We start from the raw sequence: 72,089 nt of genomic DNA on the forward strand, positions 1-72,089 counted from the left end.
ACGTTTTTAAGGTTTAGGTTAAGTTTAAAGTTTGTGCCAACAAGTCGATGATGAAATTCAGAGCTATATCATAAATCTCAGTCACACTTATGCAAAACGGTCGGTGCAAATTTCGATAAAAGAATGTTTATGTGACAAAGAAGCTTCCTACTATTACCCGATTTGATGCTTAACCACGCACTGTTTGATGCATGAATCAATAAAATACATTCACAACTTTTGATTAAAAACCTATGTCATTATCAAAATTACTTTTCACTTGAATTTTGGGTCACCTTCCGTCCCCCTTTTCCCCCTAAGATATTTCCAAATGCATAGCATTTTTTTAGAAATGCTATGCAATAAGAATACGTTGGTGATGAAATAAAAAGTTACGTACTGCCATACTAAAATATATTATTTTTAGAATTTAAATATATCGAAACAAAACAATAGAGTTCACAAAAGAAAAAAAATGAAACTAACTACAATAATTAAAATTAATAAGGGATTTTAAACAACGCACTGTGGTGCAAAAGCAGAAGTAAAAAAAAAAAAACCGAAACTAGAAAAATAAAATCGGTTTTTCTTTTTATAGATATTCCGCCTTAAGTATTGTTTTCCATAACCAAATTAAACAAAATTACATTTAGTTTGGTAAGTAAAAAAAATGTAGGTGCAAAATATTGCATTAAAATGACAAAAACACGTGTCTTCAAGTAGTGAGTTCACGTTCTCACTGATAAAATAGTTTTCAATGCAATTTTTATTTGATCTTTCTTATTTGCTTACATAATACATTATTTGAAGAGTAAAAATTTTTAAAAACTTATAAAGGCGGACATAGTAGAACTAAAAGTAAGATTTGGCGTCGCTGCTTGCATCAAGGAATGTACAAAATTAGTTTCACGTCGAGATGGGTTTTTCTAATGTACACATCATAGAAACTTCTACGAAAAAATCAACCGCAAATATTTGCTAACATACTAATTATAGTTATTTTAGTTAAGGCTGTTTTTTGATGACTCCGTCATGTGAAATGATGTTGTTTTGCGAATAATATGCTATTGTTATCACTTCTGTGTATTTGCAACAGTTATTCATGACTGTCAAATTTAGCTTATCTAAAGCCACCGCTGTCTATGTTTATTTTGAAAATGGCTCAAAAAGTCAATACGGAGAAAAACCACAGTTTTGAGAAAATAAAAAGCGTTTCTGGTCTAATTTTTTAATATTTAAAAACCTATTTTAATACTGTATTACCTGGGCTTATAAAAATTTGCAAAAACTGATAAGGCAATAAATTCGATAATTTTTATCTAGATGGAAAAATGTCGCCAAAATGGCGATTTTTAAAAGAGTTTAATAACTTTTAAAATATTTAAGTTATTTGTCCGTTCTAAAGTTCATATAATTTTTCACGGGTTATATGATATATATATGTATATTTCAAACTCATCGCATTGTTTCAAGTGTAAGACATTTAAACTATGGCTCTTTTTATTTTCCTTAGCGACAGAGCTTCGTAAAAACAATGTTAAAAGAGAACAGCCCGGCCTTTCTCTCTCTTCTCTGGGCAAGTTTAAATTTACCTGCAGTGCAAATCTACCAGTCAGTAAAAAAGAAAGAATAATGGATAGTTAGTTTCCTCCATTCCTTGAGTAAAAATATTATAAGCCATACAAAAAGCAGAAAAACATCTCCCAAGCGGCGATGTTTTCCAATTTCTGAGGACAACTTCATACTCTGAAAAAAATTGCCTAATACCAGAACAAAAAATCAAAAATCACCGCTTACAAAATGTCGGAAGCTTTGAAAACTTTTCAACAGAATATACAAGGATTTTCCCTAAAATCAAAGATTTTGAACTAGTATGCAGGAGTACTAACTTGGAGAGCAAGTAAGGCATTCCATAAGAATTGAAAGTTTAACAGCAACCAATAGCCGGGAATGTGAAAAAAATATGTCCGGGCATTTTGATTGAAGACTTTGATTGAGCAACCGTACTTTTATTGCTTTAAATTATCTTGATTTTATGTTAATTTTAAAATTTTTTAGTAATTATTAACAAAAATTCAATTCAAATACGCCTAGAACAAATTGGCGAACTTGATTAAATAGTCATTAAGCTCGAGAAATGCTATAAACATTTCGGTGTTAAGTTTTCTAACAAATGTAATGAGTGTTCTAAGAAATTTTTAAATAAAGTTTCAAATACTTATAAATGTTTTTATGAAAACTTTGCTATCGAAAATAAAAATAGAAACTTATTTTTTTACAAATCAATTAAAAAAATAACATAGTCAATATTTCTGGCAGTAAATTGAAACGCTGTAACTCCGAGAGACATTTTTAACAAACTAAATTTTAAAAGAATAATAAGTTTACTATTTGAAGGAAAATTTTTAAATAATTTGAACAAGTTTTATTTTTATTAATTTGATAACGCTTTTTCATTAATATCACTGTATTATTTTTATTTAAAAAAAATGTATGTATGAAGAATAAACAAAATTCTTTATAATGTTATAAGACAGGGGAGGAGCTATATTTTGAAATTGAAAGTAACTTTACAGCTTTTTGCTATTATGTTAAATTTTAGAAACAGAACAACAGAAATGTTAACCGGGTGATGTTATTCACTCTGTATTTCAGTTTTTTATAGCGGATAAAGAAAACATAATTGATCTCTGAAATAAAAAAGTGTCAACCCACAATTTGGCTGCAGATAAAAAGATCTGTTACAGATACAGCAGAGATGTACGGCTTCTTATGAAAGTGAACCAGTATTGAGTTGTTGTCTCTCGAAAGAGACCCTAACTCCTCGAGTAGAAAGACAGCTTTTATTGGATATAATCATTTAAGATATGGGCTACCATATTTAACCCTTCGAGATCTTCAAATTTTGATATGCATCAATGAAATCTTCAATTCCTTAAAATAATCACCCTTATAATATGTTACTTTGATAATCATTTTATTCAGCCATTTCTTTAAATAACTCTTGTGCGCAAAGAACGTGTGCTTTTTTTTTCTAGTAAGTCGAATAGTAATGCTAAGCAAGTTTAGTAGTAATGTTAAAAAATTCGGGAATTCTAAAAGACAAAGTTTCGAAAGGAAAAAAAACTATAAAAGGATAACACAAACTTTTGTTGCGTTTATTGTTTACGATAAATATTTATTACCTATAGTAAATGTTTTATTACTGACAGTAAATATTTTTAAGTGAAAGAATATCAAGTTAAATGCTACAAAATATTAATTTTTAAACATGTAATATATAATGGCACAATACCAGGGTTGGCAAGTTTTTGACAAGGACAACACTTAGGCAGACAATTTGCTGTTTCAATTCTTCCTTCACAAATGTTACATTATCTTGAATAAGGATTACTCAGTGTCTGGTCTTTGACAACTCAGTTGGCAGAATAGAACGTCAATCCAACCTATGCATTGCTGTTAGGGGCGGATAATTTACTATCTAGAACTCAGTTTTGTACGGTATACCCGACAGTTTTCTATATCTGTAATGTACTGTTTTCACAGAAAAAGGACTTTTCTGTAAAGTGTGATTTTTAAGTTGTAAATCATTTTTTTTTTGAATTTATGTAAATTTCTATGCTGCATTTAAAAAAAACAGAGCAGTTTACAGCATATTTGCTCCATATATTTTGTTCCCATGTTCATCCATCTTCAAATAACCAACCCGTACCTTAACTTTTGGAGACCAGAGTATTTAAAATATAGAATACTTATTACTCACAAAAGATCTGCTGAACTAGTGATTTTAGTTCCTGAAAAACTAAGAATCAGCGGATATATTCAGCTACTTTAATCAAAAACAAAACATGAAAATTTGAATACCAATGATTAAGGTGTAAAGAGATCGCTCATGGGCTGCAATAGCGGCACAACTCAAAGAATCAAGTTTTTAGATAAGTGGGTTTAAAGCTTTCATTGTTAAGCAAAATGCATAAGAAATGCTTTAGTTTGCTTAAACCAAGATTACCTTCAAGTTGAATTATGAGTTGTGCTAGTATTGTTGCTGAAAGAATGTGTATTTTCATATTTACACATGTTCTTAATCCAAAACGCGTGTTTTTTTAGCTGTGCCACTATTGCAGCCCATGAGCGATATATTGAGAAATGTACGTGTATTGAAAATAATGAAAGCAAATTATTATCAAAATTTTAATTTTGCACATCTTACACAAATAATTCAGCAGCTTTTAATATACTTGTAAAAATAGTAGGTTTTAAACAGATCTTAAAGTCCATAAAAAATAATACCCTGTGCGATATGTCATTATTAGGGCATTTTAAATGAAAATTCTTTCAAAAGAGCACCTTAAAAAGCTATTAAAAATATATTTGGAATATATTATGCATTGAAATATAAATTGATGACATTCTTTACAATATAAAATATATAACTCTGCATATTTAGCCAACACAACAATAAATATTCTGAAAAGTTGAAAGAAAATAATGCGTGTATAATTGCAATACAAAACTATTTCACAATCATGCAGTTGAAGTTTATAGTAGTTTTGTTTTAGATCAAATATAAAAATGTATTCTAAGTTTCATTAGAAACAATTGCTTTTTTTAAACAATTTCGGCAAACTTTCAAGACTAGATTTACAAAGTCAGTGACTCAAAACAAAAATAATACTATTTTTAAATAATAAAACTTAAAGGCCATATTTTAAGAATTTGATTACTTCTTTGAAGGTGGTATTAAGTGCTCGGGCAACTCCTGTGGCATATCATGACCCTCTAACTTAACATTAATGAGATGCATGGCAAGTGCAAATTCATCCATATCCAGTTGTCCGTCCTTATCTATATCAGAAAGCTTCCAAATTTTGCCTAACACTGTATTGGGTAATTTCGATTTCACCATTTCCTGTTTGGCAGCAGCTCCAGAGATTTTTCCATCAACAGGATTGAGGCGGTTGAATATTGCATCAAATTTAAATCTATCCTTCTCAACCACCCATTCAACTTGAAGAGATCCTGCATCAGCACCTTCACCTCTACCATGACCAAATGGATTATTGACTAATGTATTTAAAGCACCACCTTGGACACTCTCCTGGCTTACTTCCTCTTGTTCTCTAGGAATCATAGACATGATTTTAGTAATATCTTCCCGAAGCATGGTATCAACATTTTCTAACAGTTTAGGTCGTAATGTATTAAATTTGTCAAAATCTTGCTGCAACAGCTTTTCCTGCATTAGTTTGATGTCTGGGAAATCACCAAGAGGAATTTGGTGTTCTTTTTGTATTTCAGCATAAATATTTCCCAATTTCTTAACCAATTCTTTCTTCTTTTGTTCTTTACCGAACACAGAAGGCATCTGATTTTTAATAGCACTTATGATGAAAGCATGTACCTAAAATATACAAAAATACAGGGTGTCAATTAGATTACTTTGAAATAAATTGATTTCTGAAATTACTCCTACTTATACAAACTCGTTAAATCAATGAACACAATGCACCAGATAAAAAATAAAAAAAACAGAAAATAAAGTTTTATCTAAAAAAAAAATTTAAAAAGAAAGAAATTTGTAACTCATCATATTGTCTCTCGATGTCGAATCGGATATATTATAATCACGCCAAAACTACCGCCAAATATGAGATCTTTAAAACAATGCAAAACTATATTTCAATAACACAGACATATATAATGGTAAATAAAAACGCTTTCGATTGACATTAAATAGTTTTCTACTTTAGAAGTCGTAACATATTTAAAATATTTAGTATGGACGCATAAAACCACCCAGAAAATCGAAAGAATAAAAATTCTCCCTAAAAATATTTTTCGATTCCACCATGGCCAATATGTATTTTTAAAATAGTCCAACTATAAATTCCTGATTTTGCGCTTATTTTCCGAAAGTCTTATTTTAAACTTTCTCTGGGAATTAATTATCAAAGGAGCAACCTGAACGCTTTTTGAAACTTAAATTAATAAATATCATTTCTGCTGAGAGTTAAAATATTCATCATACCTTAAAATTTATTTCTGGAAAATTTATTTAGGAAACTTTTTTAAGTATTTTCAAATCATCTGCTAATAACTGAAATGTTACGTAACTGTTAACTGATATTATTCTTTCTGAAATTCATTTTTTATACAATGGAAAAAATACTGTCTAAAAAAGCAGAGTATTAAAATTAGTAAAAATGATTCATTGAACTTTTGTGATGATGGTATTTGTGATGATGGTATTTGAGTTAAAAATCAAATACTTATTCCCGTTCTAGGTAGGTAAAAATATTAGTCGTTGCAGTGATAATTACAATTTTTACTGGCCTTGAAAATTATCAACGCTCAATGATTTCATCTAAAGTTAGTTCCGTTGTAACATTTCCTTGGTTCTATCCTTATACCAGACATTAAGTTTTTTAGTTTATTTTTTCGTTTATTTATTTACAGAATTTACTAAGTGCGATGACATAAGAGCCGGATGCAGTCAACTCTACTTTGTCAAACTCAAAATAATTCAGGATGTTACGTTTAAGGCATGATATTGCAAAAGAGAAGAAAAAAAAGAGGAAAAGAACGTGTAAGAAAAATAAAAAAAAAGGTTTTGAAAACGAATTCAAATAAAATCAAATTTAACACTATATCAATAATTTACAGTAATAGATTTTTTAAATTTTAGACAAGAGAATAAACTAAATTTATTAACAGATAAATAGGTCAGAAAACATAGTTGGAAAATGTTTAATAGAGTGTTAGTAACATAAAGAACCTTGAAATATTGGAATGTTTGTAACATTGAATTTTAATTAAGATTATTTTGTATCAAAAAACTATCGATAAAATAGGATACACTTGGATAACATAACTGACCGTAGAAACGTCATCTGCAACCTAACATAAACCTAGATTATAAAACGATTAAAAAATAAAGATATCGAAAAGTTCCAACTCTTACACAGTAGAGAATATATGGCTAAATTAACGGTCACCACTGGCTAAATATAAAAATGGCGATTAAAAATTGTCAACTAATTGCCACTTCCGTCGAAAAAGCAACCCGTATGGATATTATTAGATTTTTTTTTCTTTTTTAAGAAATGCCTTTGATTATTAATATCAAAAGGTTACACATGCGTTTGAAATTTTCAATAAAAAGTGGCCACATGTTTTAAAAACTGGCCACTGGCCAATAGCGGAATTACCTAATTTTGCCCTATAGTAAAGAATGCAATTTTCTATGTCCAGACAGCAATCGCACACAAATACGCAAGAAAAAAAGGGTTACAGATATTTAATGAAAATATTAGGCAAATACTTTTTTCTTCTAGTTGTTGATGCACGATTTTTTCTTTTCAGTTCAATTATTTGTACATACAAGTTTTATAATTTATATTTAAGTTTGTTTCATAATCAAAAACAATTTTTTTAAACCATATTAAGCAATATTTATAAAACAGTAATTTTTTAGAACTTCTAACAAAGCAAATAGATTAAACTGTCCGAGGTGAAAATGAAAGAGTAAAGATAAACGTTCACTAATATATCTAAGAGTTGGTACTTGTAAATTCATACAGAAGTCACACGAGGGAAAGAAAAAAAAACTGAGGGGTGTGTTCAGAAATAAGTTGATGAAAAAAAAGTTTATTTAGCAAAAATGAAAGATTGCTTGAAATTCTATGAAGATTAATACATTCCTGAAAACTAGAACAATGCAAAGGAATGAATGGGCAAATCACGAATAAAAATGTGGTAAAGTACTAGACCTAACACCTATACATTCGTCTATCATTTGTGTTGACACCTGCGAATACAAAATAAGGAATTACAAGATACGGCCATCTGGCTTTATATTAACTTTTACTTAGAGAAGTGGAGAAAAAAGAAACGACATATCACACAATAAAAATTTTCTACAGCATATTCAAGGAAAGAAAAAAAATTTATCCTACGAGAAAACAATTTCTTTTAAAATTCAAACTTTTAGGTAGACTAATTTAAATTAACTTAATACCGTGATTTATCAACTTAAAATCATGATTTAAAGCATTTGGTTTCGTTTTGAATTAAATCATTGAGATTAATGATATCAAAAATATTCTTATCCCTGGTTATATGGTAGATATATTTTTAAATCAGAATTTACGAGTTAAAACTTATTGTTGAGGCTCCGTAGCTTAAAATGTTTAAAAATAAATAAAATTCCTCCGATTAATCAATTAAAAAAAGTTTTAAAAAATATGACCATTAAACAATTTTATCTGTGAGCTTTTAAATTTGGACATTGCTCAAAATGCGCGTTTACGAAAATGGAAATGGCTCAAAATGTGCGTTTTTGAAAATGTATACAGTAAGAAATGAGTTTAAGAAAATGAACATAGCTCAAAATGCGCTTTTACAATTAATGTTAAGCAAAGAGTTCAGAATTTTGACACCGTATCAAAACCCGTAACGCAGATTAAAAAAAAGTTGTGAGTGAATTTTTATGTTTTAATATGCATAAATTGTCCTCTATAAGTTAAATACTAAATCTTTTGAATATTAGGTACTAATTTTAAACATAATTATTGAATAAATTTTATATATACCATACATTGCGCAAAATAAAAAGAAACAGAAAGCCGCAATAACTTGATATAATAATCGGATTTAAACGGACAATGAAGAAGTGATTCAGAGAACTAATATAAATGGTACTAATATAAAACAGAGTTTAAAAATGTAATTAATTACCTTAATTGATAGAAGTAATCAATCACTCGTAATCATGATTACACTGATGAATTACAATAGCCAATTACTTGTAACGTGATGGCAACTAAGCATAATTTTGATTACTACTGTAACCGTGATTACAAATAATCTAAATACAAGTAGTCAAGATACATGTAATAATCATTACTTGCAACAAGATTACAAGCAATCAAAATATACGAAGGTATTAACGCATGAATCTACATACAATATACACACAATATACACGTATGTGCATACAAAGTATGCACGTAATATGGAATAGAATGTTCATACAATGCATTTACTTGTATTGTAAATGTCTACAGACATACATATATAGTGCGTACGTACAGTGCGCAAAATAAAAAACAGACAAGCTTGAATAACTTTCAATCTAATGATCGGATCTTCACGGCCTAGGACACAATCTTAATGGTTCGTGGGGATAACCTCAAATATGCTAATTAATTAGCGCAGACGATATTTGAAACACCGAAATCAGACACAAAAAAGTACTTTCTCTGGATAAACATGCTAGTTTTTCAATGGATTCGAATTTCTGATCAACAAAATGTAGGAGGTAGCCTCAATTTGGGAAATATGGTCCCCATAGTTTGGTCGGGAAGGTGATCCAAAGTTCAAATCCCTTGATGTTAATTTTACTTTCTGCGTATATCGTGATATCTCGAGAACTTTTAAAGCGAATTGAAAAATTCTTGTACCCAATTATAAAATTCGTTTAGTTGTAATTTTACACAGCAAAATATGAATTTTGAGCGAAATCATTCGATAAGTTCTTATGAAATCGAATTTAAAGAAGTCATATACTTAAAATTCGATTTCTCAGAAACTTAATCGACTGATTTCGCTGAAAATTTGTATTTTGCCATGCAAAAATACATACTTAAAATATCGTCTGCAGTAATAAATTAGTATATTTGACGTAAACATCTCGAACCATTAATATTGAGTACTAGAACATGAAGATCTGATTATTTAGATCAAAAGTTATTCTGGATGGTCCATTTTTTTTTTTTACTTTTTGTTGCGCACTGCACATACGTACAATGTTTAGACATACTCTCTATCTATATTCTTTTAGTGTATGTCCTATCATGCATCTCACAATTGGAATTCATGATGTATTTGTATATTTTGATTACTGGTAATCAAGATTACATGTAGTTATGATTAACTGTGATCATATATTTTAATTACTTGCAATCGTGATTACTTGTAATTGTTTCTTGGTGTGATTGCAACTATTCAAGACCACATGTAATCAGATTACTTGTACTGATCACTAGATCCATGATTACTTGTAATCGTAATTACCTGTAATTACGATAACCTATAATTGCAATTACAAGTAGTTAATTATATAGTAATAATTATCTCTAATCATTTACAGATGTAATCAAGTACTGTAATCGACGCTCAATTCTGGTCTAAAAAGCGGAATTAAATGCTATGTTCATTTTCTTAACGTCCATTTTAAGCCATGTCCATTTTTGCAATTATCAATGCCCATTTTCGAAAACGCGAATTTCGAACTATGTCCCAAATTTAAAAGCTCTCCGATGATTTGCATGTATTTTCAATATTAAATAAATGGTTATCACGAATACGAAATTTGTATCCTGGTATGAAAGCTTAAATCCCATTTTAATTTTAGAAAACAAAATAAAAAATATTTTCAAAATCAATTAATGTATTTTACAACAATTATTTTTGCAGAACTATTTATAGTAATAAGATATTGTTTTTAATTTTTATATTTGTTGTAAAAAGTTATAATCCAAGTATATTTTTCATCAATAAATTTTTTAAATCAAACTTTAAACTATTTCTTAACTTACAAACTATTGAAATACTATAGCTTTTATTTTGCAATTAACTACATTTTATTTTTAAAAAGTCAAAATTTCATCATATAATATTATATTAATATTGACATAATAGAAAAGTGATTTCTTTGTATATTAGAAAAGCATTTCTGAAAACATTTTCCAAATGCTTATTCACTCTAATTTCAATTATGAAATTCATTCTATTATGAAGAAACCGCGTGTCAAATACTAGACAATTTATTATTTTAGAAACGAATTGCTTAAAATTACAACTAAATTTACAAAAGTGATAATTTAAAGATTAATTTTTTCTCGTTTGACAAAAACGTAATGGCTATTGAACTTCTTTACACAATTAAAAAAATTATAATCCCCTAAACAAAAAACCATCCTGTCTTTTCAAAAACTCAGCTCAATTGGCTATAACAGACTAAGTACTTTAAGAGACTAACTTTGGATGCGTTAATAAGTGCTAACTATTACTATTAAAAAAATTCATACATTACTTTTCAATCAGAAATAACAACCCGTAATTATGTGCAATTTTATTCAGAGAAACGCAACGCATTTCATTCAGCTTTTTTATTACATGTTCACAACAAGATTAAAGTTCATAAAACTATTTTAAAGCATTAAAAAAATAACTCATATTGCCTGCGTAATGTCATCGAAATTATGGAATGGAATCGGAATGGTCAATAACATTTGATTGTAGGATCAAATGATTTCTGGAGAATAAATTTAAGGAAGGATGCGGTACAACTTCTCAACCGAATATGTTGACCGTCTCCTTGATTGCTTTTGCCGTATAATGTCCGGCGCCGGCGTTCTTGTAAAGAAGGATCACTTTTATTATTTCTTTATTTGATAACTAGAGCTACTTCTGAAGCAGTGCAACTATGAATTATAAGAAATAAATATTTTTAAAATTAAATCATACCTAATTTGTTAAACCAAAATTTGAAATAAATTATTTGAGAATAATTATCAAGAAACATTTTTTTTTTAAAATTATTTTTAATAAAAAGCCACATTTTTATTATTTATCTGACTGATTTAATTTACATTTTAGATATCAGTACCGAAAATTATTAAATGTATGTAAGATGAAATTCTATAAACATCTTCTGGTGAAATTATTTTTGGAGAAACAAGTTTTACAATTGAAATTGAAAACTAGAGTTTAAATTCGAAATGTTTTATTCATAGGAAATTAATGAAGTTCATAAAAATAAACGACACATGCACTTCGACATTATGGAACGACCCATTATATTGTTACAGGAAGTAAACAGACTATTTATTTTAAATCTCCAAACAAATCCAGGCCAACCAGACGACTCATTTTTTCAACATATTATTTATTATAAGCAGGAAGATATTTTAGGAAGAAAAAACAAAACAAAATTGATCGCTTTTTTTCTTTATCTATTTAATGGACGGATGAATGAAAGGTAATAATATTAATTTACACACTATTTAAGTTCTCATTACACCGTTTCTTTTTTTGTTAAATTATAAGAATTACAACATAAAAGATTTATTACCTTAAAAATTTTGCTGATTTTGAATATTTAACTCTTTTTCTCTGAAAAAACACATATATGACACATATAGTCAATTATATCTATGAGAGGCTGGTTTTTTATTTCACAGCAAATGTAATTGAGACACAATAATTCTAAAAGCTGGCCCCTAAAAATTTTTCCAACCTCTTAAAATTTTAAAACTTATGTCAGCCTTTGCTCATAGTTTTTCATATTCTTTTGCTTCATAAAGTCCAAAAAGAAATTTTAGATAATTAACAAAAGAAAATTCATAAATATTCCAAACAAAAAAAAACTATTCTACACATAAAGTTTTAGACAGTTTAAAACTACAGTCAACCCCGCTTAAAGGAATACCATTGGTCCCAGCCAATACTATGCAATTAAGTGGATTAAAAGAGGAGTGAATTATCAATTTTTTTTATCCTCGAAATTTGAGAAATTCCAAACTAATTTGTTATTTCAACTTGGAATTTTTGAAATTTATGTCTTCCAAAACTTCTGTCTTTTTTTTTTCTTTTTCTCTATCGATTATTTCAAATCATTCCTTTTAACACTCATCTTGTATTCACTGGAGTAAGCAATGATTATTCAACTTTAGAGAAAGACACATTGTAGGCTAGCCTGCTAGGTTTTAAGAAACTTTTTCTTATCAAAACTAATAGCAGGACAGGAAGGGACCATAAGTCTTCACTGTGAAATAAATCACACTGTACCTTTTTACATTCTTAATAATGTGTGACTGAAGTAAGTCAAAGAGGGGTAAAACCCCTTTCATTCACTGCAATCTGCAACCAGCAAGATTTTAATTCATAAACTATACTCCTAACATCTGTTCAGAGCAACAAATAAACAGGAAGTCCCCATTGAAGTGACAACCTATTCTATTCTTATCTTCTTAACTGAAAATGTCATGCCAACTGGTGAAACAGTTCTTAAAATACGCAGAATTTTTTCATTTCAGTACCTCTTCTTTATGCAATTAACAGGGTGTGTAGCCAAACCTTTCAACAAAAATGAAACAAAACATTTGAACAAAATCCGAAATAATTTTCAAAGACTTTACGTGAGCATGATAAAATAACTAGTTTCTGACAAAGAACTCTTTTTCTTGATTACATTAGCCCCTATCAAAATATCGAGATTTTTCAGCCCCCATTGAAGTGACAACCTATTCTATTCTTATCTTCTTAACTGAAAATTTCATGCCAACAGGTGAAACAGTTCTTAAAATACACAGATTTTTTTCATTTCAGTACCTCTTCTTTATGCAATTAACAGGGTGTGTAGCTAAACCTTTCAACAAAAATGAAACAAAACATTTGAACAAAATCCGAAATAATTTTCAAAGACTATGCGTAAGCATGATAAAATAACTAGTTTCTGACAAAGAACTCTTTTTCTTGATTACATTAGCCCCTATAAAAAGATAGAGATTTTTCGGTTCGATTTCAGAGGAAGGAAAATGAAGCCTGAAACTGAGAATCTCTAGTAAAATGCAGCAGAGTTGCACATGACAGAGCAAGAATAATTTCCACTGAATCCAGCTCAGTATACGCACATGCAGACCCACAAGCATTTAATCAAGCATGTAAAATGATAGGCGCTTTCATATACTCCGGAACGAGGATGCATTGTGTTTGAACGATTTGTAGAAACGTTGAATAGAACAATATGACAACCACACTTTTGCATAATACGTAGCGAAAATAGACATGAAAAAGAAAAAAAAAATCTCATTTTCAAAAAGGGAAAATTAAACACTTTTTAAAAATACCCAATAAAAAAGCACCTTTAAAGGCTTTTAAAAACGAAAATCAAAAATAAGCACCTTTAAGCACTTTGTAAAAACGCTACACACCCAGATTAAGCAAGAACTGGAAATAACAAATAACCATTTAAACAAAGAACTTTAACATTAGTTTAATATAAAATGATTTGGTTCCATTAAATTTTATTCGTATAAGGGGTTATTCAATTATCCCATATCCATTTAAGTGGGGACGACGTATGACCTTAAAAACCCTGTGTCAAAAACCTAAAAAAAAAAAAAATACTACTTATACATTGGTATCAATTATTCAAGCTTTAAATGGTCCATTGGATGCAATGTTTAAGGCTAAATATTAAATTATAATTTTCATGTACAAATTAATAAAGAAGAACATGGATAAAAATTAGAATAATAACAGTAATATAAGAGAAAATAAAGCCTTTTATTACATAAATATACTTTAAATATAGACTGTTATATGCTAGCAAAAGATATATTTGAAGCCCTACAATTATAAGTTACTTTAAAGAGGACAATTCAATAACGGAAAAAGATTTTTTAAAATTTTAATATTTGAATAAGTAGTTCCAAGAAACTGAAGCAGAATTATATACTTGTCGATGGAAAAACTTCATATTAATTTATTTTAAAGCTAAGTTTTGAAGCAAATGAAATTTTTTCATTGACAAGTATTCAATTAATTATTTATGCCATTATTTTCATGCATGAAAAAAAGTAACATGAAACTTTAAGTTCAAAACAAGGGTGCACTATCTATAGCCTGTGGGCCAAAAATGGTCTACGAAGTCTTTTTTAACTGGGCCCTTGAACCATCTAATAGATAGATCAATAAAAATATAAAAGAGAAAGAAAAAATAGAAGAAATCTTTTTCGTCATGCTCTATAACAGTAAGTTACTCATCTGGCCTACAGCCTTTCTCAAATTATCAGAATATAACTTCATTATGAATGTTCAGTTTTTGGATTGCAATGAAATGAAGATAATTTAATTAGTAAAGAAAAGAAAACAGAAAAAATTCCATAAGTTGATAAGATAAATAAAAAAAAATTATGATTTCAAAATTTCATCAACAATCATCACAACTATTTAATACTGTATTATTAACAAATTTTGCTTTCTAAATCAGGGGTCTGTCCAGGGTAGATTTACTACCGTTTAGCGGCACATTCACAAATTCAACTTTAGGAAAAACGTTTCACAAAATACTTTCAATAATAAAAGTTCTCATGCAAACCCTGTTCTCGTTGCAGTCTAGAAAAAAGAGAAGCCAGGTGTCTATTACGAAAAGTAGCACATGTTTGGTCAGATAGTGCAATGTGGTAAACCTAACCGGTCGCTCACACCATATCAAAGCGAGCTTCTTTTTCAGCTGAATTTTTTAAAATGAAACGAGGGTCTAACTCTGTAAAGTTTACAGGAAGTCAAAATTGGAACATTATTCTAAATGTTCGAACATTATCTTCACTATTAAAAATTTATTCTAACAGACCTTTATTTTTTATGAAACTTCTTTCTCTATGAAACCCTTTTCTGTATGACCTAGTCGAAAATGTTCTCATAATGAATATAGCTTTTAGTGCTAGCACTGTGCTAGTTTTATTAAATTCAAGCTGAAATTTAACTATAGACAATGATTTTTATGGAATTTTAAATTTGGATACAATTTTAAGAACACAATTTTACAATAGCAAAATTATCTTTTCTATATGGGGAAAAATATATAGAAATTTACCTGTCATAGATGATTTTTATTTGAAGTAACAATTTTTGAAAATATTTTCTTACTTTATCATATTTCTGTGTTGATTTTTTAATATATAATTTTTAATTTTCACAAAATAGGTACCTCTCAAAAAAACCCAGACTGACCCTTGTAAATAATAGCTGCCTTTTTTTATTACTTATAAATTCACCATAATTTGCTTTGTAATCAAAACTATTTACATCATTTTTATTACCTGTATTAAGGATTAATAATACATTTGCAACTCATTCATGTAACAGAATCTAAACACTCCTTGCATTTTCACAATTACAAAACTATGTTAATGTTGGAACCCTATCACTGTAATTTTTGTGGCTAGCTACCTAAGTACAGTTGTGTACCTCCGGTTTAAAAGTAAGATTACTAGAAGTGCTACTATCTCAGATTCCTTTATTATACAGTCGAACCTGTTTATCTCGAATCTCATGGGAAAGGCGAAAAATTAGAGATAGAGAGGTTTCAAGTTATACAGGTACTATAAAGAAATTAAATTTAATTAAGAAATTTGATTAAAAGTGCTTTGTTTTTAGTAGAAAAATATAGACATTTCTTCAAATTAATTATACCACATACATCTATTTACATAACAGTTTTTTTAACATACATTTAACACTGAAAATAATAAATAAGATTTTGGACTGATAACCTTATTTGTTTCAATTATTCTTTAAAGGTTAGAAAGATCGCAAATTCCTCATAGATCCTTTTCTATAGTTCACTTTAAAACTCGTAATTATCCTTTGATCCATCGGTTGCAATTTTGAGGTCAAAATCAATTTCTATTCTTAGCTTTCTTATCTATGTTGTAAAGCTAACCCCTGATGGTCACTACTCACTTACTGCCAGAATCATTGTATTCCATTCCAGTTAAGGAAATGCAGGGATAGTGATTGAAATTCCAAGAAACACCCCCAACCTGTTCATCCTTACTTCCTGTGGATTCATGAAATTCATCTCTATCTACGAGTTCTGCTGATAAGGAAAGTTTTGACATTTGTGCTCTAATATTAGAAATTCGAGAAATGGAGGTTTTGAAAGAAAAAAAATCTAAATAAACATGGAAAATGCATTTATTTTAGGCAGTAAATGTAGAGAATTTTAAAAATTTCGAGATATAGAGGTTTTCGAGATAAAGAGGTTCGAGATAAAAGAGGTTCAACTGCATTAGAATTATGCTTTTCTTTTGTCAATTCTGCTTTTAAATTAATAAAAAGTAATAATTTAAATGTAATGCAGTTAGTTTTGTCGAGACTACAGTTTGCTAAAAAAATATATACATTTCAAAATTCCTAGGGGAGATAAAGAACTTGCAATTAAACAAAAATAATTAGATAAACTATGAAAATAAAATGTCAATTTTTTGTTTCTTTTGCTCAAAACTATAATTTTGACTTTGAAATAATTATTATAATTTTTCATTAAAATTTATATTTTAGCACATTTATTAGTATGCATTTACATATTAGAATCATATGTGTATATTTAATTAATGTTTTAAATAAAAAAAAACTTCACACAGGGTATCTGCTACATTTCAGATTTTCAAATTCATGAGTAATTCTAAGAATTTTTCATGACTTAACGAAGTTACTATTTTCTCAGACAAAAACACAACAATAAATTTAAGAAAGCATTATAATAACATTCACTGAATTGATAGGTATAACAAAAACTGTTATACTCTGCATCTTCATATTTATAGATTTTAAATTTAAAAAATGGAGTAAAGAAAGATTTGAAGAAGCAATAAAATAGCTGAAAAAAATACAAAAGCAAATAATTTTTTTTTCTGCAGAATTACATTCTAAAGATACTTTTCTTGTTCATCAGACAGGAAAGAAATACTCCTGATTTTCTGTTCTCATTTCGGAATAAAAAAAAATTTGCCAATTACTGGTTTGCTTCAGCTAGAATTTTAAATTGATAAAATAAAAATAATTATAATTCTGAAATCACAGAAGTTTAAAAGATACTTCACTCTTGAATTCCTCTTTCCTTTTTTGAAAGAACAACATAATTTTTAAAGAACAAGATAAAAGCATTTTATATTTTAATAAAATATGACTCTGAGTGGGGATCTTGTTACAAATTCAGATATTCGGAACACCATGAAATTGAGGGGGGGGGGATTCCATTTTAAAAATTAGATCTTTTGGCGACCTAAATCCATAATTTTTTTTTAAAAAAATAGATGAAATCATGACATTACATGACAAATTTTGTTCAATACCAAAATTCATGCCTTTCCATGATCTTTCATGACTTTCCAGGTGCACGGATACCCTGTTTCACATTTTTTAAGATATTGTGATTATCAACCTAGGTTTTTGACAACTTAAACCATTTTTTGACTTCCGTCATGTTATGGATTTTGGAGTCAAAAACTCAAGCTTGTCTCACCATAAAAAGTTAGGTAAAATAATAGTTTTTACAATCACATGCAGATCGTATTTCTAAACAAACAATTAAAAAGAAACTTTTTAAAAATTATGAAATTTTTAGGTTTTTATTCCTGCTAATAAATATAAAGTGGCAATTAGAAAATGAACTTGCAAACCACTTTCAGTTATAAGATTTCGCAGAGTACTTTTAAATTCAAGACTTTCAATTTGCAAATAGTTGAGTTTTATCAAAAAGATAAAACTTTGATAAATTATAATTATTTAAAAATTATTTTATAATAGTAAATTAGGGTATTGTGATTCAAAAAATTGCATTTACTAAGCTTGAAGCATTAACAATCAATCACAAATAAATCAGTTTTACTTAATAATAGTTAACTATTATACAAAAAAATATTTTTATTGAATTATGAGATTTGTATGAAAAATAGAGATGTTATATTCAAATGCAAGTAGTGTAATGTTTAACAGTCTATTTTAACAACTTTTAATTTCAGATAGACCCCATAGTATAATAGTGATATGTTATAATAAGTTTGAACAGAACAAGCAAGATTACAAAACACGGTTGATTTGTTAGATATTATAAAAATACCATCATCAGTCAGGATACATGAAAGAAAAAAAGACAGGACAAACTACAGGATTAAGATTCAGTTATAAAAAACAACTGAAGAAAGACCTGACAAATGAAGAATGAAAAGGAAAGGAATGGTAATAGAGAAGAGGGAGGGAAAGAAAAAAGAAACAGCCATAAGTGAGAGCAAAACAAAGAAAAAAAAGTGGAGAAAGACGACCAATAATGAATGAGGAAGAAAAGAAGGGACAAGTGGAGCAAAACAAAGAAAAAAAAGTGAAAAATGAAGGTAAAAACTTATAATTATTAGAAATTACAGCAAAGATTTCAAATTGTTTTGAAATAAGGTATATAATATATAGGATATTTGAAAAGTCATTAATATATTGAATTTTATTAACTATGGAATAATTCCAGAATTTACCTATCCCAGCTAAAAACAACTTCTTTTGAAAATTCAGGAATGTAAAAAATATAATTTAGAATTGTAATGTAAAAATTGAAAATATATTCAAATTATTCATTTAAACAGGTTTTCAGCTTTTTAGATGTCACTACGATTATTAAATATAGAAATTGATGCCTTAAAAAAATTTAATTTTGACGGGGGAAAAAAATGCCAGTGACAGTAGTTGGTACAATTTAATTTTACTATTTATAAACAGTTCATGCCTTAGAAATTAAATGTCAACAATAATTTACATAAATTTTAATATAGAGTATAAAAACAACTAACCTTTGCAAGTCTTGCACGTTTGATTAAATCATTTAATTTCCTCAAAGCAGCATTTTTAGGCAGACTTTGAATGTCCCGGAACATATCTTGTTCTTCAGCTTCAAACAGTTTTCGATTTGAATCAAAATTAAGAGGCTGATCCCAAAAGGAACCAATATAAACACGAGCAACTTCAGGAGTATTAAGTACTTTACCTAAAGACCACATCAGAGCTCCGTAAACACGCATCAACTGTTGAGAATCAACCATATCAGCTTTGTTAAGTACAATTCGAATTTTATCATCATGACCTCTGAGAGCTTCAATGCTACGGCGAAATTCGTCAGAAATGTCTAATTTATGAGCATCAAATAAAAGGATAATACGATCCACTCTTTCTGCAAACCACTCTAAAACTCCAGTGAAATCATAACCTCTATCAACTCGCTGCTTTTCTCCAGACAAAATTCCAGGTGTATCAATAATCGTAAGGCTTTGTAAGACTTCTGATTGAACTACAGATGATTGAAAACGATTTAGAAATGCATTGCCAAATTTCTGCAATGGCCTGAATTGACGTTTAGGATCTACAACAAGAGCGTTACCAGGAATAATACTTTCCTGCTCACCAAACATAACAGCAATAAATCGATCTGTGGTGGGCTCCGGACCAATTCGAATTCCAGGAAAGTCCCTCTCTAATAAGTATTTAATAAATGTAGTTTTACCCGTGGAGTACTGACCAACGAGTAAAATCATGGGTTTTGCTTCAAAATCAGCATCGTTAAGAGGAGGGGAGTGAAACTCATGAAACATATAATGTTCTTCTAACGGCAAAATTTTCAGCTTGTAGATTTTTTTCAATCCTTCAACAACATTATTATATAGATCCGGCTGACTTCTTTTAGAATCTCTCATTAGAGAACTAAACATGTTTAACTTAATTTAATGGAACAGTAAACAAAGGACGAATACAAAAAATGCCACTAACAATAACAGAAATACGCCCACTGCGGAACGTGCTAATGATATTGTTTCGTTATTAGTAAACACATTCTAAAGAGACTGCCGGCTCGATTACAAAGATTAAATCTCAATAAGAACTTACGTTGATAGGACAGACCTAAAAATGATTAGTTAAAAATTGTTGAATCGGTTTATAAATAACGCATACACCTGACTTTCAAGAAATGAAAACCAAGATGCAAAATAATTTAAACGTCTTTAGCTACCTATTTCTGTGCCGTTTATAGACAATTAAACTCCATCCTTTCTCGGCTACGGTCTCGCCGCACTGCCATGTGCTCCGTAGCATGAGGGTAGGGACTTCGAGGGTTGTTGTTCATTTACGTCGCACTAGAGCTGCGCAATGGGCTATTGGCGACGGTCTGGGAAACATCCCTGAGGATGGTCCGAAGAAATGCCATCACAATTTTGATCCTCTGCAGAGGGGATGGCACCCCCGCTTCGGTAGCCCGATGACCTGCACACGAAATCGAGCACTTTACGATAGAACAATTTAACGAGGACCAATACTGCACACCCTCGGTCCCTACGCAGACTGATCCAAGAGGTCACCCACCCGCACACTGACCGCAACCAGTGATGCTTGACTTCAGTGATCTGCTGGGAACCATGTCTTAACGATGAGTCCACTGCGGGACAGGTAGGGACTTCGAATCCCGTCATAACATTAGTTTAATCTTACGAAGGACATATAAAGGAACATTCACACCACTGCATTTGATTGACAAGGACATGTGCGCAAACGTATAGAAACTACATGTAAGACTTACTGCTCGCTCATGTTCGAATCGCATTGACGGACAATCACATATGCAAATCGCAGGCAGTCAGAATGTTCCATAATCCATACTTTGTAGTGAGCATACTAGCCTGCATATGCATGCGTAACAATAAATAAAATAGAAATTTTTTCAGCATCAGCAGAAAGCTCCAGAACTGCACAATGGCATGCATACATTTTTCTTAGGAAAAGAAATATGTAGGTGACCATCACGCCGGTTCCCAGTAGATCACCGAAGTCAAGCATCACTGGCTGCGGTTAGTGTGAGGGTGGGTGACCACTAGGATCAGTCTGTGTAGGGACCGAGGGTGTGCGGTATTGGTAATCGTTAAACTGTTCTACCGTAAAGGGCTCGACTTCGCATGCAGGTCGTCGGGCTACCGAAGCGGGGGTGCCATCCCCTCTGCAAAGGATCAAAATTGTGATGGCATGTCTTCGGATCATCCTCGGGGATGTTTCCCAGACCGTCGCCAATAGCCCAGTGTGCAGCTCTAGTGCGACGTAAATGAACAACAACAACAACGACTATCACGAAGTGAGAAAAATGGTTTTTCGTCCAATCTGGCTCACATACGCATGTACCTTAATTATGTCACATTAGAGCCGCACAATGGGCAGTTGGCGACTGTTATGAAACATTCCTGAGGAAGATCCGAAAATATGCTGTTACAATTTTGATCCTCTACAAGGGGATCTCATTTGTGAGGCCACTTTCTCATTTCAGACATAGAAGGGGAAGAAAATTTTATTCACATCTCTGTACCTATGGTATTGTCCCGATCAACCACAAGAGTTTCAATTTCACAGATTATACGAGCAGAGCCAGACTTAGCCAAATTGGGGCCTGGGGCAAAAACTTCTTTTGGGGCCCCCACTGCTTCACTAATGAAGAACCGAAGTTTATGGAGGTATTTTTTGTAATTGAAGTTTTGTTTGTAATTGTACTGCAACCATTTACAAGCAGCAGCTGTCGGAAGATTTTGCTAACACGACAAAAAATTTTAACTGCTGATGTGATAACGATGTTCTTATGAAGCAAAATTCATAGTCAGACTTAAGAAATTTCTATTTAAAACTCAGATTCAACCAGAAAGAAAAATATGTGCAGTGTTTTACTGTACCTGCAGAATGAAGGACAGCCCAATAATCTGGGAATTATTCCAAAAACGTTTTATAAATCTCTAAAGTGCAATAAATTGAAGGAAAATGTTGAAAAAATCTATCTGCGACTAGGCGACAAGTAAAAAAATTAATAACAGATTTCGTCAACGCATCACAGAATGAGGATTGAACTGAAAATAAGGACACTGAAAAAGAAGTGATTGAAGATGATGGACCAAGGATTTTCCTCAATTAGCTAAAGTTATTCATACTATACTGTATAGTTCGCTCAGTGTTCTAAACAAGAAAAATTTATTGTTAAAAAGAAATTGATTTCAAAATAAAAAAGAAACGAGTCTCTTCGAATCAGGTGGTTGACATGGTACAATACTTGAAGCTGTGTATGAATAGTTAACCAACAATAGTGGATTAACAAGTCAGAAAGAGCCTTTAGATTGAATGCTTTATTCGCGACTAAAATTCAATCCTGACTAGGTGGCGGCGCAAATGTTTTTTACTTTCTTAATTTTTAACATTAAAGAAATTATTGAAATTGTAGTAAGTTTTTAGGGCTATAATTTTCAATATTCTCGCATTGTTTATAAGCTCTTTGTTCTTTCATACTTCTCTCTGTTGTCAAGTGTAATTATTAAATTAATTCTAAGTTTGAGTCGAATGCCTAACTGTGACTAAAAACCACAATCCCACCGAATTGTGGAGTTTGTAAATTTCAATCCCAGAGAGCCAAAATCAGAGCAGGATTGCATTACCTACATGCAACTTCGATTCTACAGTTTATCAACAGTAGTGCATGGCCAGTGAAGGAAAACCAATTGCTCTAATTGAAGAATAAGTCAATAAAATTTGATGCTTAATATACTTTCCCCAGTAGTTTGAACCAAGGCAAGGTTTGACAATATAACGTGAGATTGTTATATCAGAAATGCATAAAAGTATCATAAATATTAAGGCATAACAAAAAAGTATATTAGACTGATTTAACAATCAATGCTTTACTCCAATAAAGATTATGAAACAAAAATAATAACTAACGGCAAAATTTTTTATGTTAATATATATTTAGAGAATCCATTAAAGATAATACGTTATATGCAAAAAAAACATTAAAAATAGTACGTTGGTTTGGGGCAGCGATTTTCAATAAATAAAAAGTCAGGATAAATATATAAACTGCTCATTTTAAAACAAAATTAAATCACCCATGGGGCCTAATATTTCTCAAAAATAGTGAGTAAAATTTTCTAACTAGATAAGTATTTTTGATAAATTATTGAACCCTTTGAATAGAAATTTACTGATTGGGAATGCATTATTTTAATCTAATAAATGCACACGAAACTTCATACGCTGATTTTCGCATAATGGTGCAATATACACTTTTGATTATCAAGGTGAAGTAATTATTGTATTACCAACTTTTTGATCATGACCACCTAAGACAAGACTAGGGGAACATGTTATTCTTCCTTTATTTAGAACAAATTTTACATATTTTACATTTAATGTGTGGTAAAAACGAAATAAGTAATTGCTTAAATTATTTGAACTATATATTTGAAACTTTAGTTATTCAAATGGTAAAATTTCAGATGCTATATTTTAATGAAGGGTTTAGAGCAGGCGTTTCAATGGGCGTTAAGTTAAAGTTACATTGCATCTATAGAATAGCAAATTAGACTATGTATCAGTGGTTATAATGAAAGGTACGATGTAAAGGGGGAAACAATTACAAATTTAAATAGTAGCAAAACAGTAAATCAAAAACAATTGTGTCTTTACATACTGACAGAGTAAATCTTTTTCACTAGAGTAAATTGGATGTTTTTTTTCGAATTATGGTAATGTAATGTAAGTAAGTATAGGAATGTACGTATAATATTTTTTACCCTACAATTTCGCTTACTACGATAATAATTGGCATGTTCTTTATCATCAAATTCGGTACCAGAATTATAGGGAAAAGGTAAACAGATTAAGCTCGCGAATGCTTTTAGAACTTTATAATTTTTTGATAAAAATTGAAATAAATTAACATGATTCGAAAACATTTCTGTAATAATCCTGTGCACTTGTTGAGGTCACTAAAATTGGCATAATAATTCAGTGCCATTAACAAAAGAAGAATACTAACAGTCATTTTATTGTTTAAATAAAATATGCATTTTAAAATATTTCAAGTAAAAATACATTCTACTATCTAATGGTTTTTCTTTATATTTTTATACAATAAAACTTTATGTTTCGAAATTTAAAAATACTGAAGTATATTAGCGAAGTAGTGAAAACATAACATTGATTAATAGTATTTTGATAATTGCATAGATATAATTGTAATTTTTAAGAATGCAATGCTTAATTAGTAAAACAAGCAGTGACATGCTTCAAGAACTCAAAGCTTAAAGAATTTGAAAAAACTATGAACATTTTATTGAAATTAACACTTACATAGTTTTCTGTTAAAAAATTAAAGTTGTTAAACATGTTAAATTTTCTTGATGCAATTTAAGCAGTATAGTATGAACAAAACAATGTAAAAAAATAATCAAAAAAACAAATTCGCTGTTATTTTTAAGAACAGAAATAGATTTATTGAATAAGAAAAATTTATATATCTATATAAACTTAGGTAACACTACATAAATTTAAATTAAAAGCTTTTCTACATAGAAATAAAGCTATAATGGAGCAAAATAAATACATGGCATTTGAGATAACATAACTAACATTATAATTATTTTTCACAGCAAACAATATAATATATTTGAATGAAAACATACAAATAGAATGCAGAGATATTGCGTATGGTGCAAAAACGCTTTAAATCAGCTATAATGAAAAAAAAAATTCTACTTAGATGGTTTTGCAAAAGTTAAGGAACATGTTAAATATTCTTTTAATATTCCAAGCAGTATATTGCAAAATAAAAAAAATGCAACATAATCACAAAAACAAATTTGCTGTTACTTTTAATAATAAAAAAAGTTTCATTAAGAAAATATACATATATAAATCTATGTAAACTTAGTTACTACAACATAAATTTAAATAAGAAATAAAGCTATTATGTTGAAGAATAATAAAAATACTCACATTACATGACATATCTTTATTTTTGTTAACCATAAAGTCACATAATAACAATTGAATCAAAAGATATAAAACAATTTAAAGAGAGATTAAGCTTAAGGTAGAGTAACTTTAAATCAACCGTAGTGATCAAAATCTGACTGTTATTTTTTTATTAGTTAGACCTTGTTTAAACTGCAAACTAGTTAAATAATTTCAAAAATTTAAAGATCTAGAAAGTTAATTTGTGAAAACATGACCTAGACAATTTAAACAAAAAAGTCTTCAGCTTCAACAGTTATCTTCAATAATTCAATTCTTAATCAACTAGCCTAGTGATTAATCATTAATCACAATATAATGTTGCATTCACACTTGTAGCCAGGTATAATATTGTTTGTCTAAAATAATATTTTCCAGTTACCTCCAAATTCAAAATGAAACTTACAATAATTTAATAAGATTTTTAGAACCTACTATGATTTTTGCAATTTTTCTTAATTATTCAAATAATTTAATAAAATATATTATTGATTCAATGGTTCTTCTAATCATTTAAATCTTTTTAACAGAAAGAACATCCAGAACAGAGAAGTTAAATGAACTGAAATGTTAATAAATTTTAGAGACCCAGCACCTTAATTTATATTTAATAGGTTATAATTGGATACACTAAATAATTTTTATAGTAAAGGCTGGTATAAATTTAGCAATACTGATAAAACAGATGTGGATATAATTAGTGGAAGCATATTTTATTAATTTCAGCTTATTTTGCACTTTTGTTATGATTAAGGGAAATAGCTGATACAAAAATAAAATTCATTCATTTGAAAGGCAATACATATTTTTTTAAAAAAAAATTCCATTATAATTCGATTATTAAATTGATAAGCAAAAATGCATCAATAATTTCTTTAAAATACTATGAACATAAGAAACAAAAAAAGCAGTTACACTAATAAGAGTATTATTTTCCAGGAATAATTTTTTATAAATATATTGCCTTTGAATTGACAAAAATGTTTCAAAAGTTCCTATTCTGGGTCCTGTAAAAGCAAACAAGATGAATGGTTAAAATATCACTTTCTTAAACATTTGGTTAATGGAATAAAACATTTTTAAAGCTTTATAAAATAAGTTGCTTAAAAAACTTAACGAAAAGAACTTTTCAGCAGAAATTTCTGTTTATACTAATTTTTATAGGAAGAAGTATCCAAAGAAGAGATATATTATTAAAACTTTGACCATTAAAGTGAGCACTAGAATGTAAGACAAAATAAAACGTCAGCTCTAAATAAATTATACATTAAAAAATTTATGTCAGTCAATACACATTGTTTTTTCACACATGAAAACTGACTGCAACCACAACCTAAAAATAATTGCATAAAACAGTAACATACAAATATATAAATAAAATTACAAGCAATAAGAAAAATGGATATATAAATAAAATTAAAAGTGATAAGAAAAGTCAATATATAAAGAAAACTATAAGCAATAAGAAAATTAATATAAAAAATTACAAGCAATCAAAAATCATCACGATTTTTTATTGTTTGTAATTGATAAAGATAAGAAGTTAAATAATCACATAAAGTTTCCTAAGTAGCAATTTTAATTTACCATTTTAATCTCTGACAACCTATTTCAAAACAGTTGAGAAGAATTTTAAATACTGTCTTTATTGCTTTGATAGCATTGCAAAGAAACAAAATTTTTTAAACAATCTATTTACTGACATAAATTTTAAGATAAAAAAGGGACAGAGATAACATAAAAAGTACTTTAATATTATATTTTAGTGTACATAGACATACTTCAGGACAAATCTCACATACTGTTCACTTAACTTGCATTTTTATAAGAATCATAATTTATGCATCTTATTGACATCAAACACCTTCCTAAAAAATTATTTAATTTAATTTATGAAATAAAACTTCAGTAGTTGGTAGCTGTATCTTCTTCATAAAACGGAGTCATAAAAAATAATAGAATGTCAAACAAAATGGATAAAGTATGCTTTATTAAAAATTAGATAAGAGAATCTTGAGTAAATAGAATGGTAACACATGTTTTTAATTCTATGTCATGATGTTATCCTATAATTTTAAAAAACAGTCACATTATAGCAGATAGAGAAATCCTAAATTCATTTTAATTGCAGAGACATTAAAGGAAAAGCATCCATATTTAAAATCATACTGTTTATTCCACTTTCAAGCAAGCCATAATTGTGTGAAATTTATATATTCTAAGGAAGCACCATTTTTTGTAGATCATTCACTTGGCATCAATGATTCAAGCAAACACTAAATAACCATTTATATTAAGTTGTAAAATTTAATAAACCAGCAATAGCCTAAAAAAATCCCAACACATTATTTAAAAATGAATATTTAACTATCACTTTAATATGACAAAAAAAAATAATGACAATAGCTAATAATTAAATAATGAACAAACATAAAACACTTATAGTGATTAAAAAAGCGAAAACATTATAAAAATGAAAGTTCATTAATAATAGTATTTTATATTATTAAATAATAAATAGGATCATGGTAATTATAGTAAATAAAGAAACACAATCTTAAAAAACAAGAATATATACATTCAGTTATATTTGATAGATATAGTTGCTTAAAAAGTCTCAATTATTCTAAACTATTAGCTATAAAAAATTTTGTAAATAGAAATATATGTAAAGCTCTTCAAAAGAGCACAGCAGTGTTTTTTAGTCAAAGCGTATTTGGAAAAATATCTTGAAGATTTCTGACAAGAATTTTTTTCAGACAACAACTGGAGCAGGTATATGAGGAGGTGAAGATATATTACGTGCATTCTTTGTTTCTAAGTCTCTCTTTTGTTCATCTTTTCTACGTATGAGTTGAGCTTTAACTGCTAGAAGTTCTCGGCTTCGGATATGAATAGGCTCCTATCAAAATAGTAGTAAATGAAATACAATTTGCAGTCATTAATTATTAAAACTTCTCAATCATGGTTGGTTTTATATTATTTTTTACTATAAATTATGGATTATCGCAGTTTTATTTTGTTTCTAATTAAGTTAGATATTTTAAGTTTAATTATTTCCTAAATGATAAATCAAAACTATCTAACAAATATGTTTCATTAATAACTTTTGGGATTACCTACGTCATTTTTCAAAAGCATGTCATATGTTATTCACAAATGGACATCATTTCAACTGCAGTGTCTTATTTCTTTAACTTTCTTAAAATTAACATACATGATAACTTTCCAACCATAGAAAGAAAAAGAGTTTGATATTAACTTTCCGATCATATAACATATTCTTATCCTGCATTGCAAAGAGGAAGGTAATGAATTTACTGAAAAAGTGTTGAAAGATAAACCGTTAAATTTTTAATCTAAACAATAGTAAAAATTTTTAAACACTGTAAACGCAAAATAGTTCTCCATCATATTGTTCATATCATAATATTGTTAAAATACTTAGGAGTCTTCCTGAATTTGTTCAGCTATTAAATATGTTAAAAACCTATTTACTAATATTAAATAGTTTGTTAAAAAAGCATATCTCTCAGTGAATTTGTTCTTTGTTTCATTAATAATTTCTTGCTTTATTAACAATAAAAACTGCAAAAAAATAGTCCATTTTATTTAGCCAAGCAATCACTAGACTAAAATGACCAAAAACACTGAATAATATATCATTGCTATAGTTAACAGGATTTGAATTTTTCTTCTCATTCTACAAAATATTGTTGCAATGTTTTTGCATTTTATGCTAAACGGCTAAAATATCTTTCAAATTAAATGTTTATGCCAAATAATTTTATTTTCCAGTAGATATATAAACACCAGTAAACAAAAAACTATCAAAATATTTTCATAATTCTAAACATTGATAGAGCATTTATATCATTTTGAAATGAACCCAATCAGCATTACCTGTAATCTCATGCGAGGATTCCAACGGCAATAATATCCTTTCCATAACTCTATGCAACGCATGCTAGGTACAGCAAAAAGAATATGTTGTTGCTGGTGTGTTGTGTATAAAGGATTGATGAAATCACTTTGATTACTATTTATGAAAGACCATAAAGACACAGTTCGATTTTTAACATCCTGGAAGAATACAAAACCCTTCACTATACTATACATGGATAAATAAGCAATAAATAAAAAAACTAAAATACTCTTAAATGCAGGATAAATATCAGTCAGGAAACGCTAAATAATTTTCCAAAACATACTGATCTGTGTTGCCACGATCATTTAAAGATTTTCTTTGATTAATTGAAGCAGCAAATTCAAGTTTCAAACATTTGAAATATATTAAAAAGAAATTTTGTACAAATAATGATACAATGATTAATCTATTAAAATAGGAAAATTATTAACACTGAAATTTTTAATTATCTGAATTATTCATTTTCAAAATCAAGTTTAATCTCCATTTTTTTGATAATTAATGTTTTATTTTATTTCAATATAATTACTTAGAATAGCCATCATTAAAGATATTACACATTGATTTTCTTGAATTAAATACCTGATACATCATTACATTGAATGAAACAAACCCAAAATTGTGAAAAAGACAAGCTGCATTAAATAATGAATTAAAATCATGAAATTATAACTAACTTTAAGTACAATGAGTATAAAAATAATACATCATGCAAGAATATTTAACAAAATATTTTAAGTAAATTTAACTAAAAAAATTATTTTTAAATAAATAAACTGCTACCCAGAAACAAAACTTCTTGAGAGGCAACACATAAGACACATTAATTTTTTAAAATACATAATAAAGTTATAGTAGAGAACCAATTATTCCGAAGGCTGGGAACTATCGCTATCTAGGATGTTAGAAATTTCCAGTTTTCTGGATTGCTAAAAATGATTCAATACAGCTTAACTATATACCTACTTTAATACTGATGAATAAAAATAGCCATATTTAAGCCCTTTTAGTATTCTAATTAAAAATTTGTCTTTTTACTACACTCATTTTATTTTATTATATTTACATGTAAAGCATAGCCATATATTTTTTTTTATTATTTCCTTACAATCTTCTGCTTGCTGATATTTTCCCCTCATAAATAAAGCGAAAAATTAAATGATTCGTTAAATCTGATTTTGTTTACTAGATGCTGATTTCGTTTACAAAAATGAAGTAAAAAATACCAAATAAGAAAAACAAAACAATCAAAATTTCTCCATTCCACCTCACGATCAATTTGATAGAGAATGATTTGAGGAGCATTTCTTCTTCTGCTGTGTGTAGACAAACTTTCATAGCAATTACGTCTATTAACAAATTCAGTGATTTTCAAGCAAATTTTGTCAAAATCAGGTGTTGATGAAAGGGTTGAAGCTAGTTGCAAGAGTCACTAATTTGCTTGCACAAAGAATTTCAATTGAGGTTTTGGGTTCATTTCATTTTATCTAAGCCTGCCGCTCCTTTACATTTGATTAAATATGGAAAAAAGAAATACCCCTTTCCCTCTACTCAGCTTCAAGGATGACAGAGATGTTCTAATTAAAAATGGCAGGAAAAGCAAGCAAAGTTTTACTAGATTTCCTGAAAGCAGATAAAAGGTTTTATATTGTACAGCTAAGTTTCTACTTAATTTCTGATTAAAAATGGCCGATAAGTTTGTTTATTGTGAAAATTTTAACATTTTGATAAATTATTTGAAACAAAAATTAGTTTGTATTGTTTAAAACTGTATAATTGTACTATAATTGCATTGATTTTTGCTGAGTTCACTTTTGAAGTATTGTTTGTAACAAAAGAGAAAATGATTAAGCATTTAAGAGAATAAAATAAATATTGCCATGATGCTCAGTGAAATTCTTATTGCAAGATCTTAATATGATTGGTTATAAAATTTAAAAGATAAATCTGTCCTGCAAAGAAATTAAAAGAAAGAATAAAAAAATAATTTGAACAAATTGCACTCAAATACTGAAAAAAAAATTATTTAATTGGTGAGACATAAACCTGTTAAATGGATAGCTTTTTATATTTTAAAAGAGACTTATTTGAAGCTGTATTTTAATACTGACTTATCTTTTCTAGCCAGTTATTGTATATATATATACATATATATATTGTACAATAGACCTCTGGTCGATGTGCCCTGCTCGTCAGAGCTGCCCAACCTCTAAGTCTAAGTCTAAAGTAGAAGCGATTCATGCTTTTCCGGTACCTAAAAATAAAGTTCAGTTACATGCGTTTTTGGGTTTGATAAACTTTNTATATATATATATAAGAATTTTTCTAAAAATACCCCTATCTGTTTTGTACTGAAATGAGTTTTTTCAAATATCTGCATAAGATTTTCTTCACTTAAATTTATATCCCAAAAGTTTTAAGAAGAAAGTTCTGGAATATTTCAATGAATTTTTTTTGAAATTATAACTAATTAATATATCTTTTAAAAGTTCATTTCAGGAATATGCTATAAAAATATCAATGCTTCAGGTTTAATACTTTTTACGATAAGATGTATCAAACATAGGTATTTTAACTATGTTTGTGACTGAAAAATCAAAAAAGGTACATAACAATAATTTTTAAAATGCTACATGTGTATACATGTAATTACATGACTAAAAGTCATAATATATTTCAAGTAAATTAAAAATTACCTCTTTCATTCTTTGGCATTCAGAGTTGAAAAGGAAAGTACCAAATAAACAGCTGTATAAATGGTCTAAAATTGTTATGAGGAAATTTTCATTGAACTCAAATGCATTGGGATACTGAGGAAAGATAAAATAATTTGCAGTAAATATAATTAATAGACATACATTTAGAATTATACTACTATGATAAAAATCACTCAAAAATTAATAATGAATAAAAAACATAGTTAAAAATAGAAAATGCTTAGTGTGAAATATATTTTTTGACAATCAATTTAAATGATTAAAAAGTGACAAGATAACAATAATTCTATGTATCATGATGTAAAATACTCTTATTAGAGAGTATATGGTTGGTTAAATAAAAGAGTATAATTAGTTTTATAAATTTCTTATATTTATCCAGGGTACGCAGCCAAATCCTTTAACAAAAATAAGCACCTTTTAAGTACTTTTTAAGCAATAAAAAATTACTTTTAAGCACTATATACATTAATAAAATGCAAAATGATTTTTAAAGACTTTATATGAGCATGATAAAATAACTAGTTTCTGACAAAGAACTCTCTTCCTGATTATATTATCTATTTTAAAATGATCAAGAGATTTTTCGGTTCGATATCAGAGGGTGGAAAATGAAGCTTGAAATTGAAAATATCTTGCAAGATGCAACAGAGTTGCACAAGAGAGTGCAATTATCTCATCGAACCCAGCTCAGTAGATACACATGCGGACTCACAAGTATTTTATCAAACACGTAAAATGATTGGTGCTTTCATATGCTATGAAACAAAGGTACGCCAAAATAGATTGTGGTTAAATGAATTGCGAAAGCATTGAATAGAACAATGTGAAAAGCACACTTTTGCATAATATGTGGCAAAAATCGACATGGTAAAGAAAAAAAAAATCTCAGTTTCAAAATGGGAAAATTAAGTACTTTTTAAAAACATCCAATGAAAAAAGCACCTTTAAGAGCTTTAGAAAAATGAAAATAAGCACCTTTAAGCACTTTTTAAAAACTCCACGCATCATGTTATTCAAGAAGTAGAATTATAAAGAATATAATAACAACATCTGATTAAAATTCTTTTATAAGCTTTGGTTTTAAGTTTTATATTTATGTGGTCTAACACATAATGTAAAATTCCAAACCCCATTTCCCAAATTGAGAGATGAAAATCTTGCTCCTTTATTATTAGAAGAGGCAATAAAAAGGAAACAACTATAAATTTTCCTTTTTGCTTTGTAGGCAGCTAAAGCAAAGTTATATTTATTCAAATCTTGTTACTGATAAAGAGAAATGTGTTTGGCCAGAAAAGAAGAGGATCATTATTCAGTACTAACTGCTTTTTCACATTTAAGAGAAGTTGAAAGAAAATGGGTGTTTAATTAATTCATAGTTTTGCTTAGTTTTTTCAATACTCAATTTGGTTTACAAAAATTGATTACATTGAAGAAAAAATATGTTATGAATAATTTTTGTAACTATAATGATATGGCAATAAAATAACTTTATCTTTTGATAAAAAATTTATATAAGTGAAACAAGCAATTTACAATCTCCATAAACTTTTGCCATTTGAAATAGATTATTACTTTGCGGGTTATCTGCCACACAGCATCAATGAATTGCAGAAACACAGGGGATCTATCAGCATCAGAATGCTTATCATCACCATGACCAATTCTCTGAAAGAATTTTTTTTTTTTGTAAGTCAATAAAAATATATCAAACATCATTCAATAACATTTTAGAGCACTTATTTAAATGGTTAACATTTTAAGCCAAAAAACTATTTGTTAAAGGAGTTCTACATTTGAAGAACATATATTTAAAAGTTACACTAAGAAATGCATACCAATTATTTTTCAAACTATTAATTAAAATAATAAAGCAATTACAGAAAAATTTAAGGAAGTTCTGAGAAATGAGTGTACAAAACTCATTTTTATTACAGAAACCTAAAGAAGAATTTTTTACTCAAGAAAAAAAATATTAATGACTTAATATTTTAGAAAATACATGCAAAAAAACTATACTATACCAGGGCCAAGAACTTATGTCGACATTTGTACACACTTTTCTTTGTCTACATTTAGCATAATTATTTTCGATATTGTCATAGAAAACTTAGCAGAATATTTTGATGAGATAATATGTGGCATCAAAAATCATTATCTTGGCCTCTGTGTGTAAAATAAAAAAAAAAACACTTCTAATTTTGCTTTTAAACATTGTAACTTAAAACAAGAATACTCACACTTATACTTATTTCTTGCATATTCATTTGCATGCATTTTTTTTAAAATTATTTTAACATCCATCTTGAAACAACTGTAAGCAAGATGGATTTTTTCTCTTATTACTATTATTCATTACATCTCACATTGCCATATCAGAAAAATAATGTATAACATTTCTGATGAGTCGGAAGTATCAACTTATCATAAGCAAAAAACATATTGTTTAAAACCTATTTCATAAATTGTGTAGTTGTGGGAATAACGTCATCTATCATGCTCGAAACCAATAACTTCCTCAATGAAAGGTGCCAGTCTGTCCAGAAGGGAAAAGTACCAGAATCCACAGTGCCACTGTCCAGACGGGAAAAGCCCCGAATACTTAATAGACTTATTACTTTCCTTAGAAATCTAATTATAGCAGTCAGTCGTTGTCCTGCAACGCTGTGTGTAGGCAGTTTTCCGCTATTGATATCTCTGTTAAACTTATTTTCCTTCCTTATTAAATATGATAAGTTAAATTCTTAAATTAATTATTGTCTTTTTTCCTTCCTTGCTCCACAAATCACTACATAAATATTCTTTTTTTAAAAAAAAAATCAGTTTGGGAAAGAGAATACAGATTTTCATAAAAATTTCTGCTTTCTTTAAAATTTTTTAAATTGAGTTTTTAAGTAAAGGTATTTAACTTAGTAAGTTGTTTACCTATTTCTTTTATTTAAGAAAGTTGTTACCTACTACTAATTTATTTTATTTAGGTGTCATGAATATTACATTCTATTACTTACATACCATTCCTAATATTATTTGAATTATGGATAAAATTTTTCGCTGTTATTTGAATTTGCATTTCTAGTTAAAATTTTCAAATAACTAATTGACAAAAAAAAGAGCATTAGTTAAAAAAATAATTAAGTTCATTACTGATTCATTTATATATTTATACAATATATCAAAATATAAAATAAACACAAAAGAGAAGCAATAATGATTCTCAATATACATACTTGAGAAAATTTATGACCAAAACTTATCCACTCTTTCTCAATAAGAACTTCAAATCCCTTTAGTGTTCTATAGTATGGATCTAAAATTAGCATTGCCAAACTTGTCAGCTAAAAAATAGATTTGAAGTAATGAGTTTTAATAAAGAAATGGGAAATTACCAGACATAGAATTTAGCAATATCTGATTCTGATATTTTATTAGAATGCTAAATTGCATGGAATGCAAATACATAAAATTTTTTGTCATTCCTGGTATACCCAGTGGATATGAACCTCTAACATTATGAAAATATACTGCCTAATCTTTTCCATATAATATCAGTATGCAAATAAAATTACTTACAAAACTTATTTAAAAATTAACCAGCCTTTTTTAAAAATACATTCTACTTAGAAATAAAAATAATAAATTTTTTTTGTTAATTTATTAGAGTAAAAATTAAGAAATTTTTTGAAACGTTAGAAAATTATTGGCAAGATAAACATTCTCTGATGATACAACACTTTTGATGCATCTCAACAATACAAGAGTGAATAATAGTTTATAAAGAATAAATTTAACACAATTTATAGACAAAAAAATAAGGTCAAAATATAAGTATTTACTTGAGCAGTGCGATCCCATCCATCACTACAGTGAACAACAACAGACGTTTTGTTGTTTTCTAGTTTATCTGCAATACGAAATGCCCCAGCCATAATAAGCCTAATATGTTCTAACCAATGTGTTGATTCAATACTTGATAGCCAATGGTTTTCATCAATAGAAGGAAAACAAACTTCCTTTAATTTTCTCAAGCTTTCTCTCATAACATGGATATTATGAATATCAAGAAATAACAGTTCAGCATTTTGATAAGCATCTTCACTCTCATAACCACCACCCCTGGCCTTTAAAAAAACAAATTATTAGAATAAAAATAAATAGCTTAAATAATTATTATATACATATTACAAATGCTTCAAATGGTGTAGTTAAAATAGTTAATAATCTGCAGAAAGAAAATATGAATCATTCTTGTAAGGAGACACAACTAGATTTAGTTTTATACAAGTATCTATTAATATGTCATCGAAATGAAAACAAAGCTATTTATAGGTTTCTAACATTAATGTATTATTTGAATTGAAAGAAAAAATCATTATCAACTATTAAAATTCTGAAATAATTAAATGAAATGTTTGGTATAATTTTTGGCATAAAAGCATTTCCGCATTCATGTGATAAACAAACCTACATTTTATATATGCATACAGCATTTCTGTGATAAAAAAATTCAGAAGTAGCATTTATGCTGGATGCCGCACACATATTTTTTTCATAATTTTTAAAAAAATATTATTTAAACACTAGAACATTGTGTCAACGAATAGTGCAATCTTCTTCCTTCAGGAATCATTCTTACTTTATTCTTATCATCCATATCATAAGAATAAGCGAATAAGCCCCAAAATGTTGATGCAAAAATCAAACCAGAACTTTGCATCATATTGGTAGATGGTTACTACCATGCTCTCTTAAAAAATTTGCAATAAGTAATATGCAATAAATTACAACAAATAAGACATTTCAATCAACTTGGTACACTTTTCAGACGATCCTCTAGTTCAACCTATACAATATTTGCCGTTTTAGAATTAAATCTTATGACCATTATTAAAGGCAATCTGGTACTAATCTATAAATACAATAAAAAGTGTACTAACGTCATTGGCTTTCCAACAATGTGAACGAGGGGTGGAGAGTTTGACACGCAAAGTTAGAGTGCACAACAATTTTAACATATTCAGAAAACTCTATAAGCTGATTTTCAAATCATTCAAAAGAGGACTAAAAAAACACACTAACTAAAAGACTAGAACAAACTACACTAAATGAATCATTTGGAAGCCCTGTAAATTCTTTAAACCACGTTTTAAGTTCTTAAGTTCAATTGGATTCAAAATAATAGGAATAATAAACAAAATAAATTAAAGTCTTAATGAAAATTAAAATATATATGAAATGTATTAAATTGCATTGAGGCAGCAATATCCAATCATAATATTGTAACACAAACTTTCTTCTTATTAAAATAACAACTAAATGAGATACCTTATTAGCAACTGCATTTACACTTGGTCGTGCATCCATAATGAAAATTTTGTGTGACTGAGCATTAGCATCCATTATCATTTGAATGTAACGTTCATCTTCTTTACATCGTTTTGAGCTGACACCAACAAGTGGTTGACTGCATCTTGTTATAGTTGCTTGACTCTCAGGGTGAATCCAAGATAAAACCTAAATAAGATGTAATAACTACAATAAATTTTCTCCAACAAATAGATATTATAAAATTCAACATAAAATAATAAAATGTAACAGGTAAAAAGATGGTATACAACAAAAAGCTTAATAAACAAAATGCTTCATTCTTACTTTCATTATCATTTTACAACTACTTTGTAAAACCTTTCCCATTGACAATACAACTTGGTACCTATCGTAACACAAGTAATAAGAATCATTTATATACCAATCTAAATATAAGAGAGTATCCATATAATAAGTTATGAGCCTTTGATTAATGCAATGTTTTATTCTCTGACATTTTATAACAATAATAATTAATATTAACTGTCTGAAGTTTTTTAATCAATAAAGACTTCACTAATAACTTATTTAACTGCTTTCTTTTATACCTCTAACTATATTTAATTAAATATATTAACTTCATTTTATTAATATACAATATCCACAATTAACTTTAAAAAATTGTTTACACAAAAGAAATTGTTTAAAGTGCAGCACTTTTTAACAATAGTTACAAATGACTACTAAACACTTCATTTCAAGACACCTTTTCAAGAGATTTTTAAAGTTAAATCTTGTAACCTACGAAAAAACCTAGTTAACCTAGATAATGCAATTCAATTTTAACATTACCTCACAATTGAACTTAAAGGGTTACCCCTTGATTACCTTTATCTTTTTTGGTATGTCATGTGTACAATATCTTTACTCCAACAATAAATTTGTAGACGTTTCAGCAAATGTGGGCAGTGGAAGAATTTTTAAGTGTGACTTTTGAATTAGAGTGTGTTAACAGAGTTTCAGTCTATAGGCATATGATATATTATTTAAAAATTTTACCGAATTAACAACATTACTTTAAAAATAAAAGTGAATAATTATTTTAATTCAGAATATTTATTTCAATCAATTTTGGATACAATGATAATGAGTTTTCATTTTAAGATGAGTTTTCTTGTTAAAAGTTTTAGTTCTCAGGATTAAATATTTTAAATTTTATATTATGTGAAGAAAGTACCTTGAACATGCATCTCATAATGTAATAATTTATAATTCTTAATATATAGACCATTGCAAAATATTTCTACATCAAAAAATGCATATTTAACTAGATCGGAAAATTTAAGTCTGAATCGAGAGCAATTGTTTAAGAACAGTAATGAAGTAACAGAATTAAAACTATTTAATTAGTTATGATTTTGTACAAGTTAATTTCAATGCATTTTTAAAAATAACAAGTTACTAACTTGAATTACATACCTGCCAACATTGGAAAAATAAAATACTACTTTTACTAGCAACATTTTCGGGCTACCAGTAAAGTTTTGATACACCATCCATAATCATGTAAGTCAAAAAGTGAAATTCAAAATTGGAAATAATATATGCACTTACATTTAGCGAAGTAAAAAATATGTTTATAAATCATAATAATAATAAGATTTTTTAAACTATTATTTATAATTTCTTAAACTATAAACACTCAACATACTACAGTACTGGCAATAGCACCATCTGCTGAGGAATAAGAGAAGTTTTTTTTTGCCACTAGCGGATGTTTTATCCATTTTTTTCTTCTTTTTTTAATTTCTTCAACAAATACGGAGAAATCTGAGAAAAAATAGGTAAACAGGCGATAGGCGTAAAATACATTTAGAAGCATAAATTTAAAATCTTTCTTTACTACACACCCCTTTGAGAACCAACGATGTAGGAAACAAAAATTAATTTATTATGAAACTTCAACAGTTTGGGACTGTTTAATTATTATCTTTTTAATTTGTGAAATTTTACTTAAATGTGCTGGTATTACTTACTTAAGATGATGCATGGTAATGAGCAAAATCAATTCTCATTAATTTTCTGATAAGCTCTACATTTTACACATATATTTATGACAATAGCATTTTTGGCAATTATAGATACATATTTTCACATAGTTTTTAAAATCACAATAATTTATTACCACCTTATAGAGTATCAAGAATTTTGAATCAGACATTTGAGTAATCACTTTTTATTTTTTCTTACTCAATTAGATAAGAATTCACCATAAATCCATATTGTATGCCAATTGCTATTTAGACAGTTGCTGTTACAGATTTTCAGATAGTTTTTAAAATTTTTATATTTATTTAAATATGCTATCATAATGTACACTGAATTACTATTCATACATTTGAATAATCTTTTCTGGACCGACTAGATTAGCGATATTTTGAAAGAGGTTTTATCGATCATCTTTTTGGTCATTATTAAAACAGATTTTCATATGGTTTTTAAAATGTCAATGTTTTAATACGATAACATTTCGTACAACAAGCTTCATATCATACGTTATAAGAATAACTTCTCTTTTTACATAAACAAGTATTGACTATTTACCCATAAACCCACGATGATTTATGAACACATTTTTGTCAGTTATATCCACAGAATTTTATACTTTTTAAGATCTTGATTAGCCATTCCCAAATGGTGTTCTGCAGAACCCTAGCATTCTGTAGAAGTGTTATAGGGTTCAGAAAGTTACTTCTTTTTTTTTTTTAACCTGTAATTGTTCTGAAATTTTAAATTACATTTAAATCTGATGAATGATACATTATCTAATTTATGTTTCATTGCTCTTAAAGAAATCAATAAAAGTAAAATGTCAATGAAAAAAAAAAGATTTTTTAAAAAAATAAATAATATTTATAATTAACAATATATAGAATTAATTATGAAACGGACATACAATGAAACCTGCCAAGTTGACCACCCTTGTAAGTTAGACACCTGCATAAGTTGACCTCAATAATCAAGAACGGAATTTTCCCTATATAATATAAAGAAGCAAAACCTTTATAACTTGACCACCTGTCTATCTTGTGTGTTGACCACTGAAAGAAGTCAATTTTGTCTAGGAGTATTGTGAAATTCTATTCTAAAACCCTCATAAGTTAATAAAAAAAATAATTTCCTGTCATTTTGCAATGTATGTCAAAATTTCACTTGCTTGGTGAAATAGCGAAAAAAGCTAATCTAAACCCTTCCGTGAGTTGACCATCTGGGGAAACTGTAGGGGGTCAGCTTTTGACCATTTCTTTTATTCTTTCATTGAAAACAGGTGTGTTAGTTGAAAAGTTACTCTTCCAGTTGCAATAGTGTGCAAATAGGTTTGTAAGTGTAGTAATAACAGAATAAATTTTAAAGTGTTCAAATAATTTTGTTTTGTTAAAGTTTTCAAATTACATGTTTTCGTGCTCTGATATTTTAAGAAATTATTTTTATTAAACACTTCACATGCATAACTAACAAAATAATTTTTTTTTAAAAAGTTAGTTAAATATTAGAATTATGTATATGTAACAAATTGAAGTTCATTCAAGTTTAAACACATTTCTTAAGATATTCATTTGGCTATTTGCTAAATAAAATTTTTAAGTCAAGTAAAAGAAAATTTTAAACATATAGCAACATGATATAGGAAACGAAAAAGTAAACAATGACCCACCCCCTCTATAAGTTGACCACCAAAACAATGTACCACAAGTGGTCAACTTTCACAAGCTCTATTGTATATTGATAAAAAATTGCATTAGTATTTCTTAACCAGCTTTTCAAGTCAAAATAAAGTAACTAAATTCATAAATAAAGAAATATATTTTCCTAATAACCATTTTTCACATTTATATCAGTTCCTTTTAGTTTTATTTGCAAAGAAAACCATAATTTGCCTTATTTTACTTAATTTCAGCTTATGTATATATATTGGAAATAAATTCATTGCTAAAATGATAAAATTAAATATTAGTTAGTAAACACAATTAGGTAAAAATAAAAAAGAAATTTAATATTAGCTAGTAAACATAAAATGATAAAAATAAAAAAGAACTAACGAAACTATCACCAACTTAATGCTAGGAAGATGATAACAGATATTAACTGTAGACTAATTTTTCACTTTGACGTTTATCTACTTAAAAATTGCCAATAGTGTATTCCTCATATTTGACAGATTAAATTTAAACTTCCAATAATATTAACAAACAAAAAACTCAGCAGGCATTGTCAACAAATTTCTGCTTCAGGGAAATTTATAATTAGAAACAAGCATTATTAATTTCTAGAACTATAATTACTTTTAAATATGAGAACCATAAAAAGGGTCATTATGTATTTCCAAATTTACCTTAAGTATTTTTGAGTTTTAAAATGTTTTCAGTAAAAATAGATGTGAGACAAAAGTATAGATAAAGAAAACTGTGTATAAAATGGAAATGAAATAGTTAGAAAGAGATAGACAACCATTTTGCTACAATTGAAGTACCATCATTAGCATACAGTTGAGGAAAATTTATCAGAATTAAGCCTGCAAAAATTAGACCAATAAGATGAGTGTAGCCCAACTGGCCAAATAAGTATAATCAAGGTTGCAAGTACCAAAATGCTTGTTTCTTTAAACTATTTGATTAGTGAAATTTAGTTGTTTTCTTATTATACTCTGGCACAAAGATAACCTATTCTATATTTATAAAAAAGTATAGAGAAAAAAAAACATTACTTCTGGAAACCTAAAATATACCTGACTTAGCAACCAACAATTGAAATAAATTTCACTATAAGAAAAGTAATAAAATAACAATAGTTTAAAATAACATAATGATTACTTACAGGTAAACGACATCTGCTTCGAAAATTTGCTACTGCTCTCAAATCATCATCTGTAGCAGCAGATGGCACAGCTAACTAGATGTTGAGTTAAAAAAAAGTAAAATAGAAATCAATGAAATATGAAATAACAATTATGTAAAAGAAAAAATTAATGCAAAGTTCAATCTTACAATAGCAGGATAAGTATCACATAATTCATAATGTTCATTTATTTTTGTTATTTTCCAACTTTCTGTAGGTAAGCCCTGGAAATAAAAGTAAAACAGTAACTCATAAATACTATAAATAATCTTCATATCATTAACACACCATAGTTAAAATGTAATCTTGGAGTAACAACAATGCTACTTTAATTCTACAACAGTAAACTTTCTCTTAGAAGAGAACATTTCTGTCATATATACTTTTCAGCCATGCTCAAATACTATAATACAACAATTAAAAAAAAAAAAAAAAAATCCTGTAAAAGAAATAAGTATTATGTTTTCATTGCAGAAAAATAATTATATAAAATAAATTTTTCAAGAAATTTTTAGCATAGGTCATTACAATAAGAGTATATAATATATAAAAGTAAAATACTTTTACATATTTACATTTTCTATATGCCACATTTTATACCTACATTTAATATAAGCTACATTTTATACCAGCATATTTAAAAATAATTTTATTTTTTGATAGGAAATATTATGTAATAAATGTTTTACAAATCATTTCCTTCTTGCATATTCTTTTCATTTTGACAAAAGATATGTGAATGGATAGGAGGAAGACTCCTTTAAATTGTACATGCATTCTAACTTCAACACAGGAAAGCCCATTCTAGTTTTTCTGTATCATTTCACACGAAGGATGCAAGACACTCTTGTTTGAGTTTTTTTTACTTTTTTAAATTTCACAAGTTATGGACCAGGTAAAGAGAGATAGTTTTAGAAAGCTTGATTGAAATGTCAAACAGAAGTATTGTAAAGCACATTCCTCTTTATTTCATTTTAAATATCTGTTTTTAATACAAAGGAGAATCAATTATCAGGGATGCTTGGGACCATCGCTATGTCTAAATTCCCAGGTTTTCTGGATCGGATAAAAAATGTTTATGTTTTATCAAACCCAAATTGTCAATGAANACACTTTAAAATAAGGAAAAAAAGCTCTCCTAAGTTAAAAAAAAAAATGGAAGAAAAATAACATTAACATAAGCTATGTCTAAATTCCCAGGTTTTCTGGATCGGATAAAAAATGTTTATGTTTTATCAAACCCAAATTACAATGAAAAAAAGCAACACACTTTAAAATAAGGAAAAAAAGCTCTCCTAAGTTAAAAAAAAAAAAATGGAAGAAAAATAACATTAAAATAAAAACATTTACAAGTTTGGCCAAGAAAAACAAGTTTAAAAAATACGAAATTCAAACATTTATTTTCTTAAAAATTTCTTCAACTTTTAGCTGACGAATATCCCCTAATATGTTTTAACTAATACTAGCAAAAGTAGATGATGGATGATCAATTAATTTCCGAGATATAGCAGAGAAGGGGGCAGAATTCATTCCAGATTCTAAATTTAACAGAATCCAAGTTTAAAAAAGATTCATATTCATTTATTTTTATTTTGAAAAACATTATTTCTTATAAGGAGTGACAAAACTTTGTCGAGTTTTTAATTAAATGTTACCAATTGTTAGTTCGTATTTAATCCACTTTTTTAAAATAATGCGTTGCTTCTCTTTCACCTTCTGTTCACGGTGCAATGCATTTCCCCCTCGTAAATTTCAGAGAAAACTAAATCAGCACGCCGCTCCATTACGTTTGATTGACGACAGCTTATCAGAAACCACTGATTCTTTTGGACACACAGTAGAAAGAAAATAATTTGTTCTTCCCTGTCCCTTCACAAGCTAAAGATTTTCAAGGTTACGTAAAAATATTGAAGTTTTCTCTCGACAAACAGGGAGAAAAATACCGCCACCCACCATTACCTCTACTCAACTTCAAGGATGAGTCTTAAGTTTACATAGAACAGTTTTTAGCTTACACAGGTTCATTTAACTTTGCTGTGCTATTGTGACCATATAAATGAATGCTGATAGTTAATGGACTATGATAGGTGATTTTTGCTTGTCCAACTATTACTATATATACATAATAGGAGCTACATTAACATACAAGTAACATAGGTTTTGACATACACAGAATTATGTAATTACTGTCAACATTACAAAAGAAAACTTACAGGGAAGTTTGTCTGAAGAAGTTTTGGGACCAACATACTTAATTTTTTTTATTAAAATTATTACAAAAAGAATTTTAAATATGAGGATGGGTAAACTGTGGGTTATGTAAGACCCAATTGTAAATTATCTAGAGTTCAAACTCCCATTTATAAAGTAAAAAATCCCGTGTGAAATCTTTGCGGTAAACTGCCCAAGAAAAATTCTTCCAAAAGGGAAGTTAATTAATTCACCATTGATTAAAACTTATTCTATCACTGAAAGTATTAAAGCTACTGTACAATTAATTACCCATTCTTATGAATAAATTTCAGCTAAATAAAATCTTCTAAGGCAATAATAAAAGATTGTATAAGCATTAACAAATAATTAAATCAATTATTAATATTTATACAAATGATTAAAACTGATCAGTAAACCTTTTCTTTCACTGAAGTATTTGTCATCTTTTTGTTAAGTTTAAAACCTTTCAGGAAATTTTTAGTAAAAAAAAAAATATCAGAAAAACTTACACTCTGAACCTCTTGACTAAATAATAGAGCAATATTAAACAAAAATAAAAAATACTAGAAGAAAATAAGAATCTGATCATCAACATTGAAATATCATTTTGAAAATGCATTGCAGAAGAAAATGTTACCTGTCTTTTATATTCTTGTATTGGTTCATAAACAGTCCAACCATTTACAGAATATTTCCCTTGATATTCAAAAGCAAACAAAGGCTGTAAAAGATAAAGCAAATGAGATAAAATACATTTAGAATCGAAACAATAGTTCGCTTATGAAAAAGAAAACATACTAATTTATTGGATATTGGGAAGGCATATTGTTGGAGTTTTTCAAAAACATCACGCCGAGAATGATTTTCTTGCTTATGAGCAAATCTTAAATTTCCTCGATCTTTACAAAACAATTCAATGCCATAAGAATTTTCACCACGGCTGCTTGCACCTCCTACTTTTTCAATGCGACTAAGAACTCCAAGAGGGATATCTAAGACAAATGATGGATCCTGGAAAATGTGAAGACACTATATAATTATGAAAATTAAAAAAGATACATCAAAGAAAGTTTTACATAAACCAATATAAAACGATAAACTTTACTAAACTTTTATCGAAGTTTATAACACTTTAAATGCAATAATAAAAATTTATTAACAGGACTGAAAAATTCAGTAATAATGAAACTTTAAATAAAAGACCTACCCCTCTATCGAGGCTTTTGAAGTATAACTTGTAGTTTGTAACAAAAAGTGTGCCCCGCACAGGTCCAGTAAAAGGGCAAAGGTAAGTGACATCTCTTGCTAAAATTTAATGATTAAATTTCTTAATTTGAAATAGAAAATGTAAATACATCAGTATGAAATTAATGCTGATTTCAGATTATGAAGAAAAATATTATACATAGATAGGAAAATAGGAAGAAAGCAAGACAGGATTTTAATTCATTAGGAACACACAATATAATTTTTTGCACATATTTTTAAATTACTTAGAAAAAATACTCTATCAATTTAAATGCCAAATACTTTTGACATACCACACACACAAAAAAAAATGCATTAGCTATACAGTTAACACTTAAGTATTCCTCGACATGAAATTACTTTCTATACCAAGTTCTAAACTTGTTTATAAAACTGAAACTATACTTTTTTTGGTTAAGTCCAATAGCACAAAGTATACCCTATCCTTTTTTTGCATATCAGTTATATTTAGCATGAATATGTTATATCTAATTATTGTAAATATCCTTGACAAATTAAAATTATCTAAATTTTCTATTGAGTTACTTTTACTCAAAAAATGCTTTTAACCTATAAATGCCTATAAAGTCTACACAGGGTTCATGCTCTACTTTAGAAATAAAATTCAAGTACTTTTCAAGGACTTTTTAAGACTTATTATAAAATTCTCAAGGACTTAAATTTTAGTTAAAGATAGACTAAAATTTAACATTTTAAACTAAAATGTTTTGACGATAAATGTTAGTCGATAATAGCAGTACTGAAAAATAAGACTTCCATTGCTCTCTCTTGATTTCGGAAAGTGATCTAAGTATAAAAAAAGCAAGGGTGATTGGCATCAAGTCAAGAATAAAATTCATGATGCATAAAAACGTCAGATTTGAATTTTGCATAAGGCCTATTTTAAGCTAGGTATACAACCTCTGAATAAGCAAAGATTCGGGCAGAAGACGGGGTAGGGGGGAATGTTCTATATAATACTGTGATATCAATTAGATATTTAAAAACAACTCTGCCGGGAGATTTTTATTTAATATTTAAAAAGGCAGAAGCATTTAGACAGGGAAATTTAAATTGCTCTTAAATATAATTGTGAAATTTTGACCACTTTTCTATTAAAGAAAATTAATCAATTATTAGATGTTGCGGCTTAATTATCATTTTAAATTTATTACGGGTCAACCATTTTAAATTGAATCAGTTGCCAACTTTCACCTCAATATCTTCTGATAGATTCTTACTAACAATTTTCGTCACTTTGACTGTTTCAATTAATTACTCATACTTGAATAAATTTTTTTCCCGCAGCATCGATCATACGCACTTGACATGGTCACATGAACACGAATCGTAACGAGTAGTTTTCAAATAGAGTATAAATACGGAAAATCGATGTTTGATATTAGAACACGGATGTTTGATATTAGAACATGGATGTTTGATATTGCAACATCTATGGTTGATATTGCAACATCGATGTTTGATATTGCAATATCGATGTTTGATATTGCAAAATGCGTGAATACGAATAGCGACATTGGATTTTAAACTTGCGGAAAAACTAATCGTGATATTGGGGTTTAAAAACGCTTAAGTACAAATCGCGATATTAGATTTTTAAATTGCTCTAATGGGAATTGCAAGAACAATTTTTGAATCACGCGAAAACGAATTGCAACACACAGCTTTTAAATCAGTTTAATACGAAGATCGATGATTGATATTAAAATTGCCTGAATAAGAATCGAGATTTTGTCAGAATCTGGCGCAGTTCCCAATATTTAAAATCAGCCAAACATACATAAAATCAAACAGTATGTGTCATCATCTGAAAGGCGGGAAAGTCATTCTCTCACACTTACGTGCGTCAAAAAGTTAAACACAGAAATGCTGGAAATAGGGCTGTTTTCCTGAGTTTTCCATACTTTTCAAGGTCATTTTGAATTTTTCAAGGATTTAATATCATTTTCAAGTACTTCTAGGGGCCCTTGAAAGTCAAAATGAAATTCAAGCACTTTTCAAGGTTTTTTCAGGGCCGCGGGAACCCTGCCTACATTTTTCAATAAAATTTTGTATAAGGTCAAGTGGAGTGACGTGATCAAAACCATTTCTAAAAACCAATGTTTCATCAAGTTCATTGAGCATATTTATTATGAGAACTTTTAAATAATTGTTAAATAAAAATATCAGATAAATATTTGAAACATTCTAAAATACCATACATCTTTGAAAAACAGGTTTTGGAGCATGTTGATTCGAAGGGATATCAATCTTCAAAGAAAATTTTTGAGGTAAGAACTTATTGGTTTATAGCTAAGGCCATTGTTTTTTTTTAATATTTTTTTTACTTTCGATAATTACTTTGTAGCAGCATTAAAGATTATTATCTGACAGTAAATAATTATAATTATCTAAATTTTTTACCACAGTGGGGTAATTATGACTAACTTTAATGCAAACTCACAATTAATAATTTTCGGCTTTTTTGACTCTCTAATCTTTTAAGAGCCTATAGAAAACTGATGGTAAGAAAGAGGAAACAAAGTCAGCAAGAAGCTGAAAGAAAATACAGCATAATAAAATCAGCTTCAAGCTCCGGGTTAGTAGAAATCAAGGAAGAGAATGTCAAACATAAATGAAGTTTATATAAGAATTAAAGAACAACTGGAGCTTAAAGAACATTTGTTCATTTGAGCTAAATTTGGTTATCTTGTGACAGGCAGGAGCTTATGCATTTTGTTGAAATATTATGTTAAAGAAGATCCTATTTTTAATGATTTTGGAAAAGGACTGGTATGAAGATATCCTTGTTTATCTTTGGAAAAAGCTGAGTACTAATAGTCTTTATATCCACCTACCATAATTCCAAAAAATTTACAAAAAAAAAAAAACAAAAAAAAAATAGAAGCAGAATGCAAGGAAAAAAAATTTATATCATCAGATATAACTTGCCTTGCATTAAATACAGATGAATGAGAATTCAATCAAATTCTGTGTGTGCAGAACAAGTGAAAAATGCTGGTCATAGTTTTCAAAAGGTCTGAAAGTGAGTCAAAAAAGGATGTGCATTAGCTGATCGTCCTAATTCCTCCACATATGGTCAGAATTATCTTAATTTTTTATTTTGAGACTTTTGGTTGAGTAATTATGACCACCCTTTTAAGAGTCTAAGTAATTAACTTGGAAAGTTTGGACTTGAAGTACTTTTTTTCCAGTTTCTTAAAGAGATAAATAATCACCTCAAACCATTAAAATATTCAAATTAACTTTTTTAAAAAGATATGAAAAAAGTTCAAAATAAAAATTTCATAATTAGTTCAACTGACTCCACTAGTATTAATTGCCATGAGAACAACAAGAAAACTACTAAACAAATCTCGCTTGAAAGTTTTTTTTAGTTATTTCGTTTAAATAGAGTAAAAGCTAGAAAAAAACTTAAATGCAAAGTAAAATTTAGCAAAATTATTAAAAACAAAATTCACGTATAGAATTTACACATAAAGGAAAATTTTTTTTTTTACAATTTCATTAACAAAACTACTTGTTTAATAAAAGTTAATGAATAAATATATCATTAAACTTCACATTTTTCTTTTTTACATAGCAAAAAATCTTTTTTAATTGAACATGAAACTGAATAAGCCCACATTATCAAAGAAACACTTAATTGGTACTGTTACAGATATAAATTAAAAGAAAAAAGTTTTTAAGCACATTAAAATTTTCATCACCTTAAGGTGCATTTCTACAACTCTGGGCTCATATAGATTAATAAAAAGAACTCTTAAAATATTCAATCAAATTATAGGCATTAGCATTAGCTCAATTTACTCTTTTTGTCTAGATGAATAAGCTATTATACTAATTCAAAGTTCGCAATTAATCACAAATGATATATTAATAAATACCTCGAGAATTGCCAGGGATTTTCTCACCAGGAAGAAGAGGGGGTTCGTCACTGCGATATGGCACACAAGATTCTCTTTTTGCCTGCAAATAGAAAAAAATGTCATAAATTTCGTTTCTAATTAATTGCATTAAAATTTTTAAGAGAGGTAGGAAGCAATAAATTAAAAGAAAACTTAGTTTAAAATTAAATTTTGAGAGTACAGAAAGTTACTAATAAGTAAAAGATACATTGTATAAATTAATTTTTGAGAGAACAAAGTAAGAATAGAAACTTAAGAATGTTATAAAGGCTATATATTCCATGAAATATCAATAATTTTTACAATAATTAAAGTGTGGTTAAATATTTAATGAGGAATATCTTAAATTTATTAAAATTCATTATCAGCTTGAAATCTGTCAAAATTCATAGGTTAATTTTATAAACTTTTGATTCTCGAGAATTATAATAATTAACAAAATCACATACCTTCTAGTCTATTAAGTTTCCTTTTATGTCATTATTTATTTTTAAAATGTCTACTGTCATTCTTAACTTTAAACATATATATTTCGTATTACCCATTCTGTATGTATAACAAAAGAAAGCTTACAGGGAAGTTTGTTTGAAGAAGTTTTGGGACCTTAATTTGCTTGATTAAAATTATTAGAAAAATAATTATAAATATGAGGTTGGGTAAACTGAGGGTTAAGACCCAATTGTAGATTATCTAAAGTACAAACTCCCATTAATTAAGCAAGTACAAAATAAAGTACAAACTCCCATTAATTTTATCAGGTCAAAAATAATAAGTCACATCGACTATTCACATACAAGTTTGAGATCAATAAACTAAATAAGAGAAAACCTTATTTTATTACGTTAGTTGTAATGTTTAATGTATTTACAAATTTTATACATTTCAAGTTCACTTTATTGAGTTACTTAGTCTAATAAATAAATTAACAAGGATAGAGAGCATGGAGAAACTTAAAGCATTAGCGATATCTATGAACATTAACAGCTAATATTTGAAATATTCTAACTTTTTTTAACTCTTGAAGGGGTATATTTTCTGAAGAAGTTGATGAAGAGGAACAGACTGATTTTGAAGGCGAATGAGACTCTTTGGGAGATTGAGAACTCTGGCTTTCCACAGAATCTCGTTCAATTTTTGAGTTCAAAGAGCTAGATTTTGATTCAGAACCAGTGGAATAATCTCCTACTCCTTTAGAACGAACATCTTTCGCATGTAGCTCTTGAATATAATGATTTTGCTCCATTACAACTTTGTAGGCGTGCACTTGAAAAGTTACTCACTAACATTCAGAGTGAAAACATTTTTAAAGAGAAAAATAGATAATTAGAAGTTAGACTATGACACAGAAAAATAACCACAATAGTTTCGAGTTTTAAAAAATTCAAATACGAGAATAATTCTTAACTCGTTCCATAAAATTCGTCTTGCTTTCTAAGTGATAGATGGCACTTTTTGTTTATCTTTTTTCTTTTGAGAGTTGTTACGCTTCCGGTTGTTTCTTTCTGTTCAACCGAACGTTAATAGCGAGTAAACTTGGTCAATTGACTTAAATAATTATGAGTAAGAATTGCTTTTCTCAGGCTCTTAGCTTACATGGTAGAAAAGGAATTGAAAGTCGTTTTTCCAGCTGAACTGCTGTGCATAAATCTTGCTGAAATGGATAAAAGACTCTTTTTAACAAAATAAGAACCTCGGTTATCTCATACGTTCAGATTCACTTTCCTCATTTCATCATCTGGGTAATACAGTTTCTGTAGAAATGCTTGTAGTGGAAATTCAGCCCATTGTGTATGACCCGGATGATATTGCTGATGTCCTTTTTATTTATGTACGGGTTTGTAAAGATAGAGCGGATCACTTGGCCAAAAATGCGACTTGCCTTCATATTGATCTTCCGACGTCTATCTCGTTGTCACACTAGAAACGTGTAGCTATTTGGGAAAATATTGTTTTGGTCGGGAACACTGAATTCTCAGCTTCACCGAAAGCAGTGTGCATTAAAAGATTTTTTTCACTTATTTTTCAGCTGTTAAAAATTGGTTCAACTGTCGTTGTAGGAAATTTATTGACTTTAAATTAACTGAGATTCTTACAGGATATGGAAATTTTAACACTTACTTGTTTAGGTTTAATTTACAGAATTGAAATTTGTGTTTTTATGGTCAGGATGTTGAAATTGTAGAACACATTATATTTTATGGTAATTTATATTCATGTCAAACAGATAACTTAAAAAAGGAACTGAGATACTCAGGTATTTCTAGGTCACCTGTTCTATCCTTGTTTGTGAAATGCACTGAAAACCTAAATTTTTTATGAAATTTTGCTTATAATTTAAACCTTTAATTTTTTTTTAAAATTTGCAATTGTACTTAGCCCACAAAAAAAATTTAAATTAGAAACAGAAAAGAAAGGTACTTAATTTTTCATTTATCAATTATCTCGTTAAATACCGTTTATTTGAATAAAAATTGTACTAAGAGTAAGATTTTTAATGGATTTTTTTAAGTTTTGTAGCAATTTTTTTTTGAAACCGAAATATTAAGCTGTTGATAGGCGGGAATAACGGAGGGAGAAAAAATTCGCATTTTGGGGAATATTGGAAATTTTGAAGGTAAGCAAAGAAAACTATTTTGCAATTTGAATTAATACACTAATTATAATAATTGCAATTCAGTAACTAAGCATAGATATTTAATTTTAATTACAGTAATTTTCAATGCATCCGATTCTTGAAAGTTTCGCTCACATAAGCATATGTTATAATTCGTTAAAAGTAAATATTAAATACATTAGTTACATTAATAAATACACTTTATACAATAAAATATACTTTATAAATTTATTTTAATGAAAATAGAGAACATTATTTATTTAAAAATAAACATAAAAGGAATTCAGCAAAAAATAGATTTTTGTGAGAGAATAGGAAACTCTTCTCTTGCACATTTATGCAAATTGTTATTACTAGATGCAAAAAAAAAAAAAAAGTTTGGCAAAAAGCATAATGTTCTTTTTCAAAACACATCATCAAAGTTTTAATTTTGCACCCTTGTTTTAAACCACCATATGTGGAGGATTGTTACCGACAATGTCAACCGTAATCTATCAAAAGGTAGCTCTCAATAGAATCGAAGTTAACATGTCTTATATACTAGTGAATGGGAGTTTAATAATTGTAGTAGTAGTGAAGCTACAATTACAAAGTGTTAATCAACTTATTATTATTAGCTATTGATCTCTATTTTCATTAAAATAAAGATCAAAATTCTCTCTCTTGGCAGTTTATAGCATCATAAATGCTTCTCCGAATGCAAAGTTTGTGCAAATGTTCTGTAGTAAGCAAATGTTTGTGTCTAAATCAATTAATAATTCTTTCGATATGGGAGGATTTGGATTTAACTAATTAAATTTGACGTTATTTTGATATATTATTCTTAACTAATTTTTTTTCCTATTTTATATTTGTAACATTAATGACGCTTTTAAGGCGAAATTTTGCAACTGTTAAGAAAACATAAACAACAACTTCCTTTCAAAAATAAAACTTTTATATTACGTTTAATTCAACAAAAAATCATTGACAAAGAGAATGTGCAGTCATTTAAACTACTTTAGTATTAATAAATCTTTTAAATTTCACTTATTTTTTAATCAATTAAAAATAAAGTTCCTTGAAATAAATTATTTGTTAATTAATCGCCGTTAAATATCACCATTTATTATTTTTTGCAAAGCCTCATAGAGTGCTTGCAAAGTGTTCCAAATTCGTTTATTGCTTGTTTCGTTGAAAATTGAATTGAAAGAACACACTTTATTATAAGGACTATAAAGTAGTAATAATATTAGATAGCGTCCTTTTTTAAGCTAAGGCGTTAAATTAAATCGGAAGTAGCAACCCAGAAGTCTTGTGACGAACCCTTAGCGTCACTTGTGCTTAGCATTATATGGTTCTCCATCCATAGATCAATTCATTTATGGATCAATATTGGAGCAAGTTGAACAATAATATCAATGCAAATTTGTCCCGACTGTAATAAGGAGTCAAACTAAACCATATAATTCTGCTAATTATTCTTATTTGGTCGTAAAAGAAACGTTCAGTCAATGCTGTGATAATTTTTTGTGATATTATGATTCAAAGTGTTGATGTATTATTGTTCATAATTGAACCATTCCTTCTTAAAATGCGTCCCAAAAACGACCAAAACTATTCAGAAAATCAATTAATAAAAGGGGGAAGTAAATAGAAATCTAAACGATGTGATTTATTTTCACCAAAATTCAAAATAAGCAAAAAATATAGTGCTGCTAAAGGAAAAAATATATATAAAATAAGATTTCCAAAAGAGCAACAGCTCTTAACGCTACACTGAGGCGAGATTTGAGCAAATATTTAAATTGGTCTGAGATGCAGCAGAATATCTTTATAACTTTAAACATTCAATTCATTTTGCCAACAGCGCCATCTGCTGACAATATGAAATTTTTTTTAATAAAATATATTTGGCTGCCTAAGTAAACATGGCAAGTCGTACATTATGCCTCCTTAAGATTTTGCTAACTGATTTTCTAAATCGTTGGACGTTTTTTTGAAAACCCAATAACAAATTTTCTACATATAAATACATTTAGTTAATGGTGTGATATAAAAAAAGTAAATGAAAGACTGAATTTCAAAGTGTCGTAAATTATTTTATTATTCATTTATAATAAAAGTTCTCAAAGAGAAAATTTTCTATTTACAAGAGATAAGCGCAAGTTGTAAGACTTGCATCTGTACATTATAATGTCATTTTAGTCAAAGGCTTCATCAGAATCGCCCTAAAATATTGCTTGACATATAATTAAAATAAATGCTTGCTCATTAAGAAAATTCAATGAAGGAAGTTTAATAGATTATAGCAATGGTTTTTAGTTTATCTTAGACATAAAATGATAAAACAACAAATCCATAAATAGTCATAAATTATTCATATTTATAATTTTCTACGATTAACGGATTTTTGTAGGTGTTATACAACTGGTTAATTCTTCTCCACCTTTGCATACCATAATTTTTACCTGCATTTTGAAATATTGAATGATTTCGGCAATAGATATATTATTTGATAATCAACGTTTGGTGCTTAATGCAACATAAGCTTTTACAAATTATTTCCAATGAAGTTTTCTGCATAAAATAATTTTCTTTTTATCTCGTTTTGAAAATTTTTTATCAACTAATTTTATAAAAAAATCCTATTAGATATATTACTAAATAATATAGAATCTAGAAAGATTATGATCTAGAAATTATATCTAATTAAGTAAATATTTTATATAAAATAAATTTATTTGATATTAGTGTGAAATATCAAAACATAAGAAAAAACATAGTTGGGACTGAATTTTTTTAAAACTTTGTAGTATCTCAAAATTTTCGATATTTTACTTCGGATAAATATTATTTAATGAAATTAGAAACATTTCACTCGTTTTTTGGGGGGTTCATTTTTATTTTAGTTTCTCTTAAATAAATGCCAAATGTTTGTTTTAAACTTTTTTTCCCTTTTAATAACTCAACTTTGATCCTAAATTGCATTTTTTGATTTAATAGCTAAGACTTTGTTCCATAACTAAAATGACAACTTTGCCTTACATACTGCCTTTTTTGTTTTTTAACTAATAAAGACTTATTAAGAAAATGTTTAGAAATTTGTAAAATAAACAAATATAAGAATAAACAAAGAAATAAATAAACAAATATATAAATAAATGTAAGAACAAATTAATTAATTAACAAAAATAAATACACTTATATGAACAAATATCAAAAAATAATATATTAATTTATAAAAATGAATAAATTAAATTAACAATCTTCAAGTTATTTTTTACCGAAATGAAATAGACTAATATAAAATTGATACGAAGCAAAAATGAAACACTTTACAGAGGAAATATAGGATGAAAAGGAGGCAATTAATGAAAAAAATCATCCTTTTAGAAGTTCTTAGAGAAAAGCAAAATTTTGAGACATTATAAAAGTAATGTAAAAACTGCTTTCAATTTATAGAAACATTACAACTTTCACTTTAACTTCATTTTCATTTACATGATTTTTATTATGATTTTTCATAAATTATCTTAACTGCTAAATAATTATCTCGTACAGAACTTTATAAATCCAGTCCCAAGAAAAGTAGAACATACACCGAGAAAAAATATGGTCAAAACTTCCAGAATATGGTAAAATTTAATGTATTTCAGGTTCTATGGGAGCACCAAAATGCTCGGTAATTTTTACAGAATCACTTTGATAATGATTTTTGGTAAAATTAACAATATAGTTCATTTTTGTAATATGTAATATAATTATGCAGTTTTATCATTATACCTGAGAGCATGGTATAAAAACCATTTTTTTCGGTTAAATTTACTTTTCAAATTTGTATTTTTTAGAGAATTGTGGGGTAATAAGACCATAATTTCTCGTGAACCGTTACCATATTACTGAAAAATTACCAGAATAATAATTTCTCTTAATCAGAAGTGTTATTACCATAGAATAACTACAGTAATTTTTCCAGATCTTTTTTCTCCGTGTTGAAGATTAGGTAATAAGAAATAATATTTAAGAAAAGCTTAAAATAAAGATTGCGTGTAAAACTATTATACGTAACAATAACTTTGATTGCTAAACAATTTAAATCTAAGTGTTAGATCTAGAGGTAAAACAAGTAAATTAAAGATGCGTTACATAAATTAATCCAGTAATAAATATCATAAAACTAAAGTTAACATTAAAAATTCAGGATATCCGGAATTTTTTTAAAGATTTTGAGAATCTTAAAGGATTTTAGGGATTTTCTGGGCTTGAAATATCCCAAAAATTCTTAAAAATATCCAAAATCTTTAAAAATTACTACATATTTCTATTTTGAAGTCATTTGAAATCATCCGTATTGTATTTAAGCAGTTTTTGACTCAATTTTTAACGTAACATTCTAACATTTTAAGTTGAAAAACTTATTTATTTTGATATATTACTCTGAAATTTCATTTTCTAGATGCCTATTATATATGATTGTTTTATTTTTGTACCCTGCATTGAAATAAATAGTTTTGATAAAATTAATGATACTACATGCAGCAGAAATATAAATTTGCTATATGTATCGAAAAATCTATAAAATTGATTTATCGAACTTAAAAGGAATGAGTTTTTCACTAAAATATAATCCAAGAGAGAGAATTAAGCAAATCAAAAAGAATTAAAATAAGCACATTTAATTTAATGGAAAAGAATTTTACTTTATCATTTTACTTTATAATTTTATTTGAAATATAGTAATCAAATGTGTCCGATGGGGAGGTAGAAAATGAGATATTTTTTTGAAAATTTAATACTAATATATATAAGTAAACTCATAGTTTTGATATGTTTCTTTAACAATTTGGTCGAGGAGATAGATTATAGACATTTAAACTTGATTTTGCTTGTTATTGAATTTAGGTTAAAGTAGTAAGTTAGACTGGCAGTAATTTTTTAAATAAATATGATTATCTTCTCGCTTAGACGCTATAAATAAAATTTACGACAAGAATTTCAATTTCTAAGGTAGGTACCCGAATTGAATTCATCAGATGTGTTGAAATTTTTTACACATCTAAAGCATATCATCACAGAAATTTTTTTTTTTGCATATATTAAAATAGTTATTTTTGTAAATTGAATGTTTTCATTTCGATCGAGATTAAAATAAGTGTAATTTTATAGCCATCTACAAATATTCTTTTAACACCCGAAATGAACAGCAGTAAACTTAGTTAATTAATAGAGTTTTTGGAAAATATTTTTTCTAGGTGATTATTCTGCTTCGACTTAGTTAATTAGTAGAGTTTTGGAACATATTTTTTCTAGGTAGTTATTCTGCTTCGACTTTGTTAACTAATAGAGTTTTTGGAAAACATTTTTCTAGGTGATTATTCTGCTTTGACTTTATTAATTAATAAAGTTTTTGGAAATTTTTTTTTCTAGGTGATTATTCTGCTTCTACTTTGTTAGAAATAATTCATTTTTTGTGAAAAATGTTTGGAGGGTTTAAACTAAATTTACAGTTCATACTCATTCAATCGGGTTATTTATGAACTTTATAATTAGGTACTATTATAAATAAATAAATTATTCTATGAAAATTTATTTTTCAATAGTATTTACTTTTATTATTTCATAAATACGATTTGTTATGGACAAAAGATAACTTAGTTCCCGTTTTTTCTATAAGTAGAATGGTATGTGGATGCTTGAATTGCAAAAAAGAGTGTAAAGAACTACGAAATATAGGTAAACTACGTATAATTATAAAATAATATTAGGTAAACTAGGTATAATAGAAATATAGGTGTCATTCTGAGACCCTAATTGCTCAATCTTAAATTTTTACTTCAAAAACGAAATTTCCCTCATTCATTGTCAAACAACACTGGAAAGGCTACTATTAAATACACAAGGTTAATGTTATAGGCATTTCAGTTTTGCTAGAATAGGTTAAATTATCTTTCGAAGAATGTACCCCCCAAAAAGAGATATGAGCTCCTCACATTATTAGAAGCTTTCAAAAGGGCTTTTAAATAATATTAAGCTGCTTATGAAAACCACAGGACAAGTTTATTTCTAAAACATCACATGGTTAACATGAAATTGTCAGTATGAATTATAAATATTTTTTATCAATACAAATCAGTAAAAAACTAACAAAAATAAATTAGGTCGTTGTTTAAATTTTGCTATATAATGAAGTTTTTTTTTTAAATCTCTTTTTAAATTTAAATTGCGAAGATTTGTTTAAAGTGAATGATTATTTGCAAACGCAAAATGTTTCGGATTTCAACTAATTTGAATTCCAATTAAGAAATAGGGATAAAGTTTCCTACTGTTATTAGCGATAATGTTTTTACAGCATAGTAAGACAGATTCATGAAAAATTGAAGGCATATTTTAAATATGAAATAGATGAAAAATTTAAACGTATTAGATTTTTTGAACAATTAAGTTATTTACACATCTATACATAACAAACATTATTTTTCAAGTTTTCTAATTGTTCTTCCTGTTTTCCTAGTCAAAAATGAAGATATTTTGTTGTAAAGTATAAATTATTTTGCACATATTTTGGCACTGCTGTTTTTAAACATAAACAAATAGCAGTAGCTCTATAATTATGAACAATAAAATATTTTCTCAAACTCCTATGTTTTGATTTATCATTTTTGGAATCAACTTGTGCAAGCTCTTTTGTGTGAAATTTCAGGAAGCAGTTAATCTTTGCACAAGACAGTATTTTCAGTCATTTTGAAATAAAATAACTCTTTTTTATAATAATTATGTATATATTAATAAACAATAAGTTTCTCTTAAAAATCTAAATTTTTTTTCCTTCCTATTTTCACATTAAACGTAAGAGTTGAAATGCGTAGCACAAAAATGATCAAAATCTAGTTTTTTTTATCAAATTTATTTTTACAGAATTTAGGTGTTTTATGATGTGCCTATTTGATTGATTTTTTTATTGTTTTACCATTCAATTAAATTAGTTTGACTAGTCCCACGATTTTTTCCTTCCATTAAACGCATGATGTCAATGTGCGTTGAAGGATTGCAAAAGAAATAGATAGTTCAAGATCAATAGGATACATTCAACCCTCTAACTGTTACTCTGACCATCAATCGAGTTTTTATTTACTTCTCTTTTAATCAGATAAAATAAATACTTGCTGGTCAAATTTGCTTTTGCTGTTTTTAAAAAAGAGTTGCCCAATTTTGCCAACTCTCCTGATCGAAGAAATCACAGCATTAACTTGCCTATTTCTTTTCAATAACGGATAAAATACTCTTTTACGTCATTTAAACAACCAGGCATTTAAAGAGCATTTTTTTAAAAACCTTAATGGTTCACAAAACGTAAAATTAATTAAATCTTCATACATAATACTGAAAATGAATGAAGCGATGAAATTTTAACAAAAAATTATCTATCACATTCAGTTTGAAAGTTAAGAAAAGCTTTTATATTTCTTATCACGCCATTTATATCAATATTTCTGAACAGGTTCTTCTGAACAATTAGTCTATACAGATTCTTTTACATTTCTAGACAAACACACTCAGTGCAAATATCACACACAAAACCTTATTTTGCTTATTTTTGAGCCACGTTCCCTATTTTAAGAGGAATGATTGAAGAATTGTAGGAAACAAGTACTTTTCAAGCTCATATTATACAAGAATTTTTGTGAATATTTTACATATGTATTTACATAGAATAGCTATTCATTTATTAAAAAAAACTAAATCTTCAATCTGATATGTAAAATAATACGCTTTATCCGTTATAAATTATCAACAACATACTGACCTGAAAAGATACAACGGATATATACATAAGGAATATTTATAGAAGAACTAATCAAATTTTATACTATTATCCTTTTATAAATTGCAAGAAGAAGATAAAACAACTAGACAATTTAAAACTTGAGAATAAACACTTTTGTAAACAAAACTTTTATAAACTTGCAAACAAAAAGCAAAGGAATTTAATTTTCTTTCTCAATTTAGAATTAATTTTATTTTAAACTCAAGTTTTGAAGAGAAAACTAACTCATATGATATCTATGTGGCGAGGTGAAACATAGATTGCTAAGGAAGTATTCAGTTATGGAGATTCGATGATAAAATCATTGCGCTTACGCAGGTGATCACTAGGTGGCGAGGTGAAACACAGATTGCTAAGGAAGTTGTCAGTTATGGAGCTTTGATGGTAAAAACGTTGCGCTTATGCAGGTGATCACTAGGTGGCGAGGTCAAACATACATTGCTAAGAAAGTTTTCAGTTATGGAGCGTTGATCATAATAACATAGCGCTTTTGCTCAGTACATTAGAAATAATTCTTCAATGTTTGAGTTTAAAACAAAAATGCCTTCTGTTAAAAGCGCATTCTTAATATAATTTATTTTACAATTCATTCAAGTTTTGAAATGTTTATTTGTATCTTCTTCATCTTTTTGAACTAAGATAAAATTCTAACAACTAATATAAACTAAGAGAATGGAACAATAAAGTAAATTTGTTATTTAAACGCCAAACACTCTTTTCGTGTTATTTTTACATTAGGGCTAGTTAATTAAACAGTTTTCATAATTTAAATATTAATATATAATAAAGGTATTGGGAATTTAAAAAATATATGAAGGGAAAGTAAAATTTCTGGAAATTTAGCTATTATTTAATTCCTTGTTTCAAAGCCGGCTTATAAATGAAAATTTAAAGCCAATTAAAAAATGTGTGTCTAGCAAGAATGATGAAAAAGTGAATCTTTGCTTAGCTGAAGGTGTAGATATCTATCTGATAATTTGTGCATTCTATGTTTAATCTAAAAAGTACATCTGAATTTTTTAAATAATTAAAGTTAATTTAAGTATTAAGCATTCTATCTCATTTCTTAAGTTTCATTCATTCACTTATCCCTACTCAGAGAATCAAAACTCTGTCTATTTCTGCTCTAATCTTCAAATTTACTATTTATAATAATCATAAAAGAAAAAGGAAGCTTTATACTTGATAACCATTTGATTATCGATATGTTTATCAATTCTTTCGTGCAACAATATAAATTTTCGTGTCTGCTAAGAGTCTTTATTAAGAATGAAATTAAGAGCTATCTAAAGGAAGTATCATAAATTAGAAATGAACATAGATGCTATCTAAATATGGTATAAATTAGGAATTAAACTGAAGGCTATCTTAATAGAGTTTAAAAAATTAAGACCGAAATTAAAAGCTATCTTAATAGAGTATCATAAAGTATAAGAAACAAAGACAAGCTAAATGAAGTATCATAAACTAATAATAAAGTAATGGACTAACTAAATAACATCTCACAAATTAATAATGAAAATAAAGACTACCTAAATGAAGTATCAGAAATACAAACATAGCTGATTGCGCAGACGTGACACAACGTTTGTAAAATTTTCAACTGACAGAACGTTTGTTAAAAACGGTTCGTTTTTATTGCAGTAGACTGGAACAATTTTTGTTGGTGATAGATTATTGTTTTAAGCTAGTAGGTTGTCTCAGTTTGCTAAAACCAAACCAAAACCCCTGATATTTTATATAAAATACGACATCAATATGCACAAGTTATGATTGTAATTTTTCAAGTTTCATCAGTGTTAAAAATATTAGTTAACACCTCTATTCGGAAACACAACTTTGAAACAATTTCATAAAAACCATTATTGATGGACATGTAATTTTCACTGTTAGTATACACACTTAATTATACAAAATATTCAATTATTTATTTTAAATAACTGAGAATTATATACATAAACAATAGTTTTGTATAAGTTGATTCTTCATTGCTGAATTGACATTTTATATATTGACTAAAATGTCGAATACAACCAAAGATTAGTTACGAAGTATATGAATATATGAGACGCCTAGTTTTACATTTAGGTATATAAATTTTAAACTAACGTAGTTCTTTTGAAGCATTAGAAGAAAAAGTCATATAACATTCAAAGGTTCATATTTTTAACGAGTAAAGGTTCGTAACAAAAGCTAATAGATTAATTTATGACTAAATTATTGCGCTATTCACCGAAAATTCTTTTCATATTCTGATATATCTTAACGCTTTGCTTTAAAAACAATTAAAATCCATACATAGATAATTCAACTAGAATCACCTAGAGATTGTATATATAAGCATATTTTAAAGAATTACAATATGCGGGTATATGCTGCTAGCCAAAATTTACCAAAAACAAACGAAATTTTTTTTTCTGTAGAATTAACTCGTATTGTATTGACGAGGTGTCTTTATTTGATTGAATCTAAAAAGTAAAAAATTTATTACTTTGTCACGCTTTAAAATGTAATTTTAATTATTGAAAGTACCTATTATACACAAAATTAATGTCATAACTAAAAATTTTTTTGTATTGATAGCTATATTTTTGTTGTTTTTAAGACGTCTACATTATTACATGCAAAAACAAACAAGATAAAACTGTAGTTTTTTTTTAGCTAAAAAGTTACTTCTAAAAACATTCACGAATAAGCGAAATATAAAGTTATATATTTACATTCAAAGAGGTGAATTAACTACAGTTATTAAATTTTTACACAACATCGATGTAGTTACGAATCTTTTGGTGCTAATTAAAAAAATAACCGAGGAACGTAGCGTAATACAGCTTATATAATTTTAACGTGGAGTAAGAAAGGAGATTTTAAGTATACTATGCCAATTGTGGTAATTGATCCAGATTTTATTCTCTTACAAATCTAATCGAAACAAAGAAGCTGCTTGTCGTAACTCTTATTACATTAAAATTATTTTTAGACTCAAAAGACACATTACATATTTTCAAACGAAAATAAAACACTTCCTTAAATAAAGCAATTTTGTATTTGCAACTCGAGAAAAAGTGAAGTGATTATGCTTAACCATGTAATTTAAATCAGATTTAATTGTATATTTGTAAGCGACGTCGTGCGTGTGTGTCGAACCTGATTGACTTATGGCTCGACAAATGCCGCGATTTACCTACGATGACGTCACTTGCAGGTATCCAATTAATGATTTTTTCTGTTTCTCTTGAATAACCTTTTTAGTTTTTAAACTAGTCGTCTCATATAACAATTATAACAGTGATTAGGAAGATATTCCATTATTACGCAATAACATAGAATAAATATACTAAATGACATGCATCAATGCTTATAATAGAGCATTATTTATTGCTCGTGTCATTATTGCTTACGTAAGTAATAATCTTTAGGAATTGTTTTAACGTGAATATTGCTTTGATATGCATGCGTCTCTTAACATATTGATGCATTTTACAATATAAATTAAGCTTGTTGTTGGACACATGTTTAAAATAAATGACAGAGCAAGTGTTCTAAAATTATATTTTTCTTTTGATTTGCAGTTAGAATTTCTATATATAGTCTTAATTTAATACTTAATTAAATATTTTCAGTTTTTTTCTCCCCTTTTTTCACTATAGGGGATCTGAGATTAATGCTTCAATATAGGTCAGGAATAGATAACCTTCATCTTTGTATCTTTTGTACAGTAAATTTTAGATGTTTCGTATTACATATAACTTTAACCTATGTAAAGTTAATCTATAACATTTGTAAAGTTAACAATGGTGATAAACTTTAAGAGGCATTTCATATCAACATTTATTAAAGTTATTTAGGATTTTCAAGTTGGTTTTAAAGTTTATGTCAATAAATTCCTTTTCCTTAAGCTTTATTTTTTAAAAATAGGAAATAGGTATTTTAGGGTAAAGCAATGAACTTTTATTCGAAGAAAAAATTAGAAGTTATGCTCTAGTTTTTTTATACATTTCATGTCACTAAAAATGTACAAATATTTTCATTTTATATTTCATTGCTTTCTCACAAAACTTGTAGCTTTGTAGAACAATACCGCGAGTCAAACATTAAGTAACTTTTGGAAATTAGTGCTGAGTAAATGATACGGAAAGAGCAGTTCGAATCAAATATTTAACCCTTTGCTTACGGTGTACCATCACATGTGGGTCACATGTTGTACCTGCCTTAAGCAAAAGGCTAAATATAATAAGGTCTCTTAGTACGAATAAATAATAAGCACCTAAATTACATAATATATAGGAAGATTTACTAACTGATGCTATTATGAATTAGTTTTTCATGTTCTCTCCTGACATCGTTGTGCTTATAAAGTTTAAATAGGTTTTCTAAGACATTTATTTTGTCCTATTTAATAACCGATAACAAAAGTTATATCCTTATCCTTAATTAGTTTTACAACATTTTATTGATTAACGTTTTCAATTACATTAAGTTTACAAAATTAGACGCATGATAATCTATTTTTTCATTTTTACATTAGGCTGCTTGATAAAACTTAATGAAAGGTCTCTGATCATTATTTTTATTACATTGTTTAATTATTGCCCAAAGCAATTGTGACCAGCCTGAGAATTACAATAGGCACATTATTTTCTCAGTCCGGGCATTGCTTTATGATGAAGATTTGGTTATTAGATTAAAATGCATCTAATATTTAGGAGAGTATAATTAATGCTCTTCAATGTTATACTTCATGTCTTTCTAATATCCCTAACTGAAGGCTGTATAATAAAAATCACATGAAGTAAGGCTGTATTAGACCTGCGTTGAACGCAAAGATTGTCGGGTGATAATTGGAATTCAGAATGGACGGTTTATTAACTAGCACATAGAGGTTGTCAATGTATCCCACCAAACGAAACCTTACGAGCCATTGTCCTTTAGCAAATATGTTTAAATAAGTTTTTTCTAAATTTATGATTTTCTTTTTATATGGTTTAATAAAATTCTTTACTATTTCTTAAAATTATTCGTGAAATGTTCCAGTTTTTAAATAACATATACAGTTATCTGTAAACAATATAGCATTTAAACTTCAAATCTAAACTAAGTATCACAAATTGACGTATATATTTGAGCAATTTTTGTTATCAGATTATTCATAATTTTCTTCCTATTTTACACAGTACAAATGATCACATAATCTTTCAAAAAAGAAACTAAAAAACATTTGCAATACACAAAAACGCTAAGAAAAATGCTTTGATATATTGTCTAAAACACAAAAATGTCGGCTTTTCTGCAACTATTAGAATCTTTTATTCATGCTTCTGATTGCAAAAGTGTTATATACGACTTATACGATTATAAGCGCTATGATGTAGAAAATATTGGGCTACCATCTAATAAGAAAATTAAGCCTATATGTTAAGAAGCAAAGAATGAAATTTATTTTGATGAAAAAAAGACTAATTTATAATGAACAGATATTATCACAAGACACACTTTGCGCTGCTTTATTCTTTTAACCGGGATTTTATTCCTGGTAAACGGAAATCGATGGCCCACCCGGGGTCAGAGTGGTAGCGTTTCACGTTCTCATGTCAAAGGTCCTAGGTTTTATCCTCAGACCGGGCAAGGTTGACCCAGCCTTTTATTCCTTCAGTGGATTGATAAAATGAGTACCAAGCATGCTTGGGGACTAAACACTGGGGGTACCGTATTCGGCTGACCACCCAATCGAAACATCTGCTCCTGCACTCCAGATTGCAAGGTCAAGAAAACTAAGATAGGTTCAGTAGTCCTTGGCCCTCTCTGGGCTGTCAAGCCACTGAGTTAAGATTTATTTTCAACACGAAATCGATTAGTTATAATTCTAAAATTGAATGATAAATTTTAACTAAGTTTTCAAAATTTATCAGAAAAGTTTCCCTTTCTGATTATTTTTGCTTTTCTGTTACTCGGTATCGAAAAAAGATTTCACATGCAACAAAGTGTTTAGAGAAAGCATTGCAATCATGTTTCACATTCACGAGTGAAAATACTTTTAAGGCATACAGAAATTATGTTTTTTAAAAATAAATTTTTTTTTCTAGCACAAATGAGATTTTTTGGATCTTTTGGGCTGTGTAGAAATAGTCATTTTGCATAATTTATTAATTAAATTAAAACTTAAATGAACATTTTCGAAGTTAATAACTTTTTTTAATAATTACTGCATAGAAACCTCTTAATAAAATTGTTTACCTTATGCCTTTTTGGAAATAAAAATTACATTTAATTGCATCTTCTCATAAGAATAATAACAGGGTAATCTTATTTTTTTCTAAATTTTGACTTTGAGAAATGCTTAAGAAATAAATAAGTGAAAATAAAGTAAATTATTTATAACCTTAATTCCAAATATTCATAAAGAAATTTTTTAAGAGAGAGTATGTTAGAGAAATTGGGTCATTTCAAATTAAAGGGACCATCCCATTTATTAAGCTATTTATTTATTTTTATCTAGTCATACTTTAAGATTAAACAGCTAGGACGTCGAAAAAGCTAACTTAAGTCGCAGATGGCAGCTAATTTAAAATAAAATAATACATCCATATATGAAAAAAATACATTAAACGTAAAACATTCTCTAAAATACTCCGGTTAGTAATCAACTACATACGCTCTCAAAAATAAAATCCTCAATTTTAATGATTCATCAATCCTTGAACTATATTTCGTTAATTTTGAGAATCTTTTTGTCACGAAATAACTTGATTTGTGGAGAAGAGCGAATTCTCAAATATATGACGAAAATGTATCTTTAATTCGAAACCTTATCGTGGTGCATTGTGGGAGAACTAGAGTGACGAAATTAGAATAAGGAATAAATGATCGAAAATAAAGTGACGGAACAGGCCGATCGGTTTGTATGGTGGCCAAGGAGTTGAACTCGAACCAGGAAGATTACGGATTGGAATCGGGCTTGGGTGTAATTTATCACCCTGTTCTATCTGTCTTTCTTAAGTTGTTTAGGCGACATTAATTACCTTTATGGTGCCCACGATAAATTGGTTATTAGACGCAACGAGTTCTTTTTATTCATTTATTTGAAAAAAAATGGTATGACAAAATAATTCTTTAATTTTGACGAAATTTATTTCCTCGAAGAAGTGACGACAGTTATTTCGTAACTTAGAAGAAATATTTGCTCGAAGCATATAGCAGGAAACAGTTTCGTCAAAAATGAAGAAAGTTTCGTGAAATTTAAGTATCCATTTTTTACAAAGTGAAGAAAATGTTTGATAAAAGTACCTAGTGAGAAGTTTGTTCATACGAAAAAAGAGTGAATGATACTTCACATTGTCAAATAACCTATCCTAATAAGAAACCATACCCAACTAAAAATAATCGATCGGAATTTTTATTCTCATTTGAATATTTACTGAGTAATATTAAAGCAGATAAATTTTTTTTGTACCTTTACTTTTATTCTAAGCTGGCTTACTTGGAAAGAGACAAGAACATTCTTTTAACTTCTTATTAGTGTTTTTTAATTTTAGACATACACTGTAAAAATTCCAGATCAAATTATGGAATGAAGTACCAGCACTTTGGGTGCATCATCCGTAAAATCCCTTTTACTTTAAAATCCACTTTTAAAATAAGATATTATACCGTAATTTTTACAGCAATATTTATTTAATTAAAGTGATTCAGTGCTTTTATGGTAATTATAACTGTAAAAATTACGATATATCAGATTTTTTGTTCCGTAACGTGTACCGGTAAAAATGGAGTTTTTGTAATTTGATCCAAAATTTTTAACAGCGTATTTCTAACAACAACAAAAAAAAATAGATTTTAAATTTTTATTTTGGCAGTAAATGTTTTTTTTACAGATAACTGAATGTTATTTTTTTAACTTTAATGTGACATTTCACATAAATTTAATATATCTATTTCACTCCGAATTCGTTTCTGTAATTAGAATTAAGTTTTGAAACGCTTTGAAGGTTGAATCAAGAGTTTCAATTTATAATGAGCTGCAAAAGTTTAAATCGAATTTTATGTCTCTTAAGGGATAGTTAGGTTTCATTTTGAGAGGCGTCTTGAGGGGATACATTGAAAACCTCTTAAGTTGAGGTTCCGATCAAGAGTAATCAAACGATAATGTAAATGAATGCACAAGAAAGAGATTGTTTCTGGCTGTACATTCAAGCAAAAGTCTTCAAAGAGAATGATTGTAAAGAACTTTCTCTATATACACTGAAATATATACAAACATATTAGTGTACATGAAATATATATTGAAAGGCCACGATGAAACAACGCACACTACAGTACGCACATGACAAGCGCATTTCGATTACACAGCAGTTGTGAACACATTGTTAAGGTATTTAACTATTTTTAAGGAACAGTGTTCAACCAAATAATTGTAAAATGAACTAGAAAATAGTAACAATAATTAAAATAATTAAGTAGGTAATTACCAATTACTGATCACAATTGTAACAAATGATTAATGAATAAAACATTTGTCACAATACATAATTACAATAAATTAAAGATCACATTTGTTATAACAATCAAATAAATTATAATAATTTGAAAATCTGATCAAATAATTGCAAATTAAATATAAATATAGTAATTCAGTATAATAACTCAAGTAGTACAATTGAATTAGTAAATTGCATAGTGACGCATTTGATTGTTTTCACAAATTACATTATAAGTAAAATTCATACAATTAACAATCATATATTTCAAATCATAAACAACCTTTTAAAACAAGTCCTTTTAAAACGAAAAGTGCAGCTAGATGAAATTTGCAGATGATGAATTTCACTTTAAGTTAAAAGTTCTGAAGGAGTGTATAATACATAATTATATGTCAGGAAGAAACTTCAGTGGGAAGGAGCTAAAACTTCAGCTTCTGGTTTTAAAGAAGCTCAAGTTTTAAGCTTTTTTGACTTTTGAGCCATTGGTTGGTATTTGAACAATGGAACGATTCATTCTTGATAGAAAATACAAATCATTCCTGATGACAATTCATTTTTGAGGAACAATACAATTCATTCTTGAGGAACAATACAAATACAATTAAATAACTTGTACATAACAATCACTCCTACTTAACTCGTAAAACACTCATATCTCGTAAAGCACCCGCAAACAACTCATTCAGATTTTTGTTGTGTAAGGTAACTTTACCAATAAAGAAAAATTTTACTACCAATTGAAACACTTTGTAAATAAAAGAATTTGCTGTTGCATAATAAATGCTACAATTTTTTAAAGTATTGAAGTAAAATAGTCAAAATTTCAATTCAATTATATCCACTAAAAATATCTGGGTAGCTTTTCAGAAATCGAACTTCGAAATTCTGAATTTTAGGATTTAAAAATTTTAAACACGCATGTTTACGGAATGGGTTGGTAAAATAAGTCAGCTTTTAAAATTCTATGAAGTTATAGAATAATATATTAAATTTTCCCTTTAACTGCTTTTTTAAATTAAATAGATCTTTTAAATTTATAATCTACTTGCAACTAAATTTAAAATGTTTAACAGTTTATCTTATTGCCTATACACCTTAAGTGTTCACATCAAGAAACTTGCAAGTTTGTTTCAAATTCAGATGACAAGAGCACTTCTGAATCCAGTAAAGGGACACATTGATGTTTTCGATATGATAACATTTTTGAGAGAAAGCAGTGTCAGCAACGTATGTGAAACCACTAGCAACCCTCATTTGTAATTCGACGTTTATAAGATCCAGGATCCGTCTGCCACAGAAAATATGATTGAGATTTAATATAGAACAAACCCCTCAACAAAATCTTATGTTTATTTTAAAGCTAAGTCGAAAATTGTTCAGTAGATATGTGAAAGAGGATAACGAATTTATATTTCTACCAAGTGAATTCTCGATTTGCTTTGAAACGTGTGTTATCCATAAGAAAAATGAGTATTATTTGTATAAAAAAGTTTTTAAATGTTGCATTAAACGCAGTTAAAATTATTAAAGAAAGTTAAATGAAGGTGCCTTTTATATAAATTTCTTTTCTCTTACTAGAAAATGGTTTGACTTATTGTAAATTTTCTAATAAATATGTTATTTGAATGGTAATTTAAAATTACAGTATTTTCGTTTCACTGAATGATTAAGAACAGTTGCAGAAAGGCAATAATAATGTACTAGTTAGGATATACTCATTTTTCATGAAAATAGTTCGAATAAGTGAAATTGTTAGGATTATTTAGGAAAGAAAACTAATATTTAACCGTTACTTTAGAGATCATTTGTAGAAATTTCAACAGTTTGCATGAAATAATGAAACTAAAAAGAAATTATATTGATTTCTCTATGAAGTTTAAATCTATTAAGGAAAACAACAATTTCTAATAAAAAAAAAGGGAGTACATTAAAAATATTTTTTTATTTTTTTTAAACAGATATATTTCTTGTAAATTTCTTAAAATGATCATAACAAATATATACTTTCAAAAAGAAGGTATATAAATGTAATACTGTGGCAATCATTTAAATTAAAATGTGTCTGATCAGTCTTTTCATAGTAATTTTTTCTTTCAGAGTGTTATTCGTTATATTCTGGGTGTTAAACACATTCTGGGTGTTAAACGTTAGTGAAAATAAGTAAACAATTTTACTCAAAAAGTAATAATATTACATTAAATTTTAAATTTATCATCGAAAAGCTTTTTTTAAAAACCAATAAGACTAAAAATAAAATTTATAAAAATTTTTTACTAATTGAATGTAAAAAAAAAGTATACTATTACTCTTGATCAAAAAAGAACAAAAGTTTCTTTTTATAACATAATAATGCATTTCATTAATTATTTGTTTTTAAAACTTACCATAAACAAATGATTAAATAACGCTTTGTACATTTTCAATCAATCCCGAAAACCAGCAAATTTGTTTTAGATTTTATTGTTTGTTTGAAAACGATTCATGTTTTCAAGCTTGCAATTTCATTTACCACTTATTTAAATATTGTTTAAGAAATACTAAGAATGTTCAAGTTGCCTATTGAGTTCTTATTTTTCTAGTCTAATGAAAAAATATTTAATTATATACATAATGATCTAAACTTATCTATATATATATTGAGAGGGAATATCTAAAGAAACATATTCAAAATGTTTTCTTCTTTGGTAAAATGATACAATGCGTAATATTTTAAGCCATGTTAAAAATAGTAAATCAGTTTCAATATATTGCATTAATGACACTTATCAAATTATATATGAATCTACATTATTATAAAGTACTTGTTAGAGAATCCTAATTCATTAACAAAAATATTTCTGTACACACTAATTTAAATTTAATTATGATACATATTTTTCATAACTTTTAATATAAAGAAAAGTAATATTTCAAGTACTTTAGTGAGTTTAAAATAATACAAAATGTTTATCAAAAGTATTCCAGTATGTTTTGCATAGATATGTTTTGAAGCAAGATATTTAATATTTTCAGCCCTAAACCATGAAAAAGTTATCCTACTGCATTGATATTATTAATTTAAAGAGCATCATTACGATATCCAAAATTTCGTCTACTTAAATCGCAATTAGTAATATTACGTACAAAATTTTAAAAGCCAGTAGACTTACATTTATATTTGCTAAGAACTATTCTAAAACAACTGATATATTTCATTTTTGGAGTTACTAATAAAAAAAGGTTTATCAGTAATTTAAATAATAAATGAAAAAACATTTTATATTTTGAATAATAAATGAACAGTCAATTATAGTTGTATCAGCAGCTAAGGATTGTTTTTTGTTTGTATTCTTACTGTGTTAACTTTTTCCAATTTGAGCCGGGATGAATTTCAATTTAAGTCATAAAAACACAATATTCAACACACGGTTAACAAAATTATTCAGCTTCATAATGATTAATATATTATGTTTAATCATTTTCAAATAATGATACTTTTGCAAATGTTTAAAAATTTAATTAATTAATCCAACTTCACAGTTTAGTATATAGATATTGCGCAATAAGAA

General features: G+C 27.8%; 2 protein-coding genes across 2 annotated transcripts; both read right to left on the minus strand.

Annotated features, from left to right (window-relative positions):
• Nucleotides 1–4,156: 4,156 nt before the first annotated feature.
• LOC107447336 (EH domain-containing protein 1) lies at nucleotides 4,157–20,599 on the minus strand. The gene is made up of 2 exons (XM_016062211.3): nucleotides 19,392–20,599; nucleotides 4,157–5,380 (listed from the first exon to the last, which is right to left on the minus strand). The coding sequence occupies exons 1-2, from the start codon at nucleotides 20,301–20,303 to the stop codon at nucleotides 4,700–4,702; spliced, it is 1,593 nt and encodes a 530-aa protein (XP_015917697.1). The 5' UTR covers nucleotides 20,304–20,599; the 3' UTR covers nucleotides 4,157–4,699.
• Nucleotides 20,600–28,015: 7,416 nt separating this feature from the next.
• LOC107447329 (phosphatidylinositol-3-phosphate phosphatase) lies at nucleotides 28,016–51,133 on the minus strand. Its single transcript, XM_043039074.2, has 14 exons — nucleotides 50,650–51,133; nucleotides 49,623–49,704; nucleotides 45,674–45,771; nucleotides 45,265–45,477; nucleotides 45,104–45,187; nucleotides 42,402–42,476; nucleotides 42,232–42,306; nucleotides 37,375–37,563; nucleotides 35,886–36,170; nucleotides 35,280–35,387; nucleotides 33,628–33,720; nucleotides 32,032–32,145; nucleotides 29,311–29,490; nucleotides 28,016–28,309 (listed from the first exon to the last, which is right to left on the minus strand). Exons 1-14 carry the CDS (start codon nucleotides 50,884–50,886, stop codon nucleotides 28,163–28,165), a joined length of 1,980 nt encoding a protein of 659 aa, XP_042895008.1. The 5' UTR covers nucleotides 50,887–51,133; the 3' UTR covers nucleotides 28,016–28,162.
• Nucleotides 51,134–72,089: the final 20,956 nt, after the last annotated feature.

The sequence above is a fragment of the Parasteatoda tepidariorum genome, chromosome X1 (genome assembly GCF_043381705.1).
Source record: "Parasteatoda tepidariorum isolate YZ-2023 chromosome X1, CAS_Ptep_4.0, whole genome shotgun sequence".
NCBI lineage: Eukaryota > Metazoa > Arthropoda > Arachnida > Araneae > Theridiidae > Parasteatoda > Parasteatoda tepidariorum.

What these genes read in the sequence shown, in the direction of transcription:
- LOC107447336 (XM_016062211.3), bottom strand. Translation starts at nt 20,303, where the DNA reads ATGTTTAGTTCTCTAATGAGAGATTCTAAAAGAAGTCAGCCGGATCTA. An exon ending in AACGTGCAAGACTTGCAAAG is followed by an intron (nt 5,381 to 19,391) that starts GTTAGTTGTTTT and finishes TGTATATTTTAG; the next exon opens with GTACATGCTTTCATCATAAG.
- LOC107447329 (XM_043039074.2), bottom strand. Translation starts at nt 50,886, where the DNA reads ATGGAGCAAAATCATTATATTCAAGAGCTACATGCGAAAGATGTTCGT. An exon ending in TCAAAAGCCTCGATAGAGGG is followed by an intron (nt 45,478 to 45,673) that starts GTAGGTCTTTTA and finishes CACATTTTCCAG; the next exon opens with GATCCATCATTTGTCTTAGA. An exon ending in GAAGCAGATGTCGTTTACCT is followed by an intron (nt 37,564 to 42,231) that starts GTAAGTAATCAT and finishes CATCTTATTTAG; the next exon opens with GTTTTATCTTGGATTCACCC.